This window comes from Doryrhamphus excisus, chromosome 12 (genome assembly GCF_030265055.1).
Source record: "Doryrhamphus excisus isolate RoL2022-K1 chromosome 12, RoL_Dexc_1.0, whole genome shotgun sequence".
Classification (NCBI taxonomy): domain Eukaryota; kingdom Metazoa; phylum Chordata; class Actinopteri; order Syngnathiformes; family Syngnathidae; genus Doryrhamphus; species Doryrhamphus excisus.
Window position 1 is genome coordinate 2,455,693 of NC_080477.1, and position 72,089 is coordinate 2,527,781.

General features: G+C 47.0%; 1 protein-coding gene across 4 annotated transcripts; it reads right to left on the minus strand.

The window, feature by feature from the left end:
• Positions 1 to 5,350: 5,350 nt before the first annotated feature.
• On the minus strand, positions 5,351 to 41,801 carry LOC131139241 (transducin-like enhancer protein 3-B). 4 transcript variants are annotated; one of them, XM_058088639.1, is made up of 21 exons: positions 41,448 to 41,801; positions 40,919 to 41,123; positions 39,577 to 39,677; positions 39,420 to 39,483; positions 38,725 to 38,769; positions 28,486 to 28,548; positions 27,078 to 27,152; positions 22,119 to 22,320; positions 21,804 to 21,820; positions 19,115 to 19,237; positions 18,900 to 18,950; positions 18,407 to 18,568; positions 16,860 to 16,998; positions 16,459 to 16,634; positions 14,121 to 14,197; positions 13,796 to 14,045; positions 9,335 to 9,582; positions 9,120 to 9,267; positions 8,495 to 8,645; positions 7,384 to 7,460; positions 5,351 to 7,044 (listed from the first exon to the last, which is right to left on the minus strand). In XM_058088639.1, the coding sequence occupies exons 2-21, from the start codon at positions 40,940 to 40,942 to the stop codon at positions 6,937 to 6,939; spliced, it is 2,301 nt and encodes a 766-aa protein (XP_057944622.1). In that variant the 5' UTR covers positions 40,943 to 41,123; positions 41,448 to 41,801; the 3' UTR covers positions 5,351 to 6,936. The 4 variants fall into 4 exon arrangements, with proteins under 4 accessions (XP_057944622.1, XP_057944621.1, XP_057944620.1 ...); XM_058088638.1 differs by having other exon boundaries at positions 22,119 to 22,323; XM_058088637.1 differs by having other exon boundaries at positions 27,048 to 27,152.
• Between the last annotated feature and the right edge of the window lie 30,288 nt (positions 41,802 to 72,089).

Sequence of the window (72,089 nt, forward strand, 5' to 3'; positions counted from 1 at the left end):
GTGCGTTGTAGCACGGCACCATCCACACTAAACTAGCCACGCCTCTTTCCTAAGCCATGCTAAGAAGTTAGATACTGATAGTGTTAGCGTTAGCATTAGTGTTAGCATTAGCGTTAGCATTAGCATTAGTTAGATACGGTATAGTTCAGCTTTGTTAGCATGTCAACAAAAAGTCTGATTCTTATGATCAATTTCACTCTTGGTTCTTTTTGACCTTTTTTGCTGGATTTGAATTTTTTTTGGAGGGGGTGGGATTTTCCAAATATAATGTTTCATCCTGCACATTTTTTTCTTGTAATATTACGACTTTATTCCCATAATATTACTGATTTATTCCCATAATACTACAATATATTTCAACTCTATGCCTCATACTACGATTAGCTGAGTTGTGGAAAATTGCAACCTTTTTTTCATAATAACACGATTTTTTATTGCTTAATTTTTTGCCTTACTATTGAGATTTTATTCTTTGAAAGTGACTTTTCTTTTTCAGCATGCAAATGGCCCCCGGCCCCCGGCCCCCACTATGGACACTTTGCTAGTTAGCGATTGTGGCGTTGATGATCTGATTGGTCAATCATGCTTTTCCTCCAATGACGTCGCCGCTAGTAAGCTGCAGGCTGATGTTGCTTTTCACGCAGACACACGAAGGCATCACGTGGCCAGGACAACAGCGGTGAAAGTACGAGAGAAAAAACGTTTATCCCAGCTGAGTGGCGCTGATGACCCTTCCTGCTGGTCCCATCTCGCTCTATTCCTCCCTCAGGGATGCGGGATGGGGGGGGGGGCGGAGATTGGGAGGGCGGGGTGCTAGGTGTACTGTCACAGCGTCCACACGGGACCTGGCTACTTGGGTGCCGCCCTTCCTCAACACCTCCCTCGACCGAGCATGTCTGTGGGGGGGGGGGGGGGGGGGGTATGGGGTGTTTGTGTACACGATACAGGAAAATGGAAGCAGGACCCAAAATTAGCTCCAATAGTTCTGGTATACACAGTAATATATACAGTAGCATGTACAGTAGCATATACGGTAGTATATACGGTAGTACTACTTCATACTGATATCTTGGGGCGGGGGGGGGGGGGTCATGGCTGTTGGAGGTGAAATGCCAAGGTCATGTGACAGGCACATGAGAGTGATTTCAAGTGTGAAATTGTGCAGGGTGGGGGCAGGCAGCACCCCCCCCCCCATGGCTTTGACATGAATTGAAATGCTTGGAAATCAAACCCTGGGGTCACTTTAGAAACATTTCACAAAAGCCACAAATATTTGTCTCAAAGGGAAAGTTGTGCATTTCTCCTTTTTTAGTTGGGAACGGATATTTTCCTGAAACGTATGTATGCTGGAGCCTATCCCAGCTGACAGCCAGAGGCGGGCGGGGGGGGGGGGGGGGTAGCCATTCATACCTATGGACTTGGACACGAAGGACGGAAGGACAGGAATCAAAAGGGAGTCCAATTACTCCCGGGATCTGGAACACCAATCGTCTTTGGCTAAAAGCAGACCTCCTTTCATCTCTCAGTGTTCCCTGGAAGCTCGTGCCGATATCCCGGGAGAAAAGATGAATTGATTTTTCTAATCTATCCGTTTTAAGAAATGGCTGCCCCATCAAACGCCTGTTTTTATGAGTCGGCTCGGGCGTGAGCGGCGAGAGGAGCTGCAGAGGAAGTGAGCGAGTGGATGCACAGAAACAAAGACAAGGCATGGGGGGCTGGGGGGCCTGGGGGGCGGTTGGTGGGCTAACACGCCCGAGTAGACGGCAGGGAAGAAAGAAGAGCAAGATGAAAATGAAAAAGGCTGTCTGGAGGAGAAAAGGGAGATGGAAAGACCTCATCAGTTTAGCCATGAAGGAAAGATGGAATGGGGGCACACGGGGGCTGTCAGCTGGGAGAAATACAACCTTTATCCCCCCCCCGGTAATGGAACCGGGACAGACGGGGAATCAGGCGCATCATTTTTCCTTCACTGAAAAAGCTGTTAGCTGTCAGAAGAACAATAGCAACCTGCGTCGCCAGTTTAGATGCTGAGTCTGTCAAAGTGGGAGGAGGCCTTCACTGGAGCTTTTAGCGTACACATGCACACGCACACGCACACGCACACGGGACGGGGTGGCACAAGATAAAAACTTGACAAGACTTGACGTTCACAAAAAACTACACATGGGCGGCTCTTTAACTGCCGAAAAGCCAGCATTTCCAGAAACGCTGCAAACTTTTAACAGACAGTCGAAAATGTCACATGCAACCACTTCCACAACTCCACAGAGGATTAAAGGGAATGACATTATTATGGTAGAGTATTCCTATTTTGAATATTATGGGATATATCACCATGACCTTTGACCTTCATGGAGAACGTGGGTGTTGCCAAAGACCACCTTCCTGTTTTCACGTCAACAATCACGTCTTCCATGGAGGTAAACGTCACCTTCAACGTTCATTTCATTCATCATCTTCTTGCTATAAAAGCAAAAATAAAAATGTGGTTTGGGTTCCAATTTTTGGCTTCCTGGAACTCAAACGTTGGTTTGACTTTGTTTCTGTTTATTTTTCGAGTGGGATTTTAGCTTTTATATTCCGATGCTATTTTGTTTTAAAGATTGTAGAAAAAGAAAGCAGCGTTTGGAAAGACACGACACGAAGGAGAAATGGAGGAAATGTGGACAGAGCATGCTCCGTATTCAGCCCACATTGGGGGGGGGGTTGGGGGGGGGCATGGCAAAGAAATGGCTCCATCTTGCATGTCCATCCATCCTGCTTCCCTCTCAGTCAGACATCACAGCCTCGCACCCGGCACCCCCGGCACCCCCAGCACCCCCACACAAGTGAAAATGAGCCACCTGAGGTGGGAGCACAACCGGAGAGGAGCAAAGGAGAAGGGAATGGGGGGGGGGCTTAAGTCTGGATGCAATGACTCTTATCGGTGTGCAACATTCAAAGGATAAATCACTCTGGAAGGCAAACTAGCCGCAGGGTTGCTGGTTGAAAACCATCAGCGGTAAACTGGTAAGCACCAAGCCAACACATTCCCAAACTGGTTTCATTGTTCTAGCATCGAGTGGGCGGGTGGGAAATGTGACAGAGATTCAGTGTGAAGACAAGCAGCCTGCCCCCCCCACACACACACACACTTTCCGCCTTTTTAATTGCTCTAGATCAGGGGTGCTCACACTTTTTCAGCATGCGAGCTACTTTTAAAATGACCGAGTCAAAATGATCTACCCACTACAAAAATGCAAAACATCTATTTATTTTCAAATGTATTGAGGATTATTTGTACGTACAATGTATGTTGATGTACCTTACATAACCAAATGAGCCAATATTGCAAAACACACATAATTAACTATTAACATTTTTTGTAATTACCTGAGTTTACTTTGATGACTTGCACTGAATTGAACCAGCCAGGGATGCATAGTCCGGACAGTAGCTGCTGATAGCCAGCCTCAAGCACACTTCCAAATGTTTATCAGTCATGGATAATATCCGTATCATAATATCCGTATAATATTCCATATCCGTATGGAAGTGATATGTTTTTTGCCTTTTTACTTGGTCCAGTTTTTGCCTTTTTACTTGGTCCAGCTCCTTCACTCATTTTAGTGACCATAAACTTTAGCGAGGGCTTAAAATCTCGCAATTCGCCGACTAGCTTAGCACTTTGCATCGTTGTTTACGCATGAGCGGTGACCTAAAGGTCAAAATTCAGTTGTCATCTGACTGGTTGTCCTGTATGTCAATCAAGTAACGGGGATGGATGATAGGCTGACATCGTAAGTTCTGCTGCACTTAGAGACGTTGTTTGATTTGATTGGTCGCCCGAAGGGCAACATTCAGTTGTCATCTGAATGGCTGCCCTGTATGTCAATCAAGTGACGGCATTGATGCTGGGATGATATTTTTTTAATGTCACGCCGCGATCGACCAGCGATCGACCAGTACCACCTCCGCGATCGACCGGTAGCTCGCGATCGACTTAATGAGCACCCCTGCTCTAGATCATCTTGCAGGAATATTTAGGAAGAATGCTGCCCTCAACTTGGATTTGGTCTTCCTAGGGTGTGATGGACGGAACGCCAACGACTGAATGGCTCGGAGAACTAAAAGGGAAGATGAGCGACGGCACGGCGACTACCAATGATGACACACCCAAAATGGACGCACTAGTGCAGCAGGCAGGGGGGCAAGCACGCATGCGCTCCTTTTTTCTCCTTCTGTACTTTCCCACCAGCTCACTCGTAGACAAGCATTGACTTTCCGAGGAAGGCGATTTGCGTACTGATTGTCCCAAAAAACATGGCGCGCACCAAAACCTTACCAGCCACCTGAAACGCCAGCGGTGCGGCCTTTTCAAGTGCTAGCGGTTAGCCAGAGACCACCGTAGCAGTCGTGTCCCCGAGTACGGTGCACCCTGCTGGGCCATGCCAGGAGACTCCTCCCACTGTATGCCGGTTCCTCATTCCGACATTTTTATCTTTACTCGTGTAAAGTTATTCTCATTTCTACTGTTAGCCTTTTATTTTGCTTGTCAAATGATATTTCTCCAACGTGCAGAATAAACTAAACTAACTAAACTTAAAAAAGTCCAATTAAAAAGCAGCCCCCCCCCGGTGTAGCCAATGGGTGAAGGGATGAGTATTGGGGAAAACAAAGCTTTGTTCTAAATAACTCATTAAAAATGACCTAAAAATTGGTGGCCAATTCTCACTTCCTCCCCAGCAAATATAATAAAAGTGCGTACTAATAAATGGGAATATTATGCAAAAAATGTTTCCATTTCAGAAGCTGAATTCAGTCTAAGAAAACCGTTAAAGGTTTTTGCCGTTTATTTCCCGACTAGAGCAGGAAACAGAAGTTGACTTTGACACCGTTTTTATGAGCAATAATTAGCTTCGTGCTGCATGATAACTTCTTTGCAAACCGATAAATTTCTGCTTTTTAAGAGAGATATGATACAAATACTGGAAACCATAACTCTTTTTATTTAGATTTAAGTCTACTTTGAACAAATGAGGATGGCACCAAGTGCTGGTTTGTCCTCATCAAATATCCCGACATTACTTCGAGTACATCCCTACCACCAGGGGAACCAGGGTATAGAGGGGGAGGAGCCACCTGCTGTGGCCCACCAAGGTGCACCGTATTCGGGCACACGCTCCACGTGGAGCATGGAGGTCTCTGGGAAACCTTTTGCACTTTTCAAACACCACGACGCTGGCGTCTCAGGAGGCTGATAGGGTTGTCTGTTACACTTGATGCCCCCCCCCCCCCACCCCCCCTTCTTCAGAGCTTTAGTACAACTAATACGCAAAATGTCTTCCTCGGAATGGGAATGCTAACTAGTGAGGTCAATGCAAAAAAGGAGGGCTTGATTTGCTCACCTGCACAGTACAGGTCATCCCACCTCATTGGGGCATTAAAAATAAAAACTAATTGGTGGGAATGATGAGATTTAACGATGCGGTGATCTTTTCAAAGATCATTTAGTGAGATGATGGAGTGGATTTGATGAACGAGGTTCCTCCAAAAACAGTTTTCCTGATTTATGAACAAGTTTATTTTTCCCAGTGCTGACAGCTTTGCTACATACTTTGGTTGGTACAGTGGGACATTTCCTTTTCTGTGGAAAAGGCCAGCATTGTCAGGAGGAGCACAGTGTAAAAAAACTAACAAAAACCCCCAGTTTGATTCCTCTCAGCCTTCATGTCAAGTTGAGCAACAGCAGATTTCGTTTGGCATCTCCAAAGTCTCCCAGTTTCCACATTCCAGGAATATTGGTAAGACACCAAAGGGCAGAATGTTCCCATGTCGGCCAGTAGTTCACTAAAGTCTTAAAGTCAGCTAAAGAGCACTTAGTCCTGATGTGCGCGTTCGCCTCGCTGCAGCGCTCCCGATCCCAACTGAGGTCCAAGGGTTGCGCAACATGAAACGCCCCCAGTCTCCAAAAACCAAAAAGGAGGACAGCTAGCACAGACAGAGCAGGACACAATTTTAAAAATCTTCTCTAGACAAAAGAAGGACATTTACAACCATCTTGTCTCTTGGATCCGTGATCCGTGATCCGGGTCCCGACGGCCGCACATCGGCCGTGATCATCTGGCACCGCACGAAGACTAGCGGCCGTTTCATTGGTGCTCAACGTACCAAAGTCCAGCCCCGCTTCCAGGAAAGAAAAAACTTGTCATCTAGGATTTGCTCTCCCGCTCACACGTGATCTACGCGAGCGAGAGCGACAACCAATCAGCACGAGCCAACCCGGGACATGAAAATATATATATTTATAATATATATAAAATGTCTTTATTTAATCCCATATGTACACTTTTCACAAGACGTGTGTGGAGCACAGTCCGTGGGGGGTGAAGCACTGCTTCGTGGGTAACGCTCAAATATGCGCAAAAATACCAAGAAAAATACCAAAAATGACCAAAACCAGAACCCCCAATGTAGAAAAAAAGACAAAAATCAGCCTTCGTAGACGGATCCGGGGGGGCTGGGGGTGGACCCCAGTAGGGGTGTTCCCCAGTAGACGCATCCGGGTGTGTACCCCAGTAGGGATGTCCCCAGTAGACGCATCCAGGGTGTACCCCAGTATGGGTGTCCCCAGTAGTTGTATCCTGGGGTGTACCCCAGTAGGGGTGGACCCCAGTATGGGTGTCCCCAGTAGTCGTATCCTGGGGTGTACCCCAGTAGGGATGTCCCCAGTAGTCGTATCCTGGGGTGTACCCCAGTATGGGTGTCCCCAGTAGTCGTATCCTGGGGTGTACCCCAGTATGGGTGTCCCCAGTAGTCGTATCCTGGGGTGTACCCCAGTATGGGTGTCCCCAGTAGTCGTATCCTGGGGTGTACAGCAGTTTGAGTTGCCAGCTTTGCAGGCGGGTGGCAGGGCAAGCGCCAGCAGAAGAGCCGAAGCGGAGCGAGGACCCCGGTCTAGTAGATGACCTCGTAGACGGTGGCCTTCTTGTCGCCGGACCCCGTCACGATGTATTTGTCATCCGCCGAGATGTCGCAGCTGAGGACCGAGGACGACTCCTTGGACTGGACAAAGAGAAGACGGCAGGACGCTTAAGCGACAAGCGCTGAGATGATCCTTCATTCGTGTGCTCCAGTGAAAGATATCAGGTCAGGAGATTTCAGCTGTCAAATCATGTACAGTGGTACCTTGGTTAACATCCGCCCCGGTTAGCACATTTACCTCCGGTAAACTTTGCCTCGGTTTGCGTTCACCTGCTTGTTTGGCGTCAAAATTTGACACAGTTTTAGAAACATTTGCTTTGGTTAAAGTCTGTTTTGGTTTGAGTCAGACCTTGTGGAAGGGGTGGATGATGTTAACCAAGGCACAGCTGCTAAATCTGATGCATTGTTGGAAGTGAATACCTGGAATATGCTGGCACCATACGGAGTCCTCCATGCGTTCAGGAGATTGTCTTTCCCTGTGCTCACAAACCATTTGCCTGCAAGTACATCATGAATGTCTTGAGATTATAATCCACATTCGCAGCAATCTGGTTAGGGCGTCTTCCAGAACAACAATATGACTAATAAGACGAGCAAGGCCATAAAGGACCCGATACTGCATACATGATGGGTCATGTTGTTTCCAGCCAATTATTCGGATCAGCTTGACATTAATTACCCAAACCACTGATGATGCTTGACTGCTGCTGTAATGGACGGCAGCAAGATCCTAGAGGAAGCATCGTGTCAATAAACCAGCTTTGTAGTGGCTGAAACACCAAGTTGGTGGTCTACCAGCAGATATGAAGACTTTGGGGTGGAGTTTGCAGTCTCTCTCTGTCTCTCACTCTCTCAATCCGAGTATCCAAGACTCAGTCTCTTTCAGTACCAGTCTCCCAGTCTCCCAGTCTCCCTCTAAATTGTACTACAATAGCGCCCTACATTTCCCCAAATGGTGAAAAAGTAATTGGCATGATGAAAAATTGGCAAAATGAAAATATTAGACACATGGCTTGCCCCCACTTGAGTGTGGAAAAGAGGAAGAGCGTCCATGTTGCGGATGTCCGGTGGGATGGAGCGCTAAACTTTGGAAGTCGGCTGAAAGCTCTCCAAGCCATGGTGCCGAGGCGAGAAGGTGGGACGGTGAGGTGGACAGAGAAGATTGGAGAGAGAGAGAGGAGGTGGGGGGGGGGGCAAGATGGTGGATGGCTTTGAATGTTTACAGCAGGAGTCCAGGTTTAAGCCCTAAACTTGGCTCACGGTCTTGTGAGGGGGCCATGTGGGGGCTACATGTGGATGACGCCTGAATTATCAGGAGTAAACTATTAGCATTTTAGCTAATTTAGCTAATTAGCATCCCTCGAAAAGCAGAAAGCTCGGTGGCGAGTGTGCAGGGATCTGCTGTACTGTAAAGTATAACCCCCCCACCCCCCCTCCACCCCAATACTGCAGCCGCGTGATGGCGGTCTGTCTTAGCACAGCCCAGCAAATCAAGCTAACGTGTCTCCAACAGTAAGAGAAGCTGAGGTACCACAGTAGGCGAACTTGAGCGAGAGGACGCAGCTTTCGTGCAGATGGAGCTGGTACTTGTCAGGCTTGGTGTGGTGCAGCACCTCCACGTTGCTGCTCTCCATGCCCACGGCCAGCCATTCTCCCGTGGGACAGTAGCCCAGGGAGAAGATCTGAAAGGAGGACAAAGTAGCGGATGATTAGCCGCTGAAGATCCTTGATCAGTTTGCAATCTGGAAGTCCTGCATGGACGACATGTCAAGGACTCGCCCGAGCGTCAACAAGCGTCAACGTTAACAACTTAGGACTCGCCCCACGTTCAAGGAAAAGCACACTTTTTGGCAATTTTACCATCATCCACAATCCTAATGTTTTTCTCATGTGTGTCATTCAAATGTAAAAAGAGCTAAAAAGAGGCAGCTAAGGATGCACGTAATGGGACGCACCCACTGATAAAACATCCAAAATGGCCACCAACGTTCCGTTTCCACGTGACCTGCCTATGAGCCGAGCTCTTAACGTTGTTCTTAACGTTGTTCCACCCAAGAAGTACGTGACTGGCGTAGTGACGCCTCGCCTCGCCACGCTAGCCGCTAGCATCTCTGACACGGGTAAGTGTCCTCCATGACCGGAAGGATGGTCTCTACCTGGGAGGTAAAGTCGTGTTGCTGGAGCTGCCGCCCTTCTCTCAAATCCCAGGAGCGGACCGTGTTGTCCAACCCCCCGGTCCAGAGCTTGGTCCCATCGTGGGAGATGTCGATACAGCTGGCTCCATCTGTGTGGCCCTGGAACTGCCTGGAATAAGACCACCATTCTTAGAAGACGTCCAAGAGCCTCGTATGGACACCCTGGGGGTTCTGACCTGACGAGGGTCTGATTATGGAGGTCCCACACGGCGATGTTTCCATCCGAGCAGCAGGAGAAGCAGACCTTGGCGTCGGGGCTGATGGCCAGCGCGTAGCAGGCCGGGGCGGAGGAGGTGAGCTCCGCCTTGATGCGTGGCGTCTGGGATGCCAGGTCCCAGATGGTCAGCGTGCTGGCCTCGCCGCCCACGATCAGGGTCCGGCCGTCCGGCAACAGCTTGCAAGAACGGATGTAATTGTCCCGGTTCTGGAGAAGAACCACAACCAGGCCGTCAGCGTTTCAGCAGTACCGCAAAGCAGTACTAGCAGTACTACTACCCTGGACAGTAATGCGTCATACAGAGTCGTAGTAGTACTGCATATAAGGCATGGCTACTGATTGATCCAGAATAGTAGTAGTAGTAGTACTGCATATAAGGCATGGCTACTGATTGATCCAGAGTAGTAGTAGTAGTAGTAGTAGAACTGCATATAAGACATGGCTACTGATTGATCCAGAGTAGTAGTAGTAGTAGTAGTAGTAGTAGTAGTACTGCATATAAGGCATGGCTACTGATTGCTCTAGAGTAGTAGTAGTATTAGTAGTAGTACTGCATATAAGGCATGGCTACTGATTGATCCAGAATAGTAGTAGTAGTAGTACTGCATATAAGGCATGGCTACTGATTGATCCAGAGTAGTAGTAGTAGTAGTAGTAGTAGTAGAACTGCATATAAGACATGGCTACTGATTGATCCAGAGTAGTAGTAGTAGTAGTAGTAGTATTACTGCATATAAGGCATGGCTACTGATTGATCAAGAGTAGTAGTAGTAGTAGTAGTACTGCATATAAGGCATGGCTACTGATTGATCCAGAGTAGTAGTAGTAGTAGTAGTAGTAGTACTGCATATAAGGCATGGCTACTGATTGATCCAGAGTAGTAGTAGTAGTAGTAGTAGTACTGCATATAAGGCATGGCTACTGATTGATCCAGAGTAGTAGTAGTAGTAGTAGTAGTACTGCATATAAGGCATGGCTACTGATTGATCCAGAGTAGTAGTAGTAGTAGTAGTAGTACTGCATATAAGGCATGGCTACTGATTGATCCAGAGTAGTAGTAGTAGTAGTAGTAGTACTGCATATAAGGCATGGCTACTGATTGATCCAGAGTAGTAGTAGTAGTAGTAGTAGTAGTAGTACTGCATATAAGGCATGGCTACTGATTGATCCAGAGTAGTAGTAGTAGTAGTAGTAGTACTGCATATAAGGCATGGCTACTGATTGATCCAGAGTAGTAGTAGTAGTAGTAGTAGTATTACTGCATATAAGGCATGGCTACTGATTGATCCAGAGTAGTAGTAGTAGTAGTAGTAGTATTACTGCATATAAGGCATGGCTACTGATTGATCAAGAGTAGTAGTAGTAGTAGTAGTACTGCATATAAGGCATGGCTACTGATTGATCCAGAGTAGTAGTAGTAGTAGTAGTAGTAGTACTGCATATAAGGCATGGCTACTGATTGATCCAGAGTAGTAGTAGTAGTAGTAGTAGTACTGCATATAAGGCATGGCTACTGATTGATCCAGAGTAGTAGTAGTAGTAGTAGTAGTACTGCATATAAGGCATGGCTACTGATTGATCCAGAGTAGTAGTAGTAGTAGTAGTAGTATTACTGCATATAAGGCATGGCTACTGATTGATCCAGAGTAGTAGTAGTAGTAGTAGTAGTAGTAGTACTGCATATAAGGCATGGCTACTGATTGATCCAGAGTAGTAGTAGTAGTAGTAGTAGTACTGCATATAAGGCATGGCTACTGATTGATCCAGAGTAGTAGTAGTAGTAGTAGTAGTATTACTGCATATAAGGCATGGCTACTGATTGATCCAGAGTAGTAGTAGTAGTAGTAGTAGTATTACTGCATATAAGGCATGGCTACTGATTGATCAAGAGTAGTAGTAGTAGTAGTAGTACTGCATATAAGGCATGGCTACTGATTGATCCAGAGTAGTAGTAGTAGTAGTAGTAGTAGTACTGCATATAAGGCATGGCTACTGATTGATCCAGAGTAGTAGTAGTAGTAGTAGTAGTACTGCATATAAGGCATGGCTACTGATTGATCCAGAGTAGTAGTAGTAGTAGTAGTAGTACTGCATATAAGGCATGGCTACTGATTGATCCAGAGTAGTAGTAGTAGTAGTAGTAGTACTGCATATAAGGCATGGCTACTGATTGATCCAGAGTAGTAGTAGTAGTAGTAGTAGTAGTAGTACTGCATATAAGGCATGGCTACTGATTGATCCAGAGTAGTAGTAGTAGTAGTAGTAGTACTGCATATAAGGCATGGCTACTGATTGATCCAGAGTAGTAGTAGTAGTAGTAGTAGTACTGCATATAAGGCATGGCTACTGATTGATCCAGAGTAGTAGTAGTAGTAGTAGTAGTAGTAGTACTGCATATAAGGCATGGCTACTGATTGATCCAGAGTAGTAGTAGTAGTAGTAGTACTGCATATAAGGCATGGCTACTGATTGATCCAGAGTAGTAGTAGTAGTAGTAGTACTGCATATAAGGCATGGCTATTGATTGATCCAGAGTAGTAGTAGTAGTAGTAGTAGTACTGCATATAAGGCATGGCTACTGATTGATCCAGAGTAGTAGTAGTAGTAGTAGTAGTACTGCATATAAGGCATGGCTACTGATTGATCCAGAGTAGTAGTAGTAGTAGTAGTAGTACTGCATATAAGGCATGGCTACTGATTGATCCAGAGTAGTAGTAGTAGTAGTAGTACTGCATATAAGGCATGGCTACTGATTGATCCAGAGTAGTAGTAGTAGTAGTAGTAGTACTGCATATAAGGCATGGCTACTGATTGATCCAGAGTAGTAGTAGTAGTAGTAGTACTGCATATAAGGCATGGCTACTGATTGATCCAGAGTAGTAGTAGTAGTAGTAGTAGTAGTACTGCATATAAGGCATGGCTACTGATTGATCCAGAGTAGTAGTAGTAGTAGTAGTACTGCATATAAGGCATGGCTATTGATTGATCCAGAGTAGTAGTAGTAGTAGTAGTAGTACTGCATATAAGGCATGGCTACTGATTGATCCAGAGTAGTAGTAGTAGTAGTAGTAGTAGTACTGCATATAAGGCATGGCTACGGATTTATCCACAGTAGTAGTAGTAGTAGTAGTAGTAGTAGTAGTAGTAGTAGTAGTAGTAGTACTGCATATAAGGCATGGCTACTGATTGCTCCAGAGTAGTAGTAGTAGTAGTACTGCATATAAGGCATGGCTACTGATTGATCCAGAGTAGTAGTAGTAGTAGTAGTAGTAGTACTGCATATAAGGCATGGCTACTGATTGCTCCAGAGTAGTAGTAGTAGTAGTAGTAGTAGTAGTAGTACTGCATATAAGGCATGGCTACTGATTGCTCCAGAGTAGTAGTAGTAGTAGTAGTAGTAGTAGTAGTACTGCATATAAAGCATGGCTACTGATTGCTCCAGAGTAGTAGTAGTAGTAGTAGTACTGCATATAAGGCATGGCTACTGATTGCTCCAGAGTAGTAGTAGTAGTAGTAGTAGTAGTAGTAGTAGTAGTAGTACTGCATATAAGGCATGGCTACTGATTGCTCCAGAGTAGTAGTAGTAGTAGTAGTAGTAGTAGTAGTAGTAGTAGTAGTACTGCATATAAGGCATGGCTACTGATTGCTCCAGAGTAGTAGTAGTAGTAGTAGTACTGCATATAAGGCATGGCTACTGATTGATCCAGAGTAGTAGTAGTAGTAGTAGTAGTAGTACTGCATATAAGGCATGGCTACTGATTGCTCCAGAGTAGTAGTAGTAGTAGTAGTACTGCATATAAGGCATGGCTACTGATTGATCCAGAGTAGTAGTAGTAGTAGTAGTACTGCATATAAGGCATGGCTACTGATTGATCCAGAGTAGTAGTAGTAGTAGTAGTACTGCATATAAGGCATGGCTACTGATTGCTCCAGAGTAGTAGTAGTAGTAGTAGTAGTAGTAGTAGTACTGCATATAAGGCATGGCGACTGATTGCTCCAGAGTAGTAGTAGTAGTAGTACTGCATATAAGGCATGGCGACTGATTGCTCCAGAGTAGTAGTAGTAGTAGTAGTAGTAGTAGTAGTACTGCATATAAGGCATGGCGACTGATTGCTCCAGAGTAGTAGTAGTAGTAGTAGTAGTAGTAGTAGTAGTAGTACTGCATATAAGGCATGGCTACTGATTGCTCCAGAGTAGTAGTAGTAGTAGTAGTAGCAGTAGTAGTAGTAGTACTGCATATAAGGCATGGCTACTGATTGCTCCAGAGTAGTAGTAGTAGTAGTAGTAGCAGTAGTAGTAGTAGTACTGCATATAAGGCATGGCTACTGATTGCTCCAGAGTAGTAGTAGTAGTAGTAGTAGTAGTAGTAGTAGTAGTAGTAGTAGTACTGCATATAAGGAAGTGGATGTCGGCTAATTACCAGACAGTCCAGCTGGGACACGGGACTCTTGCTGCCCGGTTGGCTGATGTCCCAGATCTTGACGCAGCCTTTGCCGCCCGTGTAGACGTGGCGTGTGGGATTGCTGATGGTGACGGCGCACACGACTTCCCCGTGGCTCAGCGTGTTGATCTGGCGAGCGTGGCGAGGGATGCCCGGGCCAATCAGGGCGTCTGGAGGGAAGGGCACGGGCTGCATCTGACCGTCGGCACTCACGTGAAAAGAATAAGCCCTGTGGGGGGGGGTTGGAGATGAACGTGAGGAAGATGGAGGTATCAATATACGTCCTGAAAGCTCAACCACTCACGGTTTTCCTCCTGAAATGGAAGTGAGGCTGGCTGGCAGGCCTGGAGCTCTCATGTGGGGGTGGGGGTCAAACCCCGCCTGCATGACAAAAGACACACGGAAACCAAACCTTTGGAATATCATGAAAGTACGTTTAAAGGCAGCAGCATGGATTCTACCACATGTCCTCCTGGAGATGTGATGAGATACCACCACACGTCCTCCTGGAGATGTGATGAGATACCACCACACGTCCTCTTGGAGATGTGATGCGATACCACCACACGTCCTCTTGGAGATGTGATGCGATACCACCACACGTCCTCTTGGAGATGTGATGAGATACCACCACACGTCCTCTTGGAGATGTGATGAGATACCACCACACGTCCTCTTGGAGATGTGATGAGATACCACCACACGTCCTCTTGGAGATGTGATGAGATACCACCACACGTCCTCTTGGAGATGTGATGAGATACCACCACACGTCCTCTTGGAGATGTGATGAGATAAAACCACAAGTCCTCTTGGAGATGTGATGAGATACCACCACAAGTGCTCTTGGCGATGTGATGAGATACCACCACACGTCCTCTTGGAGATGTGATGAGATACCACCACAAGTCCTCTTGGAGATGTGATGAGATACCACCACACGTCCTCTTGGAGACGTGATGAGATACCACCACACGTCCTCTTGGAGACGTGATGAGATAAAACCACAAGTCCTCTTGGAGATGTGATGAGATACCACCACAAGTCCTCTTGGAGATGTGATGAGATACCACCACACGTCCTCTTGGAGATGTGATGAGATACCACCACACGTCCTCTTGGAGATGTGATGAGATACCACCACACGTCCTCTTGGAGATGTGATGAGATACCACCACACGTCCTCTTGGAGATGTGATGAGATACCACCACAAGTGCTCTTGGCGATGTGATGAGATACCACCACACGTCCTCTTGGAGATGTGATGAGATACCACCACAAGTGCTCTTGGCGATGTGATGAGATACCACCACACGTCCTCTTGGAGATGTGATGAGATACCACCACACGTCCTCTTGGAGACGTGATGAGATACCACCACAAGTCCTCCTGGAGATGTGATGATATACCACCACACGTCCTCTTGGAGATGTGATGAGATACCACCACAAGTCCTCTTGGAGATGTGATGAGATACCACCACACGTCCTCTTGGAGATGTGATGAGATACCACCACACGTCCTCTTGGAGATGTGATGAGATACCACCACATCTCGCTTGGAGATGTGATGAGATACCACCACATCTCGCTTGGAGATGTGATGAGATACCACCACATCTCGCTTGGAGATGTGATGAGATACCACCACATCTCGCTTGGAGATGTGATGATATACCACCACACGTCCTCTTGGAGATGTGATGAGATACCACCACACGTCTTCTAGGAGATGTGATGAGATACCACCACATCTCGCTTGGAGATGTGATGAGATACCACCACAAGTCCTCTTGGAGATGTGATGAGATACCACCACACGTCCTCTTGGAGATGTGATGAGATACCACCACAAGTCCTCTTGGAGATGTGATGAGATGCCACCACACGTCCTCTTGGAGATGTGATGAGATACCACCACAAGTGCTCTTGGCGATGTGATGAGATACCACCACACGTCCTCTTGGAGATGTGATGAGATACCACCACACGTCCTCCTGGAGATGTGATGAGATACCACCACACGTCCTCTTGGAGATGTGATGAGATACCACCACACGTCCTCTTGGAGATGTGATGAGATACCACCACACGTCTTCTAGGAGATGTGATGAGATACCACCACAAGTCCTCTTGGAGATGTGATGAGATACCACCACAAGTCCTCTTGGAGATGTGATGAGATGCCACCACACGTCCTCTTGGAGATGTGATGAGATACCACCACACGTCCTCTTGGAGATGTGATGAGATACCACCACACGTCCTCTTGGAGATGTGATGAGATGCCACCACACGTCCTCTTGGAGATGTGATGAGATGCCACCACACGTCCTCTTGGAGATGTGATGAGATACCACCACACGTCCTCTTGGAGATGTGATGAGATACCACCACATCTTGCTTGCTAACACCAATGAAAACCTGGGATTTTCCAACATGAGATTTGTGGGAAGAGGCTTTTTCAAGCCATTGGAATTCCAACCAGCAAACATCAAAGTCATGGCATTGAATACTTGGGGCCTCCAAGTGGTCTGCAGCCACAGCTGATGGAAGAGCCATGAGCTCCAAGTCCACACGTAGAAGATGTGAAACAGACATGTAGTACAAATACCAAAGTATATTGAAGCTGAAATATTTACGATGGGTGAGCGTCCGTAAGCGGCGGCCGCGGCGGCCGCACTCATCTGGGGTGAAATGAGGCCAGGGTAGACGCCCGGACTGGTCAGGGAGCCGTTCATTTCATGATGGCCCATCATGGCGAAGGGGGCGGCGTAGGAACCCGCAATGGAGAGGGGTGTGCGGAGGGCAGGGGCGGCTGGGGGGGACGAAAGATCATTTCAGTCGTTCACATCGGCTCCTTTTTCACGCTTGTCTATGTAACGTACGTCTATACGGCACATCGCTGGGTCAAACCTTTCTACGTTTCTACCCCCCCCCCCAAACATGAACGCTTCAACAACCTGAGACCTCCAGGCCACGAGGAAGACCACCAGCTAGTTTGTTGTTATGTAAACCACGTTTGCGGCCGAGTGTTTGGTACCTAAGGCTTCCACCATTCCGGGCGGTTTTCCCATGGTCAAAGGCCTGAGTCCAGGCGTGGTGCTGGTTCCTGGTGTGGGGGCCTCGTTCCTGGGCGTGGGGGTGTTGGACTTCAGGCTTGGTGTAGATGACTTGTCATTCTAAAACAAAACAAAGATCTTTTAGTCCTTTTGCTCCCGTGTCGTGTAACGTGTCCTCGGTAACACACCTGGCTGAACGCTTTTGTTTTGAAGGGACGGAATACTCCCGCTGGCGAGCAAATCCGGGCTGAATCTGAGTGGACGGCTCAGAGTAATCCAATCTAACTTGGACAATTCATTCCAGGCATGTTTGAGTGCCTGGCTCAGCGGTCGAGGCATAAACCTTTGCTAAGACGTCAAGCTTGTTAAACTTCGCCAGACAAACTGGAATAATTCAGCGTTTGCTTCCTTTCCCAATCCAGGGAAAAGCATTTGCGTGTCCTTCATTTATTTATTTGTGGAACACAAGAAAAGTGGGAAGAGGGTTTGCGTTCCGTTTACGCACAAATGACCAAAAATGGGCACAAAAGGACCACGCCCCCGCGCCGCTTATTTACACCGTGTTGAGTTCCGGTGTTCCCACGTGGGCCTGCATTCCCGTTCATTGGCTCCTCCCTGAGATAGACGACGTGCAAAGAGCAGGATGGAGGCAATGAAGTCGGAAAAAAGAAGCCGCTGTCCGCCTGGGAGCGGGAATTGCTGAGTAGAAGATACGGCTTTGGGCAATAAGAACAGAAAGGACGAGGCTACCTGCTCCAAAAGTTCAAGGTGCATTCACAACCGCTTGATGGAAATGAATGTGTACTACTCATTTTCAACATTTCTAAATGTTCCTGGTGCGCCATCACGCAGACCCACACATATTTTACAGGGGACAATAAAAAATTAAAGTGGGAGCCACTGGAGTAACGGATGGAAGGAGGGAAGATCCCAGTCGTTAGCATCATCCAGTAATCAGCAGGTTTTGTGGTCTGACCTGGTAAATGTCCCAAAAATGGCTGGCATCGCTAGAAAGTGTTTGGATGGATTCAAATGAAAAGAAAGTGGAATATTTTGACGGTTATTTTTAACATTGTGCTAGGAAATATCAGAGCCGCAGGTTGCCTACCCTTGGTTTCCACATACTTCACACGTTTACCACGGACTACCAATCCTTGGTGGAATACTTGACATCAAACCGACGGAATGGGACAATATGCCCCCCCCCATCCAGTCACGGTGTCGGAGGGCGGGATGGTGGATGAGAGGAATCGGGGAAGTAAAGGCATCACGCCGCCGAGTCCTTTCTAGCGCCAGTGAGGAAGAAAGCAGCATTTATAGGCTAAGCCATAAAGGCGATTGAGAGGAGTAAACCACAGGGTTTGATTCCCACAGCGTGCATGGACCCAGTGGCCCCCCCAAGCCCGTCATAGCAGCTAACTGCTAAGCCTCCTGGACACCGGGCCTCCACACAAACACCCACTCCACTTGACAACAACCCTTTTTAAAGCCCTTTCACCCGTCCAGTTTTTAAAAGAGTGTCACTCACCGCCATGTGGGCGTGGTCCTTGGCTTTGGAGGATGGCGTGCTCCCCGAGGATGCCACGGAGGCGGGGCTGTTGGGCGCCGCGTCCTTTTTCAGGACCCGCGATTTGTCCAGGCCGTTCTCCGGAGGAGAGTGAGCAGGGCTGACCCGAGGGGTGGCCGGGTCCTACGGAGTTAAACGAGGAGAGAGATTGAGCAAACAGAGCGGAGGAAGCGAGCGGCGTGCACATGTAGGTCAAACAAACGAGGCCTGGCGTGTAAACACGGATAATACATCCACTTGTGTGCTCAAACACGCCTCCTTCACCTGCTCCTTCTCATCCGTCTTACGGCAAGGAACTTTATGCTTGGCTGCCAAAAGAATTCCGACAAAGGATCCTCACACACAACATTAGCGCAGACCGACTGCCCCCCCCCCCCTCCCATAGACAGCTGTGTTTAGTCTCCATGCAACATTCACACTAAGGAATGTGGCGGAGCAGCTTCGGCGGTCTCACCTCGTTGGAAACATCCACCACCAGGTCGTCGCTCTTGTCGCCGTCGCTGTCCTGAAAGGAAATGAATAGAAAAGATCCTTGAATAATTCCCAGAATCTGGTACAGACGTCCACCCGGTCCAGCCGGGCGGGGTGCGGTGCGTCCGAAGACGATGAAGGAACGGCAAATGTGGGCCAACGTCGTGGGCATGCCCACGCGTTCAGCGTGCTACTCACGTATCTGCTCATGCTGTCCTTGTCATCCACTTTGCGTTTTTTGGGGTCAAGTCCGTAATCAGACGAGCCGCGGTGCTTCTCGCTGGCTGCCCGCAGGCTGTCTGACGGCGACACGGAATTGTTCTGCCGAGAAAACAGCACATCTGTATCAGCGTACCGTACACCAGAAGACGATGAAAGCGAATGTTTGCCTCCATCCTGGCACGGACGGAAAGTAAACAGACTTTTTGCGGAGGGAAGCGGCAGATGGAAGGGCTGGAGAACGCTCCGCTCTACCCAATTCCAGCCAACACTTAAGTCTAGACATGACTCTGGGATCTATTCTTCACTCCAAGCTGTGGCAATATTGACTAAAGCCAAGTGCGCACTGGCGCTGGACTGATTTGGGAGGGAAGGGGGGGACGGGGGCGGGGGCGGCGGGTGGGGCGGCTGAGAAAGCCACCATCATTCCTGTAGTAGCCCAAAGCAGAGGATGCCCGGGACAGACGACGGACAGCCGAGGACATGTTTGTGTTCAAACACATCCTGACTAATCCCAAAGGGGAATATTCCGAGACAAGCTTGGAGCAACGGGAACAAGTTGGAACCAAACAAGGATGTGAGAGAAGAAAGACATGATCAAATAAAGGCCAGAACCCTCAGAGGAGGAATCCAATGAGCAAAGTTCTAAGGAGAGTGTGCACTGGGCGTGGGCCCGCCCCCGCCGCCCGCCCCAGCCCCCCAGTGAAATGAAGGCATGGACAGGAAGCCATGGAGGAACGGGAGGAGACGCGAGTGCATTGTGTCGACACAATGAACAGGGTGTCGCCAACAGGGGAACGGGAATAAAGGAGGTGAAAAGAAAAGCAACTTGGCAAACCACGAGAGCGTAGCAGTGTGGCATTGAGCTTCTCCCCACAAGAGGGCATGCCCACATGAAGTGGCACGCCTTCCGCTGCTGCAAACCGGGGTCTTTTAGTTCAAGCTGTTCTCTTATTGTCACGTCTTTACGTTGTGTTTAGATGTTTTACATTTCTATCTTTCCACCAAAACTGGGTCTCTGATAGAAATTACATTTTGCTGAAACGTACCTAAAACTGTAGAACCGTAGTAGTACTTCTAACAAAACACACAAAGGTGGTGACGGCTTTTGAAAAAGGGCTGAGATTGAAGGATGTCCCGAGACGGAAAGCTGAGGGGAGAACTCCGAGGGCAGCCAGAAGCAACTCACCCTTGTCGTTGCAAAAGGGGGACGGACATGAAAGCCCTGGAAGGAAAGGTCCAACAGGGGCAAAGGTGGTCTCAAAAATAATACTGATCCCTGCTTTTAGTATCAAGCACCCCTTTCCAATTTCCCCTTTGGAAAAATGCTGGCTTAGAGTCGGACTTCCTTCCCCCACCAAGACAGCAATTTGCCTCCAAATATTCCCATTTGTGCAACAACTTCTGATTTGGAGCCGGAATACTGGAATAGGAAGCCATTCATTGACGGAATACAGAATCATCATCGTATGCAAGCCGGCGACCTTTAAAGGGCCGCTTGGACTCAATCAGCCCGTCATTCCCGCCTCACCCGGGTTGGGATTACAACAGACAGGAGAATAGGAAGCTTTGAAGCCCGAGTGGCTGCACGTGGAAAGAGGTGCGGCAAGATCGGGTAAAGCAGCAGCGGTGGCGGTTGCTCGTCACTAAACAAGATGGAGGGCACGCTGGGATCCCTTCAGAAAGGCCAGTCAGTGGGAACTTAATCTGGCCCCTCCAATGGAGCATTACGCTCCAGTTCTCCGAGCGCTATAATCCAGTCCAATAAGCAAGGACTTTAACAAAGTCACTTTTAATTGTGACGCAATTAAAGAAGGTAATCCTGCCCCCTTCATTGGATTAGATGCCCCTTTCTGATTGGCTGGTCAGCCTATGCTCTTCCGTAGGTGCTGACAACAACGCACAGTCAACCTCTACCGGCCTGTTTGGAGGACACATGCACGCCATTTATTGTGTGATTTATTTTCATTGATTAATTCATCTATTTGTCATCATCCCAGGTCAGGTGACCACGAGAACGACAACTCTCCTTGAATTCCATCGTGTTTCTCACGCTCTTTATGGAAATGCTAACTTGCAACTTTCTTTGGTTGAAGAAACAACTCATGGCAAAACAGGAAGGTGGCAATTATCAAGAAATCAATAGAAATATTTATCAAGAATCACGTCTTCCTCGAAGGTAAAAGTAGCTTAAATGTTCTTTTATGTGCATTTCATGTGGTTTTCTGCATGTCAACGCATAAAGACGTGTTTTGTTTGGCTTCCTGGAAGGGATTCCTGACGCTAACCCGTAAGATGCCACGTGGGCGTTGAGGCCTGCGTTGATGAGAACTAAATTAATTCATCACGTACGAAATGAAAATGCATGTGTGCGTGTTTCCCTCGTCACTCGTGCATTGCTTTCAGCACCTTGGCGTGTTTCTTCCATAAAACAATGGCATGAACGAAGCGAGACCTTTTGTCAGTCATACAGTCTCTGTCTCAGAGGGTGGAGGCGGGGCCACTAGCATACATACAGAGTGCAGCAGAGTGAGGAAACGTGGATGAAATTAAATTAGATGGCACTACATCGTCATTTCTTTTTTTTACTGTAAATGTTGAAATTTGGTCAGGACAGACAGTGTGGGGTGGGTGGGGGCACACAGGAGAAGCGGGAGGGTAAACGTACCGTGCTGGACTCTCGTTCTTTCAGCGGAATAGCCAAAGGTGAGTGAAAAGATGAGGGGCCAAAGGGTGGGGGGGAAAGCACAAATTAGTATGGGTGTCATAACGTTTCATGGCTTTCATCAGATACAAGTAATACATAATTCAGATCAAAGATTCATTTCATGTGCAACGTGAGCGACTGCATGCATAATTCATCTGAAGACCACAGCCATCATTTATAATAAATGCATAGGTTGTTATCATCATCTTTATTGCTGATTCATGGAATTGCGGATGAAAACGGCCACATGAATCCACGCCGTGCGGCGCTCCTTACCTCGGTGCTCCAGGTCGTGATGGTTCTTCTCGTCCTTCACGGGCAGGTGAGCCTGGCTTCCGAGAGCGCCGAGCGCCAGCAGGCCCGAGCCGGCGCCCGTCACGGGAGGGAGGCCGGGCGGCTGCAGACCCGAGGGGTGCGGGGGCAGCTGCACGGGGGGTCCGTGGGCGGCGTGGGAGAGGTGCTGGGCCTGCAGCTGCTGCTGCTGCAAGGAGAGGCAGACAAGAAGGCAGAGAGGACAAGTGGGTCGGCTGGGAAGGGAATCGGTGAATGGCGGCACCGTGCCTGCATCAGCGCCGGCTTACACCAACATGACGCTATTTCTAGGCCAATCCGTTTATTCGGAATAACGGGCTGACGGCGGCGGCCAACAGGCGGATCCAGCTCATCGGGTAACCTCTTTCACACGGAGATCCTTCAAAAGCAGCAGCAGCCTCTTGCAGTCAACGCAGTATTTGTCTTCATGGGATAATTCTTCTACACAATGACGCCGCATCCTGCTGTCACATTAGATGTGCAGCCGCATGTACGAATCCCTCCTTTATGGCGGTTGATTGGTTCCTCACCCGACCGTGCAGGTGAAATTCCCCAAAGTAGGATTCCCTGTTTAGAAAGCTAATATTTGAGCAGTTAGAGCCAAGAGAACCTCTTTACAACCTTCAGGATGGAGCATGGAATTCTAGCTCCAGGCCTGTCTCAATACTTTTGTCCAGATGAACTTCCATTTGGACAAAACTAGAGATGCATGATATCTTTTTTCCTAACAGATACTGAAACATTCTGCTTCTTGAGGCCCATATTACAGTATAACTTCATTACATTACTATTAAAATGTGTAGTTTGAGTACACCTGGGGGTCCGTGGGACTGGAACAAATGTGACCAAGTGTACCTGCTGGTTTGTCCTAATGGAATATCATGACTACTAGCACAACACTACGATCTGGAGAACCAGGCTATAGAGGGGGAGGAGCCACCTGCTGTGGCCCAGCAAGGTGCACTGTATTCGGGCACACGCTCCGAGCAGCGTTGTAGGTAGCTGATCAGGTTTCTTTTTTTTTTTTTATTCCCATCATCACTTCCTTCCTCTAAAAGTGTTTGCTTACAAGGCGCTCAGGGGAAGTTAGAATGAAGTTAAAAAGATGGGAGGTATTTTTAATGTTATCAGATTTCCCATAATCATGGTGCATGCCGAGATGAAACAATCTCCCGAAATGTTAAAACATCTCCCAGCACGCTCGTGAAAGGATCGACGAGGACGTGCCGAGCCAACTCCCAGGAGAGCCGGGAAGTCTGGCATCCGGGCTCCGGGCAGAGCGAGTGGCAGGCAGGAGTTAAAGAGCCACTCAGGCAGGAGGGAAGCAAGAGCTTTACAACAAGGTTAAACAGCACTTAGCACATCCATCAAACGTCTCTCCAGAAGAAAAAAAAGTCAGGATTTCTATTCTGATGCTGGATACAACCTCAATGACCTCATCCGTGCGTTCATTACAGTAAATAGAAAACGCTTGTACCGCATATAAAGCTTTATTTAGCAGTACGGAATTTTCAGCTCAGTACTTCAAGCTGGAACTAGAACACTACGGGAAAGTGAAGCGTTGCTGACGGGGGTGCACGATAATTACCCGACCAATATGACGGAATTATGACGTCTTGCCGTTAAATCAGATAAGCATCCAACGGGGCGTGTGTGATACTGTTGATTTCGTTTGTCATCCAATACCGATACGATGCCGATACGATGCCGATACGATACTTGGTGCAAATTCACCTGATGTATCTAAAAGTGTATTTCATATCATCGCATAAAGAATACATGACATGAATAAACAATGTGCACAAACGACTTGACATCGACTTTCTAAGAAGTAGCGGGTCTCCAGTGGCAGAAAGTTGGTGCATCTCTAATTACGGGTCAGTATTGGAAAGGTGGGGGGGGGGGGGGATGCAAACCCGAGGCGGAAAACCAAAAGCCAAGAAAAGAGGGAAAGTGTCAGCGAGACAGAATGAATAAATAAGAAGAGAAAGAAATTGCACGGGCCTGGGATGGGTCGGGGCGGGGCGGGGCGTCCCTATTCAGGGGGCCTAATGAGGAAAAGCGTGCTGGGATCGTTATCAAGAAGCCTCATTAGCAAGATGCGCTTGGGCAGACGGCTGAGGGAAAGGAGTGAGATAGAGAATTGGAACGGGGAGGACAAAAGATAGGGAAGGGGGGGGGGGGGGGGGGGGGGTCAGGGGTGGGAGGGGGCTTTGGGGGGGTCTGAAATAAATTGCTTCCAATTCAATATTCATGGGTAAAGACCTAGCATCCTTTTACTCTTATCTTTTTTCATTATGTTTAAACGGCGTTGCAGCTCCGGCAACTTCCACAGGAAACTGGCAATTAAAGTTAACTAGGCAAAGCCGGCTCCCTGCAGAACAGCAACAGCAGCACAAAGCGGCTGGAGGGGGGCGGGGGGGGGGGGGGGGGGGGGCGATGATCACCATGTTACCCGCCTACAAACCCCCAAGTGATGACAAATACACAACGATACACGACAGGTGTCGCTGCTGATGAAGCTGCTTTCTAGTTCAACACCGATGACACCCCCCTACCGTATGTCACCAAATATTAGAGCTATAGCTTTTATTTTTCAAAACAATAACCACAGCATTCTGCGTCCCAATATTGCAGTTTAAATTTTACAGTTTTTCTATGTTCTTTTAGGGGGAAAAAATGTCCACAGGCCGTGAATGAATGAATGAACCCCCGGCCACCCTGTGTTTAGAGTTCCATCTCGGGCAGAAGGCCTCTTGTTAAAAGTGGTGTAAAGCCAAAGCAGCGCACGTGCACAAGCCTCCAAAGCCGCACATTCAAACGGTGGAAACATGAGCTACCCCATAAACCAAACCGTGCAAAGCTTCCAGAAAGAGATTTGTGAGCAGGAGCCAGCGAGGACGACAAGGAGGCACGGTAGCGGTGATGGTTTGCACCCGCTGGAATTTTCATATAAGGAAACTGTTCAACGATTATCGACTACAATCTTGCGCTACGTTCAGGAAGTTAAGTAAATTATGACAGCAGCGTGTGACAACACCTCTTTTTATGTGGCCAATGTTCTTTGATTGCAAAGATATTGATGTGCTTCACAAGAGCGATACGGTACAGATAATTGATATCTATGTTTTTATTTCCATTGAACTATTGAAAGTATGAGAACAAAGTAGGATTTGACCGAGTTAACTGTTGACGTTTCCTAAAGCACCATCATGACACTGCTAACACATCACTAACCAGAGAGAACCAGAGTATCGAATGGAGGGAGCCCAGCAAGGTGCACTGTATTCGGGTACATGCCCCGAGCAGCCGGTGTGGGACTGCAGAGTTCAGAGGAACCAGACTCCCGAGGAGGAGGAGCCACCTGGCATGGCCCAGCAAGGTGTGCTGTATTCAGACACACGCTCCGAGCAGCTGGTCTCTGGCAAACATCGTGTTCTTTCAAACGCCACAGTGCTGGCCTTTCAGGGGGATGATGAGGTTTTTTTCCCGCCTCATTGTGGAACATTTGGGACAATGCCCTTCTGAAAGGGGATGTTTGTTTACAAGGGCGCTCAGGGGACGTTACAGGCGGTTAGCATCGCAGGCAGGAGGAAAAAAGAAGCACTTGAATTGCTCACCAGCACTGTACGGTTAATATCGCATCATCAGAGCGTCATAATTCCAATAATTTATAGACATACAAATACTTATTCTTAGCAATCAAGCTATTATCTTGCCAATCACGTACGCCTCCCATGCACACACGCTAGTTGACATACTAGCCTGAATTAGTCCATCTTGTGGTAGACCACAATCCATGTTTTGATTGGACTTCAGTCTGCCAGTCTTTTAATGTCAAGTTCCACAGGCTCTCTGCGGGGAGATTGATTACCTGCCACATGTGTAACCAAATAATTAGGCCTTGCTTTGGTCTGCCGGCGTTCGGCTCTTCCTACCCATCTGCAATTAAAGAAAGGTCAGTCCTCTTGCGGACAGTCTGACCCTTCTCAAGGGGGAAATAGGAAGTAATTACCTTTCAAAGTGGGGGTTGCGCTCGTGGCTCATTTAGTTTAATCAAATTGTGCTATCCAACTCTCATTAGGCTTGACCCCCTGCCAGTGGGACAAGCTAACCACCGGCTAACCCCTCCTACAGAGGACCAATCAGAAGGGTCACTTTTACATCTGGGTCCAAGCTGCTATTAGCAATGGTCTAGGGTTTAAATAAAAGCAGATGGAGGACCAACATCAGTAAAAAGCTCCATTTGGCAAGAGCCAAGCGGAATGTGCATTTGTTGGCTTGTCGCTATTAAAAGACCAATTAGGAATGTTTAAAGTGCACTTGGATTTCTCCACTTGAATCAAAGCGAGGGGAATCGTTGAAGTTAGACGCCAAACGCTGCCAGAGATTCAAACCAAACACAAGCAGACGCAAAGCGTGTAGCTGAGAAACCGCATCGGCTGTTCATCCCGGACGGACCGATCCACGGGGGGGTTGACTGTGGGGAACAGTTTCAGCAACAAAGGGGAGGTCAAATCACGGCACAGTAACCCACCACTTTTCCACTTCCGATTCGATACCGATATTGCAGCATTTCAAAGACATTGCAACCCGCAAAAAACAATAGCACCTCACCGAAGACTGGGGCAAGTCTGCACAAGTGAAGAGGCTTTGGCGATGCCAAATAAGAATGTTCAAATATCACAGATGGGAAGATGGATGATGAAGACTACAACATCCTTTCAACCATTCTTCGTCCACAAAGAAGCCTCTCAAGACAATGTCTTGCTAATGTAGCACGCTTGAATAGCAGCAGCATTTGAGTTTAGGGCGCCAGCCCTCCTCAGGGTATGCAGCTTTGCCCTCGTCCTCGGGTCAAATGAAAAAGGAATGAAAAAGGGGTATACACACAGTGAGCGGCAGATTGGGAAGTCCACGTACCCCGATGATCGCATTCAGCTCGGTCATGGTCACCTGCTTGGCTCGCTCAACGGCCTGAGCCACCTGCTGCTGATGCTGAAATGCACACAATCATGGAAAACAGCTGCTCTTAAACCAGGCTTTTCCCTCGACTCGCTCATCTAGTCCTGGTCTCTGCAGTCACATCTAAGACTTCAGACTTTTCACCATCATCCTCAATCCTTATGCGAGACATTCGGTGTGTTCTAAAGATATAAAAACAGCTAAAAAGAGGCAGCTCAGAATGCACGTAATGAGACGCACACGCAAATGTGTTTTTGTTTTTGAGTTTAACGCTAGGTGTAGCCTTCCTTTCTATGTTACGACATGAAATCAACGAACCCAGGAAGGAAGTTCTGCTAATGCTTAAAATTCCCAAAATACTTATCATGAGTGTACCTGCTACTATATGCTCACAGCATAGATATGAAACCATAAAAGCTTCTTGGAGGTTTTGGGGGGCGTTTTAACATCTAGCTTTTTTTTTTTTTTTTTTTACAATAACTATGGGAACCTGGTGTTGCCATCAGAGAATTGATGAAAAGCGGTCCACTAAGCTAAAGTTAATTTCCATTTAAGGACCGAAATAATACTAATTATTTTAAGTCAAAATAGCAACTAAATGCTGATTAATATTTTTCTTGAATATATCCATATTTGGTAAGGTGGGAAAGGTGTGAGCTGGCAGCGAGTTCCATAGACGGCATGCCCTTGGTACGTAAGAGGATTGGTGAAGATGTGTGCGAGACCTGGGGATAGTTACACAGTATGGATGTGCAGTAGAGGAGGATCTTGTTGTCCTCAAACTAGCAAACACCGGGGGATGATCGAACCAATTTCCAACGATGGCTTGAAGAAGAAATGTCTGTAAAAACATCTCTTCTAAGCTCCAAGGGGTAAATACCAGCATTGATTGGGTCTTCAATGTTCAGAAGACGCAAGGCCTTCCGCTGAAGTCTGCATAGAATACTGAGAGCAGTTTTGCCAGCTCCACTCCAAATGGGTGATGCAGCTTTCTGGGCGGAATAGATGTGTCCCGTTTACATGCATAAATGACCTGCCTCTTTTAAGCTGTTTTCATACGTGCCTTAGACAGAATTATATTTGAACTGCGGATGTCCTCAAAGTAGCATGTACAGTGAGAACATAAGTGGTCCTGGTACAGATCCCTGTGGCACACCACAGGACATTTTGATATCAGTCTGGATATTTGATCAAACGTTTCAAGGACAACTGTATTCTTATAGGATTCTTTCACTGAGGGCGTGTGATGGACTGATGAATATCAGAAAAAAGTCTTCACATAAATCGTGAGAACAATGGGTGCCAAGTCTTAGACGCCACCACGGTCATCCACACTGGAGTTGTTTGCAGCGACAGCGACACTTACCTCTTGTGACAAGAATGGCATGATCTGAGCCAGGATTGCGTTGAGACGTTTGGCAATCTCCGTCTGCGTGACAACAGGAACAAAATATCAGAAAGGCAGTCAAAGACTGCAAACAATAAAACATAAAACCATCCAGCTGGATAGACCATGTACCCCTTAACTAAATTGGGTTCGGCCAAAACAAAATTACGCCCCACTCTCCCTCGCCTCAATTAGACTGGGCCCTTATTTCATTAAGAGGCTGAAATATGCTAATGCCATCTGGCGGAAGAGAAACTAATGAGGCTCATACTTCATAATTACTGGCCGTGGAGGGCTTGGGGCAGGCTCAAGCGGTCTTCTTAACTCTCTGGCTCTATCTATCACACGCATCTTTGGTATCGACCACAGATTATTAGCTGGGAGAGCAAGATGATCCTGCAGGGTTCCATGCAGATGGACTACTTTGCAATTCTGCTTCTGGACAAATGGATGTGCTGCAGTGCCGGCCTGAAGCACTTGGATGTCCCGAGATATTCCTCCCAAGCCCATTTACGGCTTTAAATCGCTATTTTCCAGAGGAGGAGGAGGGGTAGAAGACAAGCTGAAAAGCTTTAAAAAAAAGCGGTGATTTGACACTAAGGTAATGTGGTTTGACTGAACCAGGGGAGGTGAACTAATTGATTCTGAGAGATTAAGGGTGGAAGCCCAGCAGGTGTGTGCTGCATTCCACTCATGTCCAACCTTACATTGCTTAACTGTGAAAGAAGTGGAAAGGAGGGGCCACTGGCCTTTTTAAAAACTGGCTGTGTCACTCAGGACAAGAATGACGAAAAAGGGTGGGGGCGGAGACCATCCATCCATTCATTCATTACTCTTCTGCTTATCCAAGGTCGGGTCATGGGGACAGCAGCCTAAAGCCCAGACTTCCCTCACCACGGCGAAGGAGCTCCTCCAGGCAGATCTTGAGATGCTCTCTGAACACCACCCCTGGGCATGTCCGAACCACCTCAACGGTTCTACTCCAGGTTTCACCCAGATGACAGCGCTTGTCATCTTATCTCGCAGGGAGAACCCAGCCACCCTACAGAAAAACCGACGGTTTGTCCTTTCAGTCACTACCCGAAGTTCATGACCATTGGCAAGGGTCAGAAGGACCAGTAAATTGACACGTTTGCCTTTCGGCTCAGCTCCCTCTTCACCACAACAAACCGATGTAGTCCACATTACTGCAGATGCCGCATTTAAACTCCTTCACTTGGGGAAGGAGCTCATTCCTAACACGGTCGGATCGCCATTATGGCCCCTGCCAACAGTTGGTCCACAGTTCCACAACCAGGTCAAAAACCACACCGTTACTCCTAAACAGGAGATTCAGCTATCTGGTGGAACCTTCTCTCCAGAACCCCTGAACAGACCTCACAAGGAAGGCTGAGAAGTATGACGCCTCGATAGTTGGGACATGCCCTCAGGTCTGCCAATCCAGAGGCACTGCCCCAGATGTCCATGCGATGCTGCAGAATCGTGTCAACCAAGACAAACCCACAGCACCCATGGCCTTATGGAACTCTTATGGAACTCGGAAGGTACCTCATCCACCCCTGAGGCCCTGCCACAGAGAAGGTTTTGCCCCCTCGGCAACCTCAGCCCCAGAGATAGGAGAGCCCACCGTGGAGTCCCCATACCCGGAAGTCGTTCTCCACGGAGCAGACCAGCAAGGATTATCTCTATTCTCCGTCTGACCAAAGGCTCACTGTTGCCTTCTCCATTCAGCCTTCCTCCTCCTGCCAACGCCTGCTCATAGCCCCCCCCCCCCTTCCTCACTTATCCACGACCTCTCCTCCTCCGTTGCTGGGGCAACGCTATCTGGCAGGGATGATGGTTATGTAAATGAGGCTGGGGGTCCTGACCAGAACAGCCTGTAAAATCATATTAGGCGAAGCACAGAGACAGGTCATTAAATTGAATTTTCAGCCTGTCGATGTGATCGCTACAGGAAATTAATGAGGGATAACAGGGTGCGGTTATGTGAGAAGGGGGGCTGAAGAAAGAAGGGGGTTCTTTGGAGAGTCATAAAGCATCGTCATTAGCGGGGGCTGGATACAACGGCACACAGTAAGCGTTGGAGTCCACTATACTTGCGCTGACTTGGAAAATGGCTACAAGGGGAGCCACACTGGAAACGGAGCGACACTTCAGTATCAAACAAACATTCCGAACAAAGGACATTCCCAAGAAATAGCATCCATTTGTTGACCACAAGAAACCACAACAAAGCAACCATATGCTGAAGAAATAGGGACGCTCCGATCAACCGCAGACCCGCCGCAAAAGCAAAACAAACATGTCCGCCATGTGGAACTTATGTGCCATTTGAGAGGGGATGTAAAGTTTGCATCCAGCAACACATGCCATGAAAATATCTCACAGGGGTACTTTACAGGAGAAGTACACTTTTGGGGAATTTTTCCCATCATCCACAATCCGTTATAAAGCTATAAAAACAGGTAAAAGAGGCAGCTAATTAATGAGATCGGGTGAAAAGAAGGTTCTTGGCTTCTTTGTTCTTCTTGCCCACACATTTGAAACGCTTACGTTTAGTAAATTGGAGGGGCTAACTAGTTAGCTTGCTAGCTTCTCATGCTGGTGGTGGCCGTCTGTTATGTCCCTGCAGTGATCGTAGCCTGTGCAATGTGGTGTAAAAGAAGAATAGGGGTGCAAAGGTGACCACAGGGGTGACGTTGCATGTCAGGGCTCTAATGTTAAAACCCGTATTTAGAAAGTCATAATCAGGTTATTAATATCGAATCCTACTTTGCAGAAATACACTTATTGTGTTGGGTCTTGAGTTAATTACAGTGATAAACGAGGGAAGACTATTTTTTGTGCGCCCTGGCAGTTCTTGGGGCCCTTGGAATTGTCCTAGCTTTTCACCCCCATATGGGGACGGCCAATAGCAGCCATCTTATAAATGCATTGAAAAATGGACTGTTGATCCATGAGATCTGGATCAGCCGATTTCAATCATGGATGATCAGTACGTGAACCATCAGCATCCCTACTGAACACATTCATGGAATCTATCTAACCTGTGCTGAAGCACACGGGTTTCTATCAGTGGCTTCCGTCTCAGGTACCACAGCTGGACTACGGCTGTATTCGTTAACTAGATCCTGGAGCACTGCCCATGAGATCGGGAACTTAAAACACCGATTGTCTTTGTGGACATTCTCTGGAACACCTCCACCCTCCTTTTCACCTCCCCTGGTGCAAGTCTTCAAGTTCTTATGTTGTCAAGTGTCCTTGTTTGTTTTTTGTACCTCTGTATGGATGACGAGTGAACACCACACCACCCTGGCACCAGGGTTTGTCAACCCTGCCATTTCACATTTTGTACTTGAGCAGCAGCGCTTTCAAATGTGCTCACGGCCCAGGCCTGCCATCTGAGTTGTGAAGGGTGAACGGGCACGTTTAATTAAGACGGCCATTTTGAAGGTAAAAACTAGCACCGCAGCTCTCATACAGCATTACTCCACTTTAAATGGGACAAGTTTTTGCTTTTAGCAGCCGAGACGGGCGCCGCAAAGGGTTTATTATCGCTTAAAACCATTGAAAACACGAGCCTTTGAGCTGACAGGCCTTTCAATGCGGCGCCACAATTACAGGTACTCGGGGTTGTTTAGCAGCACCGCAGCATGGAGAGGTGCTCGCTCCATCCGCCGCATCCCTCTATCAATGGTGCGTTGAAAGCCATTTGGCTGTTTGTCGCTGCAGGCATTAGTCCCCAAGTGGAGAGCGCCGTCTCTGACGAGGATTCAATTGCCGCGGAAAACAAGTGGCATATGATGTGGGGGTTGTTTGGGAATTATCTTCTCAGCCAGAGAACAGACAGAAAGAGGCACTTGGAGTCGTTGGATCCAGTCCATTACAAATGCATGAAGCGTACTTTGCATTTGGAGTACATACACACCAAATTCAAGTGTCGCCGTCCTACCGGGGGAGCAAAAGGATGTTGTTGTTATCACACAGATTCTTTTGTTGGAATCATGCCATAGGACGGGGTGCCCAAGTGCTGCCCGGGCATCTCCTGACTGTGGCCAACAGGTTAGCCCAGGGGTGGGCAAACTACGGCCCGGGGGCCACATGCGGCCCGCCAAGTGTTTGAATACGGCCCAAAGTATTTCATTGAAACTTAACATACAACCTTGGTACACCATGGTACAACTACATATAGCTGATTGCACTACATTTTTACAGATATAATAATTCCAGGTAGACTGTTACGTGTAGAATATATAGTATGCCCCCTGTCAATTTTGTTAAATCAATGCGGCTCGCGAGTGAAAAAGTTTGCCCACCCCTGGGTTAGCCACTAGTCCACCGTGCGACATGCATGTTGGATTATGTAGCCATTCTAAATTGTTCATAGGTATGAATGACTGTGGATGGTTGTTTGTCCATATGTGGCCTGCCAATGACTGCCGACCAGTCCACGGTGTACAGCATGACTAATGAGAGTATTCATGAAAACTTTACAATTCACACACCAACATAACCTCAAATGAGCGGAGCATTCAAAGTATCCATATTTTGATTTGAGTATCAAATTTGAAGAGATATTTTAGTTTTGTTCCGCGCATCACTAGTGCTAACACACACACGCACGCAAACGCACACACAAAGCTGCGCCTGCCTAGCTAGCAAATAAAGCTCAGAGAAGCCCAGTAACCTCCTCCACCTCCCTCGAGAAGAGCAGGCTGCGTGTTGGCAGAGTTAGTTTGTTTTGGCTTGGAGACAGGTCGGCCATCATCACCTTGGCAAACAATTCCAGGAATCCCGTATAAATGATTCATTTGCATAAGCTCACTTTCTGCCGCTCCTCTCGCCCTTCTCCCTCCGTGCAGGAAGCCAACATCCTTTGTGATAAAACTCCGCATTCCTTCAGCAAGTCAGGACACGACACATGCACAACACGGCCACCCAGCGTGCAACAAAACAAGCCAGCAACAAAAGCCACATCTAAGTCCGAGCACGGGAGACCGGTGGGGGGATTGCGGCAGAGAACAGCGGTTGAGCGGAAGGAGAGCCACCCACAGCAAAGATGCTGAGGCAGCTTAATGAGCTGCACTAATCAAAATCACTGATTGACGGCAAGCGAGGGCGATTACCTTCAGCGTGCAGTCTTCGCCGTCATAGCATACATCGTTAAAACAAAGGACCCCCCCCCCCACCCCCCACCCCCCGGCAGCCTGGCAAGCATCTACTCAGCTCTCCAGCAGCATGGAAGCACCAGCAGACGTGTACGTCCTACGAGTGCCAGCCGCGTGACCTCGAAGACTAAAACGTGACAAGTGACAATAAATGATGAATTGATCACACAATAAATTCAAATGAAATTAGTACTTGTCCGTTTCCCTCGTCTCTGGCTGCCAAACAGGCAGAATGATGGTTCACTCTGTGCATTGCACCGCGGCGCATGAGCATGGGCTGCCGGCGAAAACGATTGGCGCACATGCTCAGTAGTTTAGAATGATGAAGATGAGCGTGGATGTAAACCAGGGGTGCTCATTAAGTCGATCGCGAGCTACCGGTCGATCGCGGAGGTGGTACTGGTCGATCGCTGGTCGATCGCGGCGTGACATTAAAAAAATATCATCCCAGCATCAATGCCGTCACTTGATTGACATACAGGGCAGCCATTCAGATGACAACTGAATGTTGCCCTTCGGGCGACCAATCAAATCAAACAACGTCTCTAAGTGCAGCAGAACTTACGATGTCAGCCTATCATCCATCCCCGTTACTTGATTGACATACAGGACAACCAGTCAGATGACAACTGAATTTTGACCTTTAGGTCACCGCTCATGCGTAAACAACGATGCAAAGTGCTAAGCTAGTCGGCGAATTGCGAGATTTTAAGCCCTCGCTAAAGTTTATGGTCACTAAAATGAGTGAAGGAGCTGGACCAAGTAAAAAGGCAAAAACTGGACCAAGTAAAAAGGCAAAAAACATATCACTTCCATACGGATATGGAATATTATACGGATATTATGATACGGATATTATCCATGACTGATAAACATTTGGAAGTGTGCTTGAGGCTGGCTATCAGCAGCTACTGTCCGGACTATGCATCCCTGGCTGGTTCAATTCAGTGCAAGTCATCAAAGTAAACTCAGGTAATTACAAAAAATGTTAATAGTTAATTATGTGTGTTTTGCAATATTGGCTCATTTGGTTATGTAAGGTACATCAACATACATTGTACGTACAAATAATCCTCAATACATTTGACAATAAATAGATGTTTTGCATTTTTGTAGTGGGTAGATCATTTTGACTCGGTCATTTTAAAAGTAGCTCGCATGCTGAAAAAGTGTGAGCACCCCTGATGTAAACAGTAACAATGCGTACATTATAGCCGTGCCATTTATCCTCCGTGTATTCACTACTGCGTATAAAACAAAGACAGGAAAAACATCACATTAAAAGCACTGAAAGAATCCAGAGCCATCATCCACCAGGAGGAGCCTGGATGAGATCATCCATCGTTGTTGCACACAAATCCAAACAAAAATGCACGTTAGCACTCCACAAGGTCATCGCATTTGACCTTGCTGCATTCCCACACAGTATCAGCACGTGGGGTGCAGGAACTACAGAATAGTCATCTGGGCAGCATGGGAGAAAGTTAGATGGTGCATTCAAAGACCGTGGAGTCCTGCCATCAAACAACACACCCGACTGTGGGATGTCTGACAGCGGATTCTTTCTCGAGTGGAATAATGGCCCTCATTTCCGACATTTCAAATGTTATCATTAAGCCATAAATGCAACTATCAAATGGAATCCTGTTGTTATTGTTCCACCATATCGAATCGTCTTGGTTTGAAAATACATCTTTCTCGCAGGCCTGATTGGGTTTAAAAAAAAAGCGGGGCGGGGCGTCTATATATAGGTTGCATCAAGCAGAATGACATACTTGCTCACGGTGCAATGAAACAAAAACACCACAGATCCACAGCCAATTACAGAACTTATTTCCAAACGCCCGCAAGGCATGCTGGGTAGTGCAGCTGCAACAACAATGCGAGCTACAAACAATAAAAGGTTGGCTAATAAGAGCATGTTAGCTCATCCTTGTTTACTTCTGACGACTTCAACAAATTTTGCAATCTGGCAAGAATGGGACAAAGACGGCAAAATGTCGGGAGAAAAGCTGCCCAGCATGTCTTGCGGTGGGAATACATGGGTGTGGTTTTTGGCTGGGTATGGTGGGCCACATGATGCAGTAGGCGGGTGGCTTTGTGTCGTTTGGATGGCTTTTTCTACAAGCTATTGTAGATTATTAATCTACTATTTTGGTGGCTGAAGCGTCCCGCTAGTCATGTTGCCGGCTACACTTTCCATGTTTTTAAAAAAACGGCATTTGGAAATGTCCGGGGGGGCCACATGAAGACGCATGGTGGGCCGCAATTGACCCACCCCTGGTCGATCAGAGGTTTACATTCCTAGTAGATTGTGATATGTTGTCGTATAGTTTCATATTTTCTAAAAAGTAATGTTAAAATCGTGTCTCGTTGTCGTGTACCCAATCTCGTGTATCACCCGTCTGGTGCCATCATAACGGCGTTCATGACATGACTGACATTAGCATTTATTTACCAGTCCACGAGCTGTGAATGAACTCATTACTCCGCTTCTCAATCCTGCTTTGTAGCGATAACTAGAAAGTCACTTCATGGCCTTTTCCACACGGCAATAAATCTTCCAGCACGGCAAAGTAATATGGCTGCCGACATCCAATAATCCCAGGCCAGGGGCTGCCCATTTACCTCTGGCTGATGTCATCACAACACTCGCTCATCAAGGCCGGGATAAGGGAGCTGGTGGGAATCATGCATTATTCAGAGTGCTCCGTTGACACCAGCAGGCTTATTGATAAAATAAAAGGACACACACACACACACACACACACACACACACACACACACACACACAAGGACCAGTCGATTAACCCATTTAGCCTGAAGCCTCTCACTCCTTTCCTGTCTCCTTCCCCACTTAAACCCTCTTGTTTTGTCCACCGCCACCAGCATGCAGACAGAAGCACCCCCCCCCCCAACCTGCCCCCACCTGCCCCCCACCCCCCTTGCTGGTGATAAGTGCCTAACAGACAACACTCAATACGGGAAGGAGAGGACAGCAAGCTGTTTTATGAAACAAAAAAACACCACAAAAAAGTCTGCCTGATGAATTGTGCAGTTGGCTGCCGTTCCTGCTGGGGGTCAGACCCCCCCCCACCCCGCTGATACCATTAACCTTCCGGATGCGAGGGCCGTGACGTCGCCACGCCTCTCTCTCTGACCGCATCCGACTGTCATTCATCGTATCGCACGGCTAATGACACGAGGGCCATCATTCACTTCACATGGGTGTTGGTGGGGGGTGGGGGGGGGGGGGGGGGGGGGGCACGAGCATGCAGAGCGCAACAATCAGAGAAAGTGGAGATAAATTGTAAGGGTGTCACGAGGGGCTCGGTTCATTTCTAAATTACGAGGCCACGCCTCCACGCTCCCAGGCAAAGAGCCTGACAAAAGGGCTCACTCCGTTCATGCCGTAGTTCACTGGAACAAACACACCAAGGTGCCTGAAAGTCAGCTCTCTTCCTGTTTGGACAAGACGGACGAGTAAAACAAACATGGCGATATATTAAGCCAGTTCATTTTCATTTATTGTGAAATTCATTCATTCATTCATTTATTATCATCCCAGGCCGAGTACAACAGACTTTTTTTTTCCTAGAATGAAAAGTCACCCCCAGAAATAAACATGGAAAAATATGAGGGAAGTCTGGCGAGACAGTTGTTTAACAAGGATGAGTGCCTGAGAAGGCCATGAGATGTAAAAAAAAAAAAAAAAAGTCAAGTAGATTAAACAAGGCTGATTAAATATCATCTGGTTGGAGCTCCAGGCCAGGATTAACAGATTTTGTCTTACTAATCCACATATTCTCCTCCAACCAAGCCTTGACCTATCAAATTAAACCTTCTTCATTCAACCGACTTGCGTTCTCAGTTGGGTAACCAACACCCGGCACACCCCGATGACAAGCAGCAATCTAAGGGGATGCAACTACAGTACACGGGCAGGATACAGTACACAGTAGGATATAGTACACGGGTAGGATATTCGCGATCAAAGTCACTTAGCCCTCAAATGTCAGCTTTTTTTTTTTTTTAAGTCCACAATCCCGATGTCAGACATGAAAACACATCTCTCATTTCTTGTGTTCTAAAGATATCAAAACAGCTAAAAAAAGAGGCAGCTAAGAATGGGACACACTTATTCCGCCTATAAAGCCTAAAAACTCCAAAAAACCATGACCTGCATATGGACCTACGTGACCCAAGAACTACGTTACTGCATAGTGACACTTTGCCACACCACACCGGCTAGCCACTCGCAGCTGGCTTCACCTCCGCAAAGGTAATGCTACATATGGGAGCGGCTTTGTGATGCTAGGTGTAGCCTAGCCTTCCTTTCCATGTTGAAATCAAGTTCCACTTGTACTTACACTAAACTATACTACCGCTAATACTCCTCAGTATGACCTGATATCATGAATGCAGCCGTTACTACACGCATTCATTACCTGACACTTTTTACCTGTTTTTATACTTTTAGAACGACGTGTTCCTGTCTCACATCAGGATTGTGGATGACGGACAAAATAAGAGTGCACTTTTCCTTTGGAGACAGATTCCATCTCCTCATTACTTCCATCCGACTGTTGATGAAAGTGCGGCTCCGTTTGTCCTATTCACCTTCTGCAGCACTTCCCTTCAGCGGGAAGCCCACGGCGGGGTGGCGGCTCAGCTAATGAGCTTTTTGTGCAGTTGGCACAAAGGAGGAAGACTTCACCGCCGAGACGTGCGCACACACACGGAAGCATTCAGCGGCCACGCTAAAACACATCCTCTCGGACAGTCTGCCAAATACTTCACTTTAATCTTATCAAAGCGCCCCCATCAGGCAGCGTGCCCTTCATGTTGTTGTTTAGCCTGTCAGCATTTTCACTACAGGAAGCCGGTGTTTGGGCCTCCTGAAGGCATTTCAAGATGAGGGTAGAAACTGAGGTCAAGTGTGTGTGTGTGTGTGTGTGTGTGTGTGTGTGAGTGTTTAGTCCTCAAAGACTGGAGGAAAAACAAGACTGTTTTGGCTAAACACAGACCAGAGCCAGATATGGCTACATACCTGTTTGTGCATTTCGATGTTGAGCCCGTAGGACATCTCATAGTACTGCAGGTTGAAGAGAAGGAAAATATTAGTGCATACTAATGGTGACATGACTTATATCAAGCAAATGTCTGACAATACGAGGTTCAAAACAAAAACCTCAACCGCCTGATTTAGCAGTTCTCGTGTTGCCCCACGATGAAAACTTGGATTATTCCATAAATATTCCATGACGGGCCATTGACCTTTATCATCTTATGGCCTGATGAAAAACACACCAAGTGGCCCTCACATCTCAGACCCCCCTCCCCCCCTCCCCCCAGGGTGTATCAGAAGTGTCCGGTTAGGAGAAAAAAGAATACGGGAAACCCTTTGATTCCTGCACAAAGCCAGCAGAGCGGTCATTAACCCCCAGCGGGTCATGCTGGGCGTGTCGGGAAGGGTCACACCAGGTCATAAAAGAGGACCCCGGGGCCATGGAAGGGGGTGGTCACAGCCCACAATCAATACTTGGACATTTGACCCCTGCTGGAGTTTTCCCCGCCCTGACGCTTCTTATCCAATCAACACACGGACGTGGTGAGTCAACAACCGACTCCAACATGGCGTCTGCAAAACATCACGGCTCGGCAACACCTGGGACTGCTTACCTGAGGCTAAAGGGAGGGTACGGCATTCAGAGCAAGTACCAACTTTCCAATGATCCCTCTTACCATGACGTAGTGGCGCTGCATTTCTGTCTTTTCATTGGCCAATTTGTCGTACTCCACTTTAAGACTTGAAAAAGAGGGAGAAAGAAACGCCAATCAAGGTCTGGTCTGGTGGTCACACGTGGAATTGTGTTTATTTGGGACTACAGGTCCACGCTACCTGTGATACTGAGCTTGCAGGAACTGAAATTCGTCTTTGATTCTGTCACAGGACTCCGCCACCGTGAATTTGAAGCCCGGCTGCCCTGGCTGGTGAGGTGCCTGCAAAGCGGGTGGAGATGTCGTGGGTGAAAATAACACTCTCGCTTCCCGCTAAACTCAGCAGGGACGCTCCGATCAGGGCTCGATGCTGCCGATTCCGATACCAACCATGCATGAGTGAAATGGTACGATACTGATCACATGGATTAGTTATAAAATGGTCTATTTATTTATGATAAGTGCTAATGGCCAGGCGTGCCGTGTAAGGGGGGAACGTCAGGACAATTCCAAGGGGCCCGACTGTCAGGGGGCCCGAGTAAACAGGTCATTCTCAGGGGTGTCATGGGACAAGACGATGCACAGGATTTTAACATTAACTTTAAGAAAAGAGTCCAAAAACATGAGTGGACAAACATTTTTCATTTGGAAAGTTTATTGTCCACAAATAGACGCTAAACAATATTATCATCAACATTTTTGGAGACTGAACAAACCACTAATGCTAAGCTAGATGAATGTCATCACGCAACATTTCCATTCATGTGTCATCTTTCACTGCAGTAAAGCGGCGGGATTTCCTTTGTTGACATTCATTTTCTCACATGCAATTTGTACTGTCCAACATATGCAGCATTTCTTGAAATGCTGCTTTTCAACTGTATTAAAGAGCAGCGTTTGGTTGAGTTTCTGATACGATTGCGTACTTTCACGACAAGCAATGAAAGAATCCGATGTATGGCTAATCAGTGGAATTCCTTTCAATTATCAGTAATCAACGAGACGCGTTTCCAGCAACACTAGCTAGGAGGAGTGTTGGCGTTTTATTTTCCAATAACCATCACAGAATTAAAAACCTGGTCCTGTAGTTCCAGTATCACTTCATATCTCTACATGTGTGCAGTCGGGAATGTGCAAATGCCGACGATGGAAATGAAACGAGGCATTTCCACCCCGTTTGGCTTGAAGCTACTCATGTAGCTTCACGTAGTTTTGCGAGATAACGTTCTCCCGTTTTGCAAGCTCTTGCTAAAATTTATATTTTCTTCTAACCAGCCATTTTATTTTTCCTACCATGTCCCCTCGGGCCAAAGGACGAAGCCCAAGATACTACAATTCTACGCAGGCATCGCGACAGGCAGAAGCAGTCGAGCTACAGGTGATCGGCGTTGAAAGGAATTTATCGACATGCCGATCACGTGCTTTTTCAAGGGAATTGGACCATTCTGACCGATCGGAGCATCCCTATACTTTACATCATCATCATGGATGTAGGCTACTTTACAAATCAAACAGCTACTTACCGGATGCCGGCCTTGTGGATACATATCGGGTCCTTCACACTAGGAAGGATCCTGGCTTTTCCTTCAAGTAATCCAAGTGTCGTTAATCACCACCACCACCACCGCCGCCGCCGCCCCCTCCCCAGGTCGCACAGGATGGCGGAGGACAAAAGCACCGTTTGCGTTCAATCCCCGAACATCGGAGCTTCTAGTTCTCCTTACACCCCTAAACACACACACAAAGAGTGAGGAAGTGGATCACAGTGGATCCATAAATTTGCTTGTCACTTTTCAAAATGAGCGCCCTTGTTGTGAGTATCAGTGAAAAACAACTCTGTGTAGAAGTTGATGGTTTTTATCACACGCTCAGCAAACATGGTGGCGCTTGTCCCTCGTAAATCTACACGGACAAGAACACACACACACACACTTGTTCTGGTGGTCCAAACACACACAGAACAAAGTCGGCTGTCATTACACACACACACACACACCTATATAAAAGCGCCACCCTTCTTGTTAGCGTCTCTCTTCGTGTCGCCCGCGTTACCTTTTGTCTCCACCGCCTCCCCCCGTTGCCCAGGTTCAATTGTAATATCCACACGGAGGTCTTAGTAGTATCCTTCACTTGCAAAAGTCACCGTGGAAAAACGGGAAAATATCCTCGTTTCGCCTCGGCGTGGAACCCCCCCCTTAAGATATGACCGAGACTCTATTAGATCCAAGGGTGCCTTCCGAAGAGTCCCGTGGATAAATGGAGGGCAACAGCAGCGGGTGATTAAAAAATGTCGCTCGTTGTGAAATATGGCAGGAGCTAGCATAGCATGCAGCCACTTCCTCCGTCGCGAGCTGAACCACACACACAGACTGAGCACTGACACGCGGACTAGACAGCCGAGAAGGACCCCTAGCTAAGCCAATTGGGTACTTGGACCAATCAAAACACGGGAGCCCCACGTGGTGGGGGGGGGTAAAGCTGTCAACCGTTGCTGTGATTGGACGGTGAGGATGTGACCTCGAACGTTCGCCATTTTGGATCTCAAGTGACAAGTCGACGCGTTCAACAACTTGTTCAAAACAAAAGGCAATAATTTATATATCAGTGCGCTGTAGCCGTTGGCTCCCCGAGGTTAAATACGCACAACACAGGGAGCGGTTTCTCGTTCAAACCGTCCTTACAAAATGGACATATTGCTTAGGCACAGTTCCGACTCTGGTGAAGAAGTATATGCTTCATGTACAATGTCAACTTGAATATGAGACTCGTTAAACTATAATCAAACCATGAATTGTCAAGAAGACAAATGACAATAAAAGGAAGACTGAAAATGCAAGCCCTTATTCCAAATTGATCGACCCATTTCTAAGGAGACCTCAAGCTTCGAGGGCTTTCTCTGCCAGCAAATCAGCAGGCCACTACACTTCCGGGCTTGAGGACATCAGCCTATCACGTGTTGCTTTCAACCTCCAAACCCACGTGGGTTCTCCCGCCCCCTAGCAATAGACCTTATCCAATAGTATCCCAGCTGTCTTCCGTCGCGGCTTGTAATTGGCTCAGAGTAGGAGAAGCTGTCAGTCAGGTCCCCGGGACGTCAATTAAACCCACGTTGGGTACGGCGCTGACAAATGCCGGCGCTCCTCTCCCCGCTGCCTGCGAATAGAGGCTGGAATGGCTGCTTAATTAGCTTCGAATGGCTTTTCCTTTCAGCTCAAACAATCTGTCACTACCATGTGGTAAAAAGAGCTTTGCATAAAACAAAAGCAGGGAAAAAAGCCAGTAGGGGCTAAATATCAGTTTGATTCCCCTTCCCTCCCTCACCCCCATGAAAATGTTTGCTGTAAAACAAAGCTTTTACCTGCAGGCTCAAACACTGCCATGTTTTTTTTTTCCTCTTTATCTTTGTCGCACATGTATGTGATTTTATGCTTTTGTTTGCGTTTTATGAAGCCACAAGCTTCTAAGGGATATTTGAAATGAAAGCAGGATAAACAGTATATATTATGTCGCATCATTCCCAACCGTAGTCGGAGATATTCTGCTCTGACTTGCAAAGCGGCTTTCAACGTGACAAACAAGGAAAAGCACCGCGCTAATTTGGGCACATTTCAGTCCTTTTTCATGCGTGGCCAAAAAGGGACATGGGGATTTCTAATCTGATACTTTGGGCGGGGCGGGCAGCGTCTACGTGTTCTTGAGGGCATACTCCCACGTGCCGTGCGGCACACCGAAAGCCGAGGTCACCACCGGGCGGCCATTTTATAGCACGTGCCGTTTGGGGCCTTCCCCAAATGAGTACCATCAAATACCTATCGTGACTATAGGGGTGTTATTTCATGCCTTGAGGGCTCTAATAATGGTACTTAACCAGGCTAACTATGAAAATATTGCCTTTATTATTAGTGAATCCTATTTTGCGGAGGGTCGCTATTCACCACCGGGCGGCCATTTTATGGGACGTGCCGTTTGTGGCCTTCCCCAAATGAGTACCATCAAATACCTATTGTGACTATAGGGGTGTTATTTCATGCCTTGAGGGCTCTAATAATGGTACTTAACCAGGCTAACTATGAAAATGTTGCCTTTATTATTAGTGAATCCTATTTTGCGGAAGGTCACTAATCACGTCCGTGCGCACCCTCGGTACGTTCCTTGCGTTAATTTGCCAGACTGGTCGTAGGAGCCCGGTTGAGACCGAGGTTTAAGGCGAAGTTCTCGCTGCAGGGTATGACGGCTAATTCGGATTCTTTGATTAAGTCCAAGTTTTTTATGTGGTTGTTCGTATTAACAAAAGAAGGGCAGGAAGTGACGCACCTGAAACACGGTCCCAAACCGTTCTTTCAGTCCAGGCACGTTTGTGGCATTTGAAGGATTTGATTGTTGTAAGTAGATCGTTTTGAAGTAAAACAACACGTTTTTGTGTTGTTTATGTTGGTATAGTTGTTTAGATATCTCAGCTGTCACAAAATATTTGTGTCAAAGTGAAAATGTAACTTTGTGTTTTAGTCAGAAACGGATATTTTCCTGAAACTTACCTTTGTTCTACTGCTGATTACTAAAGAACAGAAAAAGGTAGAAACAAACATTTTTTTCTGCTGAAAGACAGGCATCTAACCTTTCTTTTGGTAGGTTCCATGTTTATAAAGCCAAATAACACAATTTTCTGTGTGCCTTGAAAGATCAGTCAAAATAGTTTAAAATGTCCGCGACTGTCTTTGCAAAAAAGGCTGGCATTGAATGAGAGGCGGAGCCTGATCTTTTGCCCCGCCCTCGGCCCGGCATCGGATAATTCTATCGGACCACATAACAAAAACGGTGAAACGTTCGACTTATCCAGGGACGAGGTGTCACAAAGCTCAGTGCTGTCAGAGCAGGAGGAATAAGCCTTCAAACCATACACCTGCCCCCCCGCCCCCCCACAGTGTTGGGCCCACTCCCCCATGTGTATCAGTGGTGTGTGGCTACATATGAGTCTGCTTTTAACTGGACGGCGGGCCAAATTCCCGAAGAAAGTGCAGTTTCCATTAAAAATGGCAATTTTATATCCCCTATATTGGGTGATATGAGTATAATTGTGACTATAGGGGTGTTATTTCATGCCTTGAGGGCTCTAATAATGGTACTTACAGCCTTAACCAGGCTAACTATGAAAATATTGCCTTTATTAATAGTGAATCCTATTTTGCGGAAGGTCGCTAATCGCGGGTTGGTCGGGAACCAATTGGCCGACATGAACGAGGGATTCGTGTTAATGTGGAAGCAATGGTGATGGATATGTTGTAGCTTTTAGCAGTGTGCTAATGATGATGATGATGATGATGATGTTATTTCTAATGTAATGTCTTCCACATTCTGGACGTTTCCAGACATGATCATTGATTCCAGCAGATATGAAATGGAGTCAATTAGCTCTGATTAGAAGAATTCCAAGAAACAGGAAGTAGCGGCTGCCCCATTCTCCTGAAATGTCATTTTCCTTCAGAATAATTCCCAGACAAAAAACAAACATCCATATCATGGCTTTCATTCAAGCGCCACGAGAAGCAAACCGTCAGTAAAAGTCAGGAGGTAGATGACATTTGGCACATCACGTCCGCTTGTTGCTAAGCAACAAATGTATCCCTCCTGGAGATGAGGACACGACCGGGGGCATTTCAGCCAAAGATCTGCCCAGTCACGATGACAAGTCAACTGGAAATGTTACTACGACTAATTTGCGTCTTCTTTCTCTGGGCACAAAGCGAGCGGTTTGGCGACATACTTTCAGGAGCACGTGCCGGAGAACGCGGATAACCTCATGATGTGGAAATCAAACCATCGTCAAGTGGAGAAACGGGAGGTCAGCGGACAGCGACAATATTGTTTTAGTCTTTTCTTCTTGGATTTCTCACCCTCTTGATCAGGTTCCTGGCGTTTGAGACTTTTGGCCCCATGATGATGGAGCTGCACTCGAGAATAAAGAGCACAGACTAAGTCAGCAACACGTTGGGCAAACACGCTAGTTTGTTACACACCATAATCCAGACGGTCCACAAGAACTACGGCACAATCTTGCCAAAAATGTTCACTGAAAACGGAATTATTTGAAACTTGAGGCTTGGCTGTAAAATTGAAATTTTTGGAATTTTTTTTTTTTTTTTTTTTACAAAAAACTGCACTGATGGCAGGGTCCCAATGTGGGTGTGGCAATGCCGGGATATTTTTCCATCCACCCATCCATTTCCGATGCCGGAGCCTATCCCAGCTGTCTTTGGGTGAGAGGCGGGGTCCACCCTGGACTGGTGGCCAGCCAATCCCAGGGCACATACAGACAAACAACCATTCCCACCCACATTCGTACCTATGGACAATTGGGGGGAGGGGGGGGGGGCGCAATGAAGCTAACATGTTTTTGGAATGGGGGGGGGGTACCCGGAGAAATCCCACGGACAAGAAGAACATGCAAACTCCACTCAGAGATGGAACCCAGGTCTTGCTGATCGCCTGACTGTGTGCTAGCATGCTAACTTCTAATCCACCGTGCAGCCTTTGCCCAAAGCTAACACCAGCGAAACGTATGCTAGTCCGTACGGATTACGCAGGAAGATGTACAAAGTGCGTACCAACAAAAACTGTAGAACCCGTAGGGTTTGTTTGACTCGATAAAGAACCTTACGGCGCCCTTTTGCCGTACTTGCGTATTTTGCACATTGCGGGCCGTAGCCATGACGGCATCCATGTCCAGGTGAAAGCGTTGTGTTCAATGTCCCTTCCACTTGTCAAGCTGGCTTCAGCAGTAAGAAAGACCAAGAAAAAGGAAAGGAACCAGACTACGTTTTGTACCCACGTAGGAGTACCTGGTCTCTGCTTTTTCCAGCGTTATCGTTCCTCAGGAAACAGGAAGCAACCGGACCGCCATGCAGCCGGTCGTGCCAACTGACACGGTTTGCTCAACACGAAGGATTTGGGGATTGTTCCGTGTGAGACGTCAAGGCTGTGGATTAGCTCGCCGGCGGTACGCAGGTTTGAGACGCTGACTAGAATCCCACAGAGAAAAACATGATGTGTTATCTGATCAGCTCTCCGAGGATGCCCTGATTAGGGAATAACAAAGAAGTGGGGCTGCAGGGGGGGCTTCCACCCTCCGAGACCTCTGCACTGTTTATTTGCACTGGAAGCCCAGACGCTGTGAACTCCTCACTCTCAGGAACGATGCAAATATCGGAGCTATTTGCAGAGGTGCTTTTCATTTTTGACAGCGCTACGATTAGTTTGTTTGACTCCCATCCATCCCAGAACTTGGCCAAAGAATTCTTCTGCCGCCTCGCTTCCCTTCCATCAAGTTGGCCGAAAACAAATAGAAGTGAGAGACATTTTTATCGACTTTGGGGGCCTAAAGACTCCATCCCTTCTTTCCTAAGTCTCCGTGCTTAAACTTCAGGGAGCGGTCCCAGATCAAGCCGTCTGCAGGGACCCTGATGGGGAGACCATGGACCATGTCCACTCACCTTCTGGAGGCCTGCAGGGGGGAAACAGAGCGGCTGTGCAAAGTCCCGAGGTTGCTTTTCCAACGACGAGGCTAACATTGCTTGATACTTTTCCTGACACGTTCCATCCATCAATTTTCCATACAGGGTCACGGGCGACGGGCGCCTATCCCAGCCAGGCGTGGTCTCCTTTGCCCTGTAGACCATCTATGACAAAGTCCAACATTGGCGTCATCCCTACGATCTACGATAGGACAGGAAGTGGAGGTCCTTTGTCGGGTCTCGGCATTGGGCTTGGGAATGCCCAAGTGTGAATCGTTAGGAAATTATCTGGCCGATAATTCCCTGGGGGAGTACCCGGGAAAAAAAGCCACGCACGCATGAAGGTCGAGGGTGGAATTGCACTTTGGTCTCCTAGCTGTGTGGCCTGCACGCTAACCACTTGTCCGCCGTGCAGCCAGCCATTTTTAACATTTGATTTCTATTTTGGGAAACGTTTGATCAGCTGATGAACAGCCAAATTCCCTTTCAGGCTGGCTGGCTTTTTGTCCGACTCCCATTTTGTCTTTTGTATTTCGAAGCTCTATTAGAACCTCCTTAAGATCCAACCTCCTTAAGATCCAACCTCCTGAAGATCCAACCTCCTGAAGATCCAACTTCCTGAAGATCCAAGCTCCTGAAGATCCAACCTCCTGAAGATCCAACCTCCTTAAGATCCAACCTCCTGAAGATCCAACCTCCTGAAGATCCAACTTCCTGAAGATCCAAGCTCCTGAAGATCCAACCTCCTGAAGATCCAACCTCCTGAAGATCCAACCTCCTGAAGATCCAACCTCCTGTAGATCCAACCTCCTGAAGATCCAACCTCCTGAAGATCCTACCTCCTTAAGATCCAACCTCCTGAAGATCCAACCTCCTGAAGATCCAACCTCCTGAAGATCCTACCTCCTGAAGATCCTACCTCCTTAAGATCCAACCTCCTTAAGATCCAACCTCCTTAAGATCCAACCTCCTGAAGATCCAACCTCCTGAAGATCCAACTTCCTGAAGATCCAAGCTCCTGAAGATCCAACCTCCTGAAGATCCAACCTCCTGAAGATCCAACCTCCTGAAGATCCAACCTCCTGTAGATCCAACCTCCTGAAGATCCAACCTCCTGAAGATCCTACCTCCTTAAGATCCAACCTCCTGAAGATCCAACCTCCTGAAGATCCAACCTCCTGAAGATCCTACCTCCTGAAGATCCTACCTCCTTAAGATCCAACCTCCTGAAGATCCTACCTCCTTAAGATCCAACCTCCTGAAGATCCAACCTCCTGTAGATCCAACCCCCTTAAGATCCAACCTCCTGAAGATCCTACCTCCTTAAGATCCAACCTCCTGAAGATCCAACCTCCTGAAGATCCAACCTCCTGAAGATCCTACCTCCTTAAGATCCAACCTCCTGAAGATCCAACCTCCTGAAGATCCAACCTCCTGAAGATCCTACCTCATAAAGATCCAACCTCCTGAAGATCCAACCTCCTGAAGATCCTACCTCCTTAAGATCCAACCTCCTGAAGATCCAACCTCCTGTAGATCCAACCTCCTGAAGATCCAACCACCTGAAGATCCTACCTCCTTAAGATCCAACCTCCTGAAGATCCTACCTCCTTAAGATCCAACCTCCTTAAGATCCAACCTCCTGTAGATCCAACCTCCTGAAGATCCAACCTCCTGAAGATCCTATCTCCTTAAGATCCAACCTCCTGTAGATCCAACCTCCTGAAGATCCAACCTCCTGAAGATCCAACCTCCTGAAGATCCAACCTCCTGAAGATCTAACCTCCTTAAGATCCAACCTCCTGAAGATCCTACCTCCTTAAGATCCAACCTCCTGAAGATCCTACCTCCTGAAGATCCAACCTCCTGTAGATCCAACCTCCTGAAGATCCAACCTCCTGAAGATCCAACCTCCTGAAGATCCAACCTCCTGAAGATCCTACCTCCTGAAGATCCAACCTCCTGAAGATCCTACCTCCTGAAGATCCTACCTCCTGAAGATCCTACCTCGTTAAGATCCAACCTCCTTAAGATCCAACCTCCTTAAGATCCAACCTCCTGTAGATCCAACCTCCTGAAGATCCAACCTCCTGAAGATCCTACCTCCTTAAGATCCAACCTCCTGAAGATCCTACCTCCTTAAGATCCAACCTCCTGAAGATCCAAGCTCCTGAAGATCCAACCTCCTGAAGATCCAACCTCCTGAAGATCCTACCTCCTTAAGATCCAACCTCCTGTAGATCCAACCTCCTGAAGATCCAACCTCCTGAAGATCCAACCTCCTGAAGATCCAACCTCCTGTAGATCCAACCTCCTGAAGATCCAACCTCCTGTAGATCCAACCTCCTGAAGATCCAACCTCCTGAAGATCCAACCTCCTGTAGATCCTACCTCCTGAAGATCCTACCTCCTTAAGATCCAACCTCCTGAAGATCCTACCTCCTTAAGATCCAACCTCCTGTAGATCCAACCTCCTGAAGATCCTATCTCCTTAAGATCCAACCTCCTGTAGATCCAACCTCCTGAAGATCCAACCTCCTGAAGATCCAACCTCCTGAAGATCCAACCTCCTGAAGATCTAACCTCCTTAAGATCCAACCTCCTGAAGATCCTACCTCCTTAAGATCCAACCTCCTGAAGATCCTACCTCCTGAAGATCCAACCTCCTGTAGATCCAACCTCCTGAAGATCCAACCTCCTGAAGATCCAACCTCCTGAAGATCCAACCTCCTGAAGATCCTACCTCCTGAAGATCCAACCTCCTGAAGATCCTACCTCCTGAAGATCCTACCTCCTGAAGATCCTACCTCGTTAAGATCCAACCTCCTTAAGATCCAACCTCCTTAAGATCCAACCTCCTGTAGATCCAACCTCCTGAAGATCCAACCTCCTGAAGATCCTACCTCCTTAAGATCCAACCTCCTGAAGATCCTACCTCCTTAAGATCCAACCTCCTGAAGATCCAAGCTCCTGAAGATCCAACCTCCTGAAGATCCAACCTCCTGAAGATCCTACCTCCTTAAGATCCAACCTCCTGTAGATCCAACCTCCTGAAGATCCAACCTCCTGAAGATCCAACCTCCTGAAGATCCAACCTCCTGTAGATCCAACCTCCTGAAGATCCAACCTCCTGTAGATCCAACCTCCTGAAGATCCAACCTCCTGAAGATCCAACCTCCTGTAGATCCTACCTCCTGAAGATCCTACCTCCTTAAGATCCAACCTCCTGAAGATCCTACCTCCTTAAGATACAACCTCCTGAAGATCCAACTTCCTGAAGATCCAACCTCCTGAAGATCCAACCTCCTGAAGATCCAACCTCCTGAAGATCCAACCTCCTGAAGATCTAACCTCCTTTCAGGTATATTTTCAGGTATTCCAGGTCGTCTTATATCCAGGATCCTTCCAGCCATCCCAGTCGGAGAGCTAAACAGAGCATCCTTTTTGGTTTGGTGGGATGATCACAGCCACGCTAAGCAGCAGCCGCTGATTCGAGATTATTGACGTGCTTTGAGGGGGGGGGGGGGGGGGGTCAGGCCATGAAAGGAGACGTTGTTGTCCACAATGGAAGCGTGCAGACATGAAAAGGACGTTGAAGAACATGTATCAGGGCGACCAATCAGCCTCAGTCAGCGCTAACGTGATGAAAGGACCAAAGGAAATCAAACCAAGTGACATCGCCCGTCTGGACAGGAAACAACAAAGGCCGTCCAGCTAAAGCCCCCCCATTCCATCTATTTGTCTCTCTTTTATTGGGATGTTCTGAGGAGCTGAAAAAGAATAATGTTCTACTGTCTAAAGCAGGGGTGGGCAAACTACGGCCCGGGGGCCACATCCGGCCCGCCAAGTGTTTGAATACGGCCCGCCCAATCTTTCAAAAGTATTTCATTTAAACTCAACATACAACTATTATGATTATTATATTTATTATATTTATTATATTAATGCTAATTATTATATTAATTATATATAATATTGTTATATTTGCATATTTTACATAATAATAATATAATAATTATTATTTTAATTTTATTTTAATTATTATAATATTTTATTATTTTAATTTTATTTTAATTATTATAATATTTTATTATTTTTAAAATATTTAAATATAAATATAAAATAATAAATAATAATAGCAGATTGCATGACAAATTTTGTTATATCAATGCGGCCCGCGAGTCAAAAAGTTTGCCCACCCCTGGTCTAAAGCAAGGGTGTCCAAAGTGCGGCTCAACTCATTTGTTGGCCAGTGTGTGTTTCAGTGTGTGGGAGAAACATGGAGATGTGATTATTTATTTATTGATTATTATTATGATTTCGTGGTGTTACAATGACAATAAAGGACTATAGATGATAGATGAACGTCACACCTCACACTCACCGCCGATGGGGACATTCAACAAAGATGACTTTCCATCCATCCAGCTTCTACAGTATGCTGGAGCCTATCCCATTGGCCTTTAGACTGGACCAATATATCTGAAGAATCTTAAAAATGGCTCCAATGACGTCGTAACCCCCCCTCGACTCGCTTGTAAACAAATTTCTGTTTCAGAGGAAAGGCGTTCGTGCATCTCTCGTAAATCCGTTTCATTTGTTTTTCTCTTCCCGCATGAGCTCATTAATCGAATAGATGAAGCCTGCAAACATTTGAGCATATATTTCATGTAAAGATGATCACCTGGGAAGTACAATGATGCTTTCATGCAATTTCAATATTCTGCGTACACGCTGTCAATCTGAAATGACTCCACCATTGAGTCATTGTGTTTATCCCCTGAACGACTCTGCTCCGTTTGAATGGCGAGCGCCTGCGCCTCCGGCGAATGGTGCGCTTAATAAGCTCATCTAACACGCACACGGACCAGGTCCACCGCTACGTTGATACGCCGCTACGCTGATACGCCGATACGTCGATACGCCGCTACGCCGCTACGTCGATACGCTCACTGAATGGCTCTTCCCAGCGGCTGGTGTCATTTCTGTGATTTCAGTTCAAGTGGCTGCTAGAAAAAGCAGGTCAACCTGATGACCTTCTCACGTCCTTGAGCTGGAGAGTGAAAGGCAACCCATCGCTGATGCGGAGGCCCACTTTGCCACTACACAGTGAATAGCAACGCCAGGGAATGCTAGGTACTAAACATGCACCATATTTGTTATACAACTCCATACCGATAACTTTATGCTCCTTTTTTTAATTTGCCTTTAAGCGTAGTTCGTGTACACCTGGACGTACCAAGGACAGGTGTACCTATTGATTTGTCCTCATCAAATATCATCACATTCCGACTTGCACATCACTGCCAGGAGAAGCAGAGTACAGAAGGGGAGGAGCATGGCACGTATACCACAGACTATAGTATACCACAGCACATAGTATACCACAGCACATAGTATACCACAGCACATAGTATACCACAGCACATATACCACAGCACATAGTATACCACAGCACCTATACCACAGCACATAGTATACCACAGGACGTATACCACAGCACATAGTATACCACAGCACCTATACCACAGCACATAGATTACCACAGCACCTATACCACAGCACCTATACCACAGCACATAGTATACCACAGCACCTATACCACAGCACATAGTATACCACAGGACGTATACCACAGCACATAGTATACCACAGAACCTATACCACAGCACATAGTATACCACAGCACATAGTATACCACAGCACAGAGTACACCACAGCACATCGTACACCACAGCACGTATACTACAGCACATAGTATACTACAGCACCTATACCACAGCACATAGTATACCACAGCACATATACTACAGGATGTATACCACAGAACCTATACCACAGCACCTATACCACAGCATATAGTATACCACAGTGTGTATACCACAGCACATAGTATACCACAGCACCTATACCACAGCACATAGTATACCACAGCACAGAGTACACCACAGCACATCGTACACCACAGCACCTATACCACCGCATATAGTATACCACAGTGTGTATACCACAGCACACAGTATACCACAGCACCTATACCACAGCACATAGTATACCACAGCACATAGTACACCACAGCACATCGTACACCACAGCACGTATACTACAGCACATAGTATACTACAGCACCTACAGCACCTATACCACAGCACCTATACCACAGCACATAGTATACCACAGCACATAGTATACCACAGCACATATATCACAGCACATAGTATACCACAGCACATAGTACACCACAGCACATATACTACAGCACATAGTATACTACAGCACCTATACCACAGAACATAGTATACTACAGCACATAGTATACCACAGTGTGTATACCACGTGTATACCACAGCACCTATACCACACCATTAAATAATTCAGGGTGTCTCGGGAGTCCAGTTTGGGGGCCCAAGGATCTCCTCTCTGCTGTTTGCAGACGACGTGGTCCTGAAGGCCTCCTGGGGTTCTGACCTTCAGCTTACTGGACGCTTTGTCCGAGGAGTGTGAAGCTTCCGAGATGACACTCGGCACCTCCGCATCCGAGGTCATGGTTCCCGGTGGGAAAAGGGTGGAGTGCTCCCTGCGGGTTGGGAAGTTCTAGTATCTCCGGGTCTTGTCCACAAGCGACAGTCGGTCGCAGCGTGAGGTCGATAGCCGGATCGGCGTAGCGTCTACAGGGATGCGGTCGCCGTCCCGGACCGCCGTGGTGAAAGGAGAGCTAAACCGGAAGACAAAGAGATGACGGAAAGTCTTCCCAGAAACTGGATGGCTTTAACATGGGAGCCGCATGGTGCCTTCAGGGACCACACATCCATGTCCACGTCCATGTAAAACTATTTCCAAACTAGAAGTGGGAAAATGATGATTTTTGTGCTCCTTCCACAGCCGGGGAGAAAAAAGTAATAATCCAAGCATGAAGGAGCGTCCTTATAACTTTGTAATATTTCAGATGTCTTCTCCGTGTAATGATCTTTTTTTCATCAGCCACTCAGCAGGCAACCTCAGAATGGAGTTCATTTGGAGAGGAGAAAAATATGGTTTCCAAGGGAACGGCCCCTCCACGTCGCCCCTCAGACTGGAGGCGAGATGAGGTGTTTGCACTCGTGCGCGTTTGCTGTACAGCATTCATGGACACTCGTGGAGAGAACCAAACGCCGCGCCCGTGCGCGTCGCGGCCTTGCGTGTGCCCCCCCCCCCCCTCCCCCCCAGCCTTGCCAGATAAATGGACTGAGATAAGTCACCAGGGAGATGGCGGCCAGGTCTTCCATTTCACGGGTCATCAGATAGAAGCGGCTGAGCACGTGACCTTCAGCTGTCATTGAACCTGATCAATAGCTCTAATTACCGTGCTCCTCCCATAGCTGAAACACGGACGCTACCGTATCGTTTGGACAGGAACTGGAATGATGAACCATCAAGTGATGCAACTGCATCACCCAATCAGCAGCCAGAATGGAATATCAAGCATATGAGGGAATTATGACATCATACGGAACAATCCCATAACATTGATAACAACCTATGACGGAATCATGGCAGACTTTGTTGCTGATTTCACAAACCAGGAACAACATCTGCAAACCCTTTAGACTTGCTGGTAGTTTCATGCTGTGTTCTCGTGGCGCTATCAGGCAGAGGCTAGCTGCAGGCTTCCACAGTGGTGCACACAGACTGGGCTTTTGGAGGTGTGCTGCAGGTCCAGGATGTATACAAATTTAAAAAAAAGTATTTTTAGCGCATGAGCAGGACAACACCGAGTCAGATGTCCTGCCATGTTTTGGTATCCATGTGATGATGAAAGCTGCACTTTCTCGCAGCACAAGCTAGCTTGTACGGCTATCGAGCGTCAACGCAAGTATCTTTGCCAATTTCTGGGACATTTTAAGTAAACTCAGTATAATCCAAAATATTCTATTTATTAATATCGATTCCTATATCGCAGAAATGAATTCATCGTGATCGGGCCTGCAGCTAATTAGCCGCAATAAATGAGGGATTAACATGTAGCATTAGCTCCCGAGCAGCTTTTCAGTTCTATTCTATTTCTGGGGCTGGTTTATTTGCCTTCCTGGGTTTCTGCTCATGTGCTCCTGTTAGCGAGCGTTGCTGTTTCCACCTCCCGTGGCGAGTTCTACGTGAGACCCGGCTGTGCCTGCGAGCTTTCTTCTGCCGGTGTCGACTTTGCATTTGGGCATCTCGGTGGCGCTCTGCGTGAGCTCATCTTTTCTTTAATAAAAGCCTGTATTGATTGCACTCCTATGCTGGGGTAAATAATAACAAAAAAAATAACAAAACTGATAAAGACAGGCGTCAGAATGGCCGACCAATGCCGCTACTCAATATGACTGCAGCATATTATTCATTGTAATTTAGATTCAACCTGGAGGTTAGAAGACTGGAGCAAATGAGGATGGGACCGAGTGTACCTGCTGGTTTGTCCTCATCAAAGATCATGACGTTCCAACCAGCACATCACCACTACCAGGAGAACCAGAGGATAGAGGGGGAGGAGCCACCTGCTGTGGCCCAGCAAGGTGCACTGTATTCGGGCACATGCACTGAAGTCTCTGGCAAACTTTAAGCACTGTTGCGCCACTGTTTTCCCGTCATGGCGGAGCATCTGGCATAACGAGCATGCAAAATGAAAGTGACCTCAGTGTCGTTAACGCCACGGGAAGTAGAACAGAAGGAGCGCTTGATTTGCTCACCTGCACGGTCCAGGTAATCTCGCCTCATTGGAGTTTTTTTTTAAACCATGGGTTATCGGATCTATTTTTAATGCCATGGAATTTATCGGTACGACATCATGACTCCCTCGGGGGGGTCCGATGGTGCCCCCCCAATGGGAATGTGCAACATCATGTCCACGCATGCCGACTTACAATGCATCCTCGCTATCAACACTCATTTTAATAGGTCATCATAAAAATGATCTATTTTTGATCATTTATGAACATGTTTGTTTTGTTACGACACAGGCGCTCATATAAACACATGCAATAATACGGTAATAATACAATAATAATAATAATAATAATACTAGCTAGCTGCTGGCCTCAGGGATAGAGTTGCTGTTTGGCCCGTAATTAGAATAGCAGTGGGACGAGTGGAGCCGAAGCGCTTGTTGACAGGAGATATGAAGCAACGTGGGAAGTCCTGCCAGGGAATCGATGATGTCATCAGAGAAACATTCGCTGGTTCACACGCTTCTTCTCCGAAGCCGCCGTCTTATTTTCACCGCTTCCCTCCACGAGCTCAAAGCTAACTATTGGGCTGAGATAAGGCTGGTGTCAACTCGCTCTTTTGGGGTTCTTGTCTTCAAGGGGGGGGGGGGGGGGTAAATTCCAAACAATGCTGGTGCCAGCAAATACCAAGATAACAGGAAAGCACGGTGGTTAAGTGACACTTTAAAAAGTACGCTAGCACGTACCTTATGAACATGATAGCCACTCGTAGCTTCCCCTGTGGGACAAAACGAGCTCCAAACTAACCACCTCGCTTGTCCAAGGAAAAGTATGTCGCTAGTTGACTGCCGCCAGTGAGGCTGAGTGACAGCCTGGCAAAGTGTGTAAACAAAGATGGCCGAAGGGAATGGAAGGTGAGCGATGGTGACGATCAACTCCACATTTTCCAATCCGATCCACTTTATTGATATTTTATAAACACATTTTATAAACAGTTTCCAAAGTGCTGCAGAGACTAGTAAAATTAAAATAAAAGTATAAATTGATCAAATAAAAGCAAAGACACCAGAACCAGATTTGGCCGCCTAGGACCAGGTCGCCCATGCACCCGCCCTTGACCGCCACCCAACACACATTGCACCGGACCCTTATGCTTGCCCCCGTAGGTGGTGGGTCTACGAGGGGGAGATCCCGTGTGGCTTCTTCGGGCTGGGCCCGGCCGGGCTCCACGGGTGAAGGCCCGACCACCAGGCGCTCGCCTGCGAGCCCCTCCCCCGGGCATGGCTCCAGGGTGAGGCCCCGGTGTCCCACATCCGGGCGAGGTGCGTTTTCTCCTCTCGTTCTTGCTCATATGGGTCTTCTGAATCACTCTTGGTCTGGCCCGTCACCTCGGACCTGTTTGCCTTGGGAGACCCTACCAGGGGCATATAGCCCCAGACAACATAGCTCCTCGGATCACTCGGGCACTCAAACCCCTCCACCACGATAAGGTGGTGATTCACGGAGTGGTGAGGTGTTCCGGGCATGCCCAGCCGGGAAAAGGCCCCGGGGCAGACCTAGGACACTCTGGAGGGACTATGTCTCACAGCTGGCCTGGGAACGCCTTGGTGTCCTCCCAGTGGAGCTGGAGGAGGTGGCCGGGGACTGCGAAGTCTGGGCTTCCCGGGAAGACTGCTGCCCCCGCGACCCGGACCCGGATAAGCGGAGGAAAATGGATGGATGGAGAACAAAGACATTGAAGAAATATTAAAAACAAGAAGCAAAGCAATAAAAGTATAACAAATAAAAACAATGAAAACTAAAAGACTAAAAGACCCAGAGGACCACACCCCGGGTTCAAGGCCAGAGAATAAAAGTGGGTTTTAAGACGGGAGGGGGGGGTCCATAGCTTAGGGCCGACTACAGAAAAGACTCGGTCTACCAGTTGGAGTTGGCCCTCGGACTTCAGTGACCGCTGGAGTGTAAATTTGGATGAGGTCCGAGATGCGTTTGGGGGCCTGCCCATTCAACGCCTTGAAGACAAACGATAAAACCTTCAAATCAATCCTAAAACGTACGTACAGGCAGTTGGTTGCCTGGCAACCTTATCAAGCTTGATGGACACGAGCTTGTACATCTTGACCTCTCAATGACCCGTAGACTACCGCACTATATGCAGTAATAATCAAGTTTTTGTGCTAGAAAATGGATTAAAATGCATAAGTTTGATTTTTTCAGTGTTATTTTTCACATTGTGATTTTACGTTAAATCACAAGTGCCGTATTTGGCCCCCGAGCCATAGGTACCCTACCCTTGGCATAGTTGTTTACATATTTGAGCTGTGCCAAAGTGAAAGTTATGCTTAAAATGGATATTTTCATGAAAAGCTGCTTTTCTCCCTTTTCTAGTGTGGAACCGATATTTGCCTGAAACTGACCTGTGTGGTACTGCTGATTACCAAAGAAGTAAAAAGGTCAAAGTTGTCTTTGTGCCTAAAGACGGGAGTGTCGCCTTCCTTTTGGTAGGATCCATGTTCACGTAGCCACAGAAGACAATATTCCGTGTGCCTGAAAGATCAGCCAAACGAGGTAAAATGGCCGCTGTTGAAGAAAAATGTCAGGATAGAATGAGTTGATGAGGTCTGGGCGGTGTTTGGGGAAATGCCATGTCATTGATGTTTTCATGGCCAGAGAGCTGTTAGCGCTTTGAAACATTCCCCGAGGGAAGCATCCTTCAACTGCGATTGTGTTTCCCCGTTTGACAAAGTGGCGCCGACGTGTAACGACTTGCTCTTCCTGCGACAACCTTCTGCATCTTTCAAACGACCTTTGGTCGCCGGCTCTGTCGGCTTTCAGGGACGTCAGCGGCGGAACGTTGTGCGAGAGGAACATTAAAGATGAATTCTCTCTTGCTTACATTATTCATGCGGAAAAATGCATTTAGCGCCAGTCTTTTCCGAGCTAATGTTATGCTAATAAGGAGAACGTGTCGTGCCAGATGTGGCAGAAGGCGACACGCTTCAAACATTAAAAGGAATGTAACGCACTTCGCCCTCCTCGTCCTCGCGTGCAATCGTGTCTCGTGTTCACGCCACATTTCAATTCGTAGCTGGAAGGTGGAAGCGGCGAGCGCCACATTGCCTGCGGACGATGAGACGCGCCGCCGTCGAGCCAAATGCCAAAGACGGAAATCGGCTGGTTGATGACCGCCACATCACAGCACGTGAAACGCTGCAGACTCTGGATCGGGAGTCTGACACCGTATTTTGTAGGGATGCTCCGCCCGACGTGGGGCGATGTCCCTTAAAAAAAACACGCTTTTGCCATGTTGGTCGCCAACAAAATGACCCGTCTCGCCAATGCATGCCAGCGTGTTTGATGACTCCCTTATTCAACCTACTGGCGTTGAACCTTTCTTCATCCATTGTTGTCTCAAACCTTCCTCTTTTGGAAAAGAAAAACAAACATTATCACTGAGATAGGATGAACATCCAGCAGCAACACAACATTTTGGCATAACTCAATAAACTGAAGCGATTCCACCAGCTACCCAGAGCCCGACCTCTGCTCTATCTGGGTGGCGTCACCGCGATGATGTCACTTCCGGAATGAGGCTGAACTGTGAGAGTTAATTGGCCATCGGTGGCGCCATCAACTATAGGATTACACTTTTTGGGAATTTTGAGTTTGCTTTGGAAAATGGAACAACGTAGAACATGATTCCAAAGAATATCTGTACAACAGATCCAAGCAAAGTCGCTGAATCATGTCGGGGATTCAAATCGTCGCCTGCGATTGGCTGGCGAGCGGTTCAGGGTATGCCCCGCCTCTCGCCAGAAATCAGGCTCCAGCTGACGTGTGACCCGAATGAAGACCAGCTCCAGAAGTTGGTCTACATATTTGACGATATTTGTACGATAGTCGAACGTCATGAGGTGCAAAATGGCTGCCAAAGGCTCCGTGGCGGGTGGCCACGTCCTTCTTCCACGGCGCCGGCACGAGAACAGGAGTGGACTTCCAATTGCTCCTTGCACCCAACCGGCGAGAGCAGGCGCAGCACAGAAGCTCTCGGCGGAGATGTTTTCCAACGCCACGGTTGAAAATAAACGTAAATGCAAAAGAGGAGCGTTGAGTTCAATCAGGGGCGCGGCGCCGTCAAGGAGAGGAGATTGGCGCCAGAGGGGCCTTTGCAAAATCACAATTAAAGCGTCACGACCGCAGTCAAGAGCAGCCACTTCAAACCTTTTTCTTATTAATTGGGATTTGGGGAGAGCGTGGGTTTCCTTGGTAGCGGGGGTTCAAGTGGTGGTTAGCGAACGATAGAGCGACTCCTTGAGCCGTTGCGCCTTCCAGGCCTGCGAAGATGAGATGGCCGCCAAACGTGATCAACAGCCTCTCAGGGGTCACGATGCGGAGCTTTGTAGGACCTGAAGTGTTAGTGCTTTAGTCTCACGCTCTTTGTTGCCGCGCTCCCAAATATGTTTTAGGGACCACTGAAGGGCCTCTCAGACTTGCAGTTCCTCCTTCAAAGACCCAACACAAAGAACACCACCTCGACGTCCTCGAGTGGCCTTGGCGTTTCATGTCTTTCCAATAGAGGCCATTCTAGGGCGAGTCCCAACTGCCTTTCTAGAACGCTGAACTCACCTCACACGGAAACATCCCGGTGCTTCCGACGTGCGGACTAGGCAAGGTCGCACAGGAGAAAACGGAAGCAAACCCACCTCATCTGGCGTCAGTGTAGCTTTAGCTACACACGCCAACGTGATGGAAGTATGTGCAGGCTGTCAGTCATCCAGCTCGCCGGGATCCGTCAGGGTAACAATTCAAATCCAGGGGGGCTCGCTAATTATTGGGCCGATATGAGGGAATTATGACATGCTGACAAATCCCATAACGTTAAATAGCTCGGATAACTGATGATAACACGAGCTGGCCTGGGAACGCTTGGGGTGGGGAGGGGCCGGGGGCCCGGAAGTTGAGGCTTCCTACCGACACCGCTGCGTCCGTGACCCGGATAAGCTGAGGGAATGGAATGGGATATAATCATGAGAAAATGGTCCCGAGGAAAGTCGATTGCCAATAATCGTCCAGTAACATTTGTTATTATTGTTATGGTCCCGCCCCCCAACGCTGTCGTCAGGTAAACTGGTGGCCAGGTGGAGTCTCGTACAAACTGCATAACCACGCAACGCAAAAGAGCGACTTCAACGTAAACACAACTCCGCTAAGACCAATTCCTGACGGATGCAACACGGATTCCTGATGCTAAGCCGACCCCAGCAAACATCAGTTCCAGCATCCCGTATTCTTCCCAAAGCTGACTTCGCCGAGGGGCGAGGATGCCAACGTGCTCATGATCCCGTCTCAGGCCGCCTCTGGCGAGACCCTGAAATCACCATACGGTAAATAACCGAAAGGAATAAATCACGGCGTGCACGTTGTTGATGCTAATGACGATTTCGACCACGCCCAACACCTTCGAGAACGTCTAAACGCCTTGAGAAGCTTCCTTCAGGACAAATGATGCATACAGCTAGCGGGGGGGGGGGGGGGGGGGCGCGGCTTCAACTCCGCCTGTTTAGAAATCATTTACATCAAACCTTGAAGGGGCTAAATCAACAAACCGCTCAAACATGCACACGTTTTTTTTTTTTTTTCGTTTAAGTACACTAGAACCTTGGTTAGCATCATTCTGTCCGACTCTAACCCAAGCGGACGTGGAGCAATGTCGTAGTAGCTTGGTTTACATGCAGGTCACATGATGGAAATGGAGCATTTTGCATTACATGCATTGTTAGCTGCATCTTTTTAGCTGTTTTTATATCTTTAGAATGCACATAAAACAGAGCATAGCTGCGTGTTCATGTCTAACATGAGGATTATGGATGATGGGGAAAAATGACCCCAGCAGTGCGGTTCATATCGCCATAGAAGACAATATAGATAGATAGATAGATAGATAGATAGATAGATAGATAGATAGATAGATAGATAGATAGATAGATAGATAGATAGATAGATAGATAGATAGATAGATAGATAGATAGGTAGGTAGGTAGGTAGGTAGGTAGGTAGGTAGGTAGGTAGGTAGGTAGGTAGGTAGGTAGGTAGGTAGGTAGGTAGGTAGGTAGGTAGGTAGGTAGGTAGGTAGGTAGGTAGGTAGGTAGGTAGGTAGGTAGGTAGGTAGGTAGGTAGGTAGGTAGGTAGGTAGGTAGGTAGGTAGGTAGGTAGGTAGGTAGGTAGGTAGGTAGGTAGGTAGGTAGGTAGGTAGGTAGGTAGGTAGGTAGGTAGGTAGGTAGGTAGGTAGGTAGGTAGGTAGGTAGGTAGGTAGGTAGGTAGGTAGGTAGGTAGGTAGGTAGGTAGGTAGGTAGGTAGGTAGGTAGGTAGGTAGGTAGGTAGGTAGGTAGGTAGGTAGGTAGGTAGGTAGGTAGGTAGGTAGGTAGGTAGGTAGGTAGGTAGGTAGGTAGGTAGGTAGGTAGGTAGGTAGGTAGGTAGGTAGGTAGGTAGGTAGGTAGGTAGGTAGGTAGGTAGGTAGGTAGGTAGGTAGGTAGGTAGGTAGGTAGGTAGGTAGGTAGGTAGGTAGGTAGGTAGGTAGGTAGGTAGGTAGACTCCCTTTATTGTCATTGCACAAAAACACAGTAGTGAAATTGCCAACGAAATGTCGTTGCCTGGCTCCCATATAATAATTTTAATATTAATATTATAATAATAATATAATAACAGACACAAAAGAAGATAAGTAATAATAAATAATAATAATAATAATAATGTGGAGAATAAATAGATAGAATAGACACCAAATATGAACAACATAATGTAAAGTGCAGCGTGAACAGTAAATTGCCCAAATAATTCAAATAATTTAAATAAATAATAATAATGTAAGTATTAATGTAAATATTCTTTGTGCCCTGAAAGCGGCCGCTACTGAAGGAAAATGGCTGGGATTGAATGAGTTAAGGTTGAATCCTACTTTGTGGAAATTCACTTATCCCAGTGGAGTCTGGGACAAATTAACGAGAAAAAAAATGAGGGATGAAACGGCTCCAGATTACACGCAACCCTAGCGAGGATAAGTGGCATAGAAAATGGATGGATGGAGGGAAATGAGGGACGACTGTGATGTACTTGGTGTCAACATGCTATTAGCATATTAGCATAAACACCATGCGGCTGTAGTTCATGGATTTGCTAATTCATTTACTGCAAAAAACACTCCTGTTGCCTTCAGTCCTGTTCCTGTTAAATGAGTCATCTTGGCATGACGTTGCCTGTGGGGGGGGGGGGGGGGGCATACATGTTTTGAGTCAGTTGAGTCATTTGAGTCATTATTACATTTAGAGTTGGGGAAAAAAACGTCAGAAAATTACGTTTATTTTAATAATAACGGTGAACGGTCCAGGCCGTAACACTCTTGCCCGAAGTCTGCCGGGATAGGCTCCAGCATACCCCTGTGACCCTAGTGAGGATAAGCGGCATAGAAAATGGATGGATGGAATGCTAACGAACGACCACTCCGTTGGAATCCAACGACTGTCATGTGGCCCCCGGGCCGTAGTTTGCCCACCCCTGATCTAAGCCATCTAAGTTCTAAGGTCCTACGGTTCTGTACTGCAAAAAACACAACTTCTAGGGGTTCCACGTGGTTGTGTTCTTCAGGGAACGTGCGTGTAGTGGTACCAGCCTTCAAATTAACAAGACATCGAAGAACCAAGGCTGCTCTAATCATTTTTCACCAAAAGCTGCTTCTCTAGTCGGGAACCAATATTTTCCTGAAACTACTGCTGATTACTAAAGAATGACAGGAGTCAATCTTTCTTATGGTGGCTTCCATGTTGACGTTATTCTGTGTGCTTTGAAAGGTCAGTGAAAATGGTTGTCCTTAAAAATGGCTACTGGTTAAAAACCAGCATCTCTTTGTGATGCTGTGTGGTTTGTGGTGGCCGCTCAATATTTACATCTGAGTGAAGATGTCCACTAAGCCTCTGTCCAGCAGGCTCATATCAGTGGGAGGTTGATGGTTGATTCCTGTTTGCTTTGTTTTTCCTTGAAAGGCATGCCCAGCACTCCTGGCTTCCTTATGAAAAGTGTAAGCACTTTTTCCTGTTGTGTCCGACGGGATCCGTCATTGTCTTTGTCATTCACCCCCCCCCCCCCCCATGACCCCCCCTAGCAGTCAGACGGTGGCGTGACGGTGACGTGATGAGGCTCCACATCACGTCATGTCAAGATGGATTGCAACCCTGGGAGATTTGCCAACAAACACACCGGAACTCACACGGACACACAAAGGACATGTGGCGCTCAAACGTCACGCATGCGTGCGTTCGGCCATATTGCATGACCGTGCCGTCCAAGACGGCTTCATGCAGATGCTCTCACACGCTCCGGTGGTCTGTCAGCCCAAGACAGCGTTTCAGATGGAAACACGGCTGGGTGGGTAGCATGGTGGCGTCACTCCACCACAACATTACATCACACGCACTACCTTGGCATAACTACTTCACAATTACACTTACTGAAGTCATCCACTCAGGTCACATGACCAGCGACCAGGATGGAGGGACTCGGCAAGGACAAGGACACCGGAATTCCAGGGACACAGGTTTTGAAAAATGCAAAAGATTTGCCATAGACCTCCGTGGCATCACACCGGCTGCTCGGAGCTTGTGCCCAAATACAGTGCACCTTGCCGGGCCAACCAACAGGTACACTCGGTCAAATCCTAATTTGTTCCAAGTGTGAACAAACTACACTTACCTCTTCAAGTCAAAAGTACATATCAAAGCGTTACCAGTGTCATATCTTCTTGGGAAGCACAAATGAGCCACCAGCCTTGGCGTCATAATAGACATTTTAAACTCAACAAACAAATTAATGCAGTTATAAAATCCTGTTTTTATCATCTTCGGCTTTTATCTAAAATTAAATCTTTTTTATCTTTGCAACACTTTGAGCAAGTCATGCACGCTTTTATTTCATCACGTCTGGACTACTGTAATGCACTTTACTCGGGAATTAGCCAAAAGTCTCTCTCCCGCTTACAGTTAGTCCAGAACTCTGCGGCACGGCTTTTAACAGGAACCAAAAAGGGGGGAGCACATCACCCCAATTCTGGCCTCCCTTCATTGGTTGCCTGTTCGTTTTAGGATTGATTTGAAGATTTTATTGTTTGTTTTTAAGGCGTTGAATGGGCTGGCCCCCAAATACATCTCGGACCTCATCCAAGTTTACTCTCCAGCTCGGTCACTGAGGTCCGAGGGCCAGCTCCAACTTGTGGTGCCCAAGACGAGACTTAAGACCAGGGGGGACCGAGCCTTTTCTGTGGTCGGCCCCAAACTATGGAACTCTCTGCCCTCCCAAGTAAAAAAGGCCCCCAATATCGAAAGCTTTAAGTCTCGTCTTAAAAGCCACTTTTATTCTCTGGCTTTTAACTCAGAGTGAGTCGTTTGGTCCTGTGTCTTTTAGTTCTTTGTTTTTATTGTAATTGGTTCGATTTTTTATACTTTTATTGCTTTGTTTCTTGTTTTTAATATTTTAATATCTATTTTATTATTTTATTTCTTAAATGCTCTTTTAGTTTTGGATTATTACTTTTTATTTTTACTCGTCTGTGCAGCACTTTGGAAACTCTGTTTATAAAATGTGCTATATAAATAAAGTGGATTGGATTGGATTGGAAATGTCTGGCATCGCTTTGGAAAACAAAGATTGTTTATCTTTTTATTGTTTAGCATGTTAGCATTTTACCTAATTTACTCATGTCTAAAGGCTACTAAGCACATGTCGTGATGTGGGGAGGTTATAGGACAACCTTGGTACTTTCTAAACTTGAGGCCCTCTCGCTAGGTGCTAGCATGATGACTGTTAGCATGTTAGCATTTTACCTAATTTACTCATGCCTAAAGGCTACTAAGCACATGTCGTGATGTGGGGAGGTTATAGGACAACCTTGGTACTTTCTAAACTTGAGGCCCTCTTGCTAGGTGCTAGCATGATGACTGTTAGCATGTTAGCATTTTACCTAATTTACTCATGTCTAAAGGCTACTAAGCACATGTCGTGATGTGGGGAGGTTATAGGACAACCTTGGTACTTTCTAAACGTGAGGCCCTCTTGCTAGGTGCTAGCATGATGACTGTTAGCATGTTAGCATTTTACCTAATTTACTCATGCCTAAAGGCTACTAAGCACATGTCATGATGTGGGGAGGTTATAGGACAACCTTGGTACTTTCTAAACGTGAGGCCCTCTTGCTAGGTGCTAGCATGATGACTGTTAGCATGTTAGCATTTTACCTAATTTACTCATGTCTAAAGGCTACTAAGCACATGTCATGATGTGGGGAGGTTATAGGACAACCTTGGTACTTTCTAAACTTGAGGCCCTCTCGCTAGGTGCTAGCATGATGACTGTTAGCATGTTAGCATTTTACCTAATTTACTCATGCCTAAAGGCTACTAAGCACATGTCGTGATGTGGGGAGGTTATAGGACAACCTTGGTACTTTCTAAACTTGAGGCCCTCTCGCTAGGTGCTAGCATGATGACTGTTAGCATGTTAGCATTTTACCTAATTTACTCATGTCTAAAGGCTACTAAGCACATGTCGTGATGTGGGGAGGTTATAGGACAACCTTGGTACTTTCTAAACTTGAGGCCCTCTTGCTAGGTGCTAGCATGATGACTGTTAGCATGTTAGCATTTTACCTAATTTACTCATGTCTAAAGGCTACTAAGCACATGTCGTGATGTGGGGAGGTTATAGGACAACCTTGGTACTTTCTAAACGTGAGGCCCTCTTGCTAGGTGCTAGCATGATGACTGTTAGCATGTTAGCATTTTACCTAATTTACTCATGCCTAAAGGCTACTAAGCACATGTCATGATGTGGGGAGGTTATAGGACAACCTTGGTACTTTCTAAACGTGAGGCCCTCTTGCTAGGTGCTAGCATGATGACTGTTAGCATGTTAGCATTTTACCTAATTTACTCATGTCTAAAGGCTACTAAGCACATGTCATGATGTGGGGAGGTTATAGGACAACCTTGGTACTTTCTAAACTTGAGGCCCTCTCGCTAGGTGCTAGCATGATGACTGTTAGCATGTTAGCATTTTACCTAATTTACTCATGTCTAAAGGCTACTAAGCACATGTCGTGATGTGGGGAGGTTATAGGACAACCTTGGTACTTTCTAAACTTGAGGCCCTCTCGCTAGGTGCTAGCATGATGACTGTTAGCATGTTAGCATTTTACCTAATTTACTCATGTCTAAAGGCTACTAAGCACATGTCATGATGTGGGGAGGTTATAGGACAACCTTGGTACTTTCTAAACGTGAGGCCCTCTCGCTAGGTGCTAGCATGATGACTGTTAGCATGTTGGCATTTTACCTAATTTACTCATGTCTAAAGGCTACTAAGCACATGTCGTGATGTGGGGAGGTTATAGGACAACCTTGGCACTTTCTAAACTTGAGGCCCTCTTGCTAGGTGCTAGCATGATGATTGTTAGCATGTTAGCATTTTACCTAATTTACTCATGTCTAAAGGAAAATACACACATGGCATGATGTGGGGAGGTTATAGGACAACCTTGGTACTTTCTAAACTTGAGGCCTTCTTGCTAGGTGCTAGCATGATGACTGTTAGCATGTTAGCATTTTACCTAATTTACTCATGTCTAAAGGCTACTAAGCACATGTCGTGATGTGGGGAGGTTATAGGACAACCTTGGTACTTTCTAAACTTGAGGCCCTCTCGCTAGGTGCTAGCATGATGACTGTTAGCATGTTAGCATTTTACCTAATTTACTCATGTCTAAAGGCTACTAAGCACATGTCATGATGTGGGGAGGTTATAGGACAACCTTGGTACTTTCTAAACTTGAGGCCCTCTTGCTAGGTGCTAGCATGATGACTGTTAGCATGTTAGCATTTTACCTAATTTACTCATGTCTAAAGGAAAATACACACATGGCATGATGTGGGGAGGTTATAGGACAACCTTGGTACTTTCTAAACTTGAGGCCTTCTTGCTAGGTGCTAGCATGATGACTGTTAGCATGTTAGCATTTTACCTAATTTACTCATGTCTAAAGGCTACTAAGCACATGTCGTGATATGGGGAGGTTATAGGACAACCTTGGCACTTTCTAAACTTGAGGCCCTCTTGCTAGGTGCTAGCATGATGACTGTTAGCATGTTAGCATTTTACCTAATTTACTCATGCCTAAAGGCTACTTAGCACATGTCATGATGTGGGGAGGTTATAGGACAACCTTGGCACTTTCTAAACTTGAGGCCCTCTTGCTAGGTGCTAGCATGATGACTGTTAGCATGTTAGCATTTTACCTAATTTACTCATGTCTAAAGGCTACTAAGCACATGTCGTGATGTGGGGAGGTTATAGGACAACCTTGGTACTTTCTAAACGTGAGGCCCTCTTGCTAGGTGCTAGCATGATGACTGTTAGCATGTTAGCATTTTACCTAATTTACTCATGTCTAAAGGCTACTAAGCACATGTCATGATGTGGGGAGGTTATAGGACAACCTTGGTACTTTCTAAACTTGAGGCCCTCTCGCTAGGTGCTAGCATGATGACTGTTAGCATGTTAGCATTTTACCTAATTTACTCATGTCTAAAGGCTACTAAGCACATGTCATGATGTGGGGAGGTTATAGGACAACCTTGGTACTTTCTAAACTTAAGGCCCTCTCGCTAGGTGCTAGCATGATGACTGTTAGCATGTTAGCATTTTACCTAATTTACTCATGTCTAAAGGCTACTAAGCACATGTCGTGATATGGGGAGGTTATAGGACAACCTTGGCACTTTCTAAACTTGAGGCCCTCTTGCTAGGTGCTAGCATGATGACTGTTAGCATGTTAGCATTTTACCTAATTTACTCATGCCTAAAGGCTACTAAGCACATGTCATGATGTGGGGAGGTTATAGGACAACCTTGGTACTTTCTAAACTTGAGGCCCTCTTGCTAGGTGCTAGCATGATGACTGTTAGCATGTTAGCATTTTACCTAATTTACTCATGTCTAAAGGCTACTAAGCACATGTCATGATGTGGGGAGGTTATAGGACAACCTTGGCACTTTCTAAACTTGAGGCCCTCTTGCTAGGTGCTAGCATGATGACTATTAGCATGTTAGCATTTTACCTAATTTACTCATGTCTAAAGGCTACTAAGCACATGTCGTGATGTGGGGAGGTTATAGGACAACCTTGGCACTTTCTAAACTTGAGGCCCTCTCGCTAGGTGCTAGCATGATGACTGTTAGCATGTTAGCATTTTACCTAATTTACTCATGTCTAAAGGCTACTAAGCACATGTCGTGATGTGGGGAGGTTATAGGACAACCTTGGTACTTTCTAAACTTGAGGCCCTCTTGCTAGGTGCTAGCATGATGACTGTTAGCATGTTAGCATTTTACCTAATTTACTCATGTCTAAAGGCTACTAAGCACATGTCATGATGTGGGGAGGTTATAGGACAACCTTGGTACTTTCTAAACTTGAGGCCCTCTTGCTAGGTGCTAGCATGATGACTGTTAGCATGTTAGCATTTTACCTAATTTACTCATGTCTAAAGGAAAATACACACATGGCATGATGTGGGGAGGTTATAGGACAACCTTGGTACTTTCTAAACTTGAGGCCTTCTTGCTAGGTGCTAGCATGATGACTGTTAGCATGTTAGCATTTTACCTAATTTACTCATGTCTAAAGGCTACTAAGCACATGTCATGATGTGGGGAGGTTATAGGACAACCTTGGCACTTTCTAAACTTGAGGCCCTCTTGCTAAGTGCTAGCATGATGACTGTTAGCATGTTAGCATTTTACCTAATTTACTCATGCCTAAAGGCTACTAAGCACATGTCATGATGTGGGGAGGTTATAGGACAACCTTGGTACTTTCTAAACTTGAGGCCCTCTTGCTAGGTGCTAGCATGATGACTGTTAGCATGTTAGCATTTTACCTAATTTACTCATGTCTAAAGGCTACTAAGCACATGTCATGATGTGGGGAGGTTATAGGACAACCTTGGTACTTTCTAAACTTGAGGCCCTCTTGCTAGGTGCTAGCATGATGACTGTTAGCATGTTAGCATTTTACCTAATTTACTCATGTCTAAAGGCTACTAAGCACATGTCATGATGTGGGGAGGTTATAGGACAACCTTGGTACTTTCTAAACGTGAGGCCCTCTTGCTAGGTGCTAGCATGATGACTGTTAGCATGTTAGCATTTTACCTAATTTACTCATGTCTAAAGGCTACTAAGCACATGTCGTGATGTGGGGAGGTTATAGGACAACCTTGGCACTTTCTAAACTTGAGGCCCTCTTGCTAGGTGCTAGCATGATGACTGTTAGCATGTTAGCATTTTACCTAATTTACTCATGTCTAAAGGCTACTAAGCACATGTCATGATGTGGGGAGGTTATAGGACAACCTTGGTACTTTCTAAACTTGAGGCCCTCTTGCTAGGTGCTAGCATGATGACTGTTAGCATGTTAGCATTTTACCTAATTTACTCATGTCTAAAGGAAAATACACACATGGCATGATTTGGGGACACTGTAGGACTGCCCCAAACTTTTCAGGACCTGAGGATGTTTTGCTAGGTGTTAGCATGATAGCCGTTAGCATTTTAGCATTTTTGCTAATTTTTTTTAAAGTTTAAAGGCAAATACAGACTTGGCATGATGTGGGGACACTGTAGGACTGCCCCAAACTTTTCAGGACCTGCGGCTGTTTTGCGACTGCCCCAAACTTTTCAGGACCTGCGACTGTTTTTCAACTGCCCCAAACTTTTCAGGACCTGAGGCAGTTTTGCTAGGTGTTAGCATGGTAGCCATTAGCATGTTAGCATTTTACCTAATTTACTCATGTCTAAAGGCTACTAAGCACATGGCATGATGTAGGGAGGTTATAGGACAACCTTGGCACTTTCTAAACTTGAGGCCCTCTTGCTAGGTGTTAGCATGGTAGCCGTTAGCATGTTAGCATTTAAGTTAATTTACTTATGTCTAAAGGCAAATATACACATGGCATGATGCAGGGAGGTTATAGGACAACATTGGCAGTTTCTAAACTTGAGGCCCTCTTGCTAGGTGCGAGCATGATGACTGTTAGCATGTTAGCATTTTACCTAATTTACTCATGTCTAAAGGAAAATACACACATGGCATGATGTGGGGACACTGTAGGACTGCCCCAAACTTTTCAGGACCTGAGGCTGTTTTGCTAGGTGTTAGCACGGTAGCCGTTATCATGTTAGCATTTTAGCATTTTAGCTAATTTACTCAAGTTTAAAGGCAAATACACACTTGGCATGATGTGGGGACACTATGGGACTGCATCAACCTTTTCCGTACTTGAGGCTTTCTTGCTAGGTGCTACCGCGGTAGCCGTTGGCACATCGGGCCCGAGGTTCACAGCACAGGTGGCCAGTCCATCAAAATTTCCGCGGGAATTTTCTAGTATCGTATTATAATTTGTTATGACTGATATGTAACGCTGTGTAAAGTTGTGTTGTTAGTGACACGCGTGCCGAAAAGGTCATTGCTGTCATTATCAGTCATGGGAGAAAACATGCAAAAACGTCTGGAATCAAAGAATCTGGTATCATCCTTCATTCCTGCTAATCCCAATCCAGGCCAAGATCTGAATAAACCATCAGACACCCGATAGCCGATAAACCTGTCAGCAGTGTGGTTCTACTATGATACACACGTTGACTGGGACTTCAAACTAAGCTTTCCACCCCGACGCACACGCACACACGCACACACGCACACACACACACACACACACACACACACACACACACACGCTAACCCCAAAGGACAACATGTCAGCCAAAGATCTGAACACCTTTTGGCCTGACTGAGCTGAGGGGTCAGGTTGGGATGTTTGGGCGGGTCAAGCATCCTCGCCAGCCCCCCCCCCCCCTTTGACACGTGTCCTGGTGGGAGTGCACCGATCCGTGCCCAGGCCGGACCGGAAGAGGCGGGCCAGGGCGCGGCCCGATTCCCCACACGTGTGCAACGAAGGCCGGCGGTAGAATGACTGGAATGCGGTCGCTCCTTCGCCATGACACACACAAAGCCTCGGAACGAGCCGAAAGGTAAACCAACCGCACGATCGCTTACCTCCGCCCCGCCTCCCCCCACTAAAAGACAAAGCAGCTGTTTTACTGACAAGAGGTCTCACTCTGTTGTTCTCCAGGAAGCATCTTTGGAGGCCACAGACGAGGTTCAATTAGAGTCCTTGTGTCCTTTCCTATTTTTCCATTGTCCTTTTCCTAAAATTAATGTTCAAATTCTGGTTGATCTGGTCTCGGGAGTTGGGTGTCTTGTGACCCCCCCCCCCCCCCCCCGTAAAACGGTTCTAATAAAAGACAAGCACGGACCTGTTGCCTAACTTGGATGGTAGCGGTGTCACGGGACGCTTACGCAACACGTGAACAAGACTGGATCTACGAGACCAAAGTTACTTTTA

What these genes read in the sequence shown, in the direction of transcription:
- LOC131139241 (XM_058088636.1), bottom strand. Translation starts at nt 40,942, where the DNA reads ATGTATCCACAAGGCCGGCATCCG. An exon ending in TGCCATTCTTGTCACAAGAG is followed by an intron (nt 27,153 to 28,485) that starts GTAAGTGTCGCT and finishes TGTGCATTTCAG; the next exon opens with CATCAGCAGCAGGTGGCTCA. An exon ending in ATGGTGCCAGCATATTCCAG is followed by an intron (nt 7,045 to 7,383) that starts GTATTCACTTCC and finishes CTCTTTGTCCAG; the next exon opens with TCCAAGGAGTCGTCCTCGGT.